The sequence below is a fragment of the Lucilia sericata genome, unplaced genomic scaffold (assembly GCF_015586225.1).
Source record: "Lucilia sericata isolate MDLA Ls3-8-SP2 unplaced genomic scaffold, ASM1558622v1 Contig000000F_arrow, whole genome shotgun sequence".
Classification (NCBI taxonomy): domain Eukaryota; kingdom Metazoa; phylum Arthropoda; class Insecta; order Diptera; family Calliphoridae; genus Lucilia; species Lucilia sericata.
The window spans coordinates 2,864,611-2,936,699 of NW_023994042.1; the positions used below are offsets into that span (position 1 = coordinate 2,864,611).

The following is a 72,089-nucleotide window of genomic DNA, read 5'->3' on the forward strand; positions in this document are numbered from 1 at the left end:
TCTGTTGGTCTATTGGAATTTTGCCTGTCGGATTACCGGCATCGTAAACTGCATAGCAGAGATCGTCCCGGTGCCTACTTCTAGCAACTTTGGCGTAATATGGCGGCTCTTTTCCTTTTCCTCCGTCTAGCTTCTCCTTCCTCGTTTTTCGGGGCTTCTTTTGAGATTCCTTACCTTCGAGGTTGATTTCGCCGACGTGATCGTCTTCGGAATATCTGGCTTGGCGTTGTCACACTTACTCGCAGGATTCTCACTTGAGATTCCTTTGAATGAAGTATGGCTTGGCTTCGACTGTGTATTAGAAGACGGTGAGCTCTTTTTCTTCTTAGGTTTATTCTCAGTTGTCAACTCCTCGGGAGACCTGATCCTTTTTGCCTCAGATCTTGTGACAGAGTCCGATTTTTCCTTTGGAGTGTCGTGGGATTGACTAACTATGATTTCCTGAAGCATCTTTTTCAACTTCCTCCTCTGTGCTCCAGAAAGTCTTTTCTTAGTAATAGGTAGTTTAGCTATGCTATCACTCACCTCTTTCACCATTTGCTCTACTTCATCCTTTTTGGGATTTGCTATAATGGTATTATTATTATTATTATTATTATCATCTGAGGATTCAGAGTCGGAACCCTCACCTATATTTAAAGGCTGAGGTAGCTTAGAGCTCTATCCGAGTACATCCTTCTCTTTCACCTCTATATTTTTGCCAGCGGCATGCTGTACACTTGACGCATTGTCCGCCACGGAGGCCTAGGTACCCACCTCCGTAGTAGTATTTTGCTCACGATTGCAGGATGACGACGACACGTGACTCGCGAGTAGATCAACACTTGCCGCCGGTACTGGGTTATTTAGGCCCTGCACCGTAACTTTTATCTTTTTATTTTTATTTTCCATATTTGTTTTTTCCAGTTTTTTGGTCCGCGGGGAATATAATATTTCCAGGTGGTGGACAATCTGCCCTCCCTCATCTTAAGTGAAATTAAAGCTGGGAGAGGACAGATGGTCCATCACCACCCCCTATCCACCACCCGGGGACGCGCTCGGTAGGAAAAAAACTGGGAAACTCCCCCGAGGTGTCTCATATATGTATTCGAATTTATGTAAAAAATATTATATTAATAATATTCTTTGTGTGCAAAATAAATAATTTAATTTGTTATATTATCTAGACAGTCCTTAGGTTTCTTATTACACTTTTTAAAACTTAAAAAAATACATTTACTTAAATTAATTTAGGTTTTAATGCATAAAATTGTTTTAAGGGGTTACTATAAATCGAAAGGATATTTTTCCCCCATTTGGTTTACAATTTTGTAAGATTTGTACCATTTGTACCAAATTTGATATTGGGACTTAATATACTCCCTGGGGTATCTAAAAATAATATTTTTTGCTAAAAGAATCTGTAATCCTCGAAGAAACGCCATTTAATAAAGTAGACTCATTTTTTTATAACCGATGGCTTACAGGCTTAATGTCACCATATCATTATGGTCTAACTCAAAAATTTTGAAATCTGATTAAATATTTGTTACGACGATCAAAATAAACCCAAAATTTTGGACTTACAGTGTTACTGTAATGGGCAACATAAGCGTGAAAGTTATTAAATAGTAGTAAACACTGAACGCTTTGTTAAGGTATGTTTTAGTGTTGTATACCGCTACAATATCTGGAAAATTTAAAATATATTAGTGTTAATATCTACATGAATATATACCAGCCAACTTTGTCGGAAAATATCATTCCTAGTGGTACGAAAGGGACTCAAGATCCAGATAATTCAATAAGAGACAGAAGTTCGATCCCCGAAATACATCATGGAACGTTTAATTACAGATCCTTATAACAAATATTATTATTTTTAGATACCTCTATTAAATCCCATTATTAAATTTTGGTTTTATCTCTGGAAAAAATATGCAAATATGGTAAAAACGCCCCAAAATTTTGGGCCAAAGGCATACATATATGCCTTCGGTTGATAGTAAACCCTAAATATGATGAAATGTGAATGAAATACAGGAAAAATTCGAATACTTTTGTGAGGTAATTTGAGGACTTTTTTTAAAAGAGGTAAATTAATTTAAGAAAATGTAAGTTTTAAAGAGTTTGATATTAAACGTTAGAATTCTCTAGAGTCTAGACAATATAACAAATTTAATTATTCATTTTACATACCAAAAATATTATTAAATTATGTTTCTTTTCAAAGTACACCTAAATTCGAATACTTATGTGAGACACTGTATGTTCTCCCATCTTCTTTGATGGGAGTTTTTATAATAAGTTTTTCCCGTAGTAAAATTTCAAAGTATTTTGTTGTTTTTCTGATTAATACCGAATATTTCCGACAAAAAACTACAAAACTGACTAGTATGGAAACAGACACAGTGTTTCATAAATAAACATGCGGCAAATAAATAAAATTCTTCCGAAAAAGTGCAAGAAAAACAATTTTATTTTTTTTACTAATTTTTTTATATTTGATATTTCAAATACACATTTTTTCATTTTTTATTAAAATATAATTATTTTTGTATATGTATGTGGTTTCTTAAAATTATAATAAACTATAAATGTAAAATATTAATGATAATCTTTTCCTATGTTGTACTATACATAATTTAAACAGAAAATAAATCATAGGAAAAATGAAGAAATTACTAAAAATAATATTTATTTATAATTAAGTGGAACAATATTCCTTTTTATATTTTTTTATGTAGTTGCACATTTAAAATTGTTTAAGAAAATAGATACGGAAACATAAAACATTTTATGCATTGGAGATGAAGTAGAATGTGGTTTTTTGTTTTATTGCATGATTTCTAATGAGAGCGAAATAAATTTTTATAATTGTTTAGATAAATTACATAGAAATGACACTTAAATATAATTATTCATAATTATTAGGTATTTATCTTTTGCATTAAGAAGACATACATTTTGTTTGAGGATGGCAGAATAATTGTTTTATACAATGTACAAAAAGTCGCTAATCATTTAAATACAAAAAATGTAAATAGTTTTATGATAATTTTGTACACCAAATCTCCTAACTTTCCCAGACTTCATCACGTTGCTTGGCAGCTAAAAGTTTACGTTCTATACACAAATAAATTTCAAAATAATTATATTAATTATAATTTTAAAGATTTATTGTGTGTGCAATGATTGATTACCTTTGGCTTCGCGCAAAACACGCTTTTCATTTTCTCTTTCGGCAGCTGCGGTTTTCAGACGCACTCCCAGTGCTCCGGTTACCAAACGACGCGCTAATGCAGCACATGTTTCTGGGCGGGGACGATATGGTTGTAAAGAAGCTGCGCATTTTTTGGCTTTTAAGCGAGATTCAACGGTTGCCTCAGCCAACGGTTTTAAGACAACAAATGGATGTCCCATCGTAAGCACTTCAGCAGCTGTAAACATTTGTAAGTTCATTTGTAAGTTTCCGAATGTATACCAGAAAGTTCTTTAAGTTTATATTACCTATACGAGAACTACTAAACACAGCCAAAGCATGAGTATCATCCACCCATTTAATATCGAAGCCAGATTCTTTATACTGAGAAAAGACCATTAACAAATCTTGATTTTTAAACTCAACTGGAAAATTTGAAACTTCCAAAACATGCGGGAATTCTTCTTCATTTAAAATCGATTGTTTCGTCAAATATGCCTGATAACAAAAAAAAAAAAAAATTATAACAGTTTGCAATATGTTGATGGAAATATTTCATGTTATTTGTTATTCATAAAAATATGATATATTTACGCTGTAATCCATTTTGGGCAATTCTATTTTACATTTGCCAACCGATGCTGTCAACTCTTGCATAATTTTCGGATCCAAACAATCTCCACTATCGTTGTACATATTCTCCCAGTCATCTTCCTCTTCTTCTTCGGTATTACTATCAATTGATTGTGCTGTTGTGCGTGGTACATTGGTGGCTAATTTGTTGTTGACTTTTGATATTTTTGATTTATCTTCGTTTTCTTCTTCATTAATGTGATCAGGAATTTGTAAGACATCAGATACAAAGGTTTGTTTAATGATACGACGATTACTGCGATTAATTTCCTGAAACGTAAAAAATTATTCGATTATTCGAACGAATGACAAATAAAAATTTTTGTTGGAATAATTTAATAAAATATAAATAAAATCTGATAATTAAACTAAACTAAACGGATACAAATTTTTGTTGGAATAATTTAATAAACTATAAATAAAATCTGAATAATTAAACTAAAATCTTTATTATTTAAATGAAAAACAAAAAGATAGTAATAATTCATTAAATTTACGTATGTTAATAAATTATAATCATATGAAAATAAACCTTTTTAATAAACAAATTTAAAAATTTCTTTCATAAAAAGTAAATACAGTTTTTCTATACACTAATGTAACGTGTGAGTACTTTGAGTCGAATATTACTTATAATTTTTTTGTAACAAATTTTTACTCAAAGTACTCGCACGTTTTCTGGAAACAACAAATAAATTGTCATCAATATTATTTCTTGTTTTTATTTAATATTTCATATTATTAAAGGAGTTGTTTAATTCTTTTAACAAACCTTAAGACATGTTTTAAAGAAGTAAATTTATTAATATACTTGTTGAACGCGAACCATGTTGTTGTCACAAAATTTGGTCTAAATTTCTATCTTCTATATAACCCTATGGTTTAAAAGTTTTGACTTTAGTGGTTTAGGTATAATTGACTTAAATTTAAATCAAGTTAAACATAAAACTTCACAGGAACAATTCTCAAGGCTCCCAAAGCTTATACATTAGGATGCCCCGTGAACTACCTTATTGTAGGAATACCTCTCAAACGATGCGTATTAATGTACGAAATACGAGAAAATACGCATCGATTGAGGTATTCCTACATGAGATTCTTAAAAAGGTTTTTCCTTGGGATACTTTATTATATGTACATATTTGAAAATTCCTTCTCTTAGATGTTGTAGTTCTTGAGTTTATCGATTATGAACAAGCATTACAATTTTATATATATAGATTTATATTTCACTTATTGCAAACATTTAAATAACAAACGCTTTTCACTTTTAAATCTTTATTGAAAAGGAATCGTAATGTGCACAGAATAAGCATTTCAGAATGATATAAAACACAAATATTAGTTATTGTCCTTATTAGATAACGCAAACTTGTTTTCAGCTATGGTCAAAAAAGTAAACTTTTTCAACGGCTGTTTCAAATCTCCAATTTCAGTTTTTTTGTTAAAAAAATAGTTTTTATTAGATCTCATGGAGATTTATGGAAAATAGTGAGGAAATAAAACGGTGAAATAATTATATCAATACTTCTTAGAGTTTTGCTGTACCTGCGATTTGAACTCAAGGATTTCGCAATTTTTTAATATTTATTAATTCTTTACTGACATTTTAAATAAAGTATTTCAGAGTCTTAATCCAGATAATATGAAGTATATATCCGAAGTTTTATTCAAATCGGATAATATTAACCCTTAAACTGTGGAGTTCAAAGATCAAATCATATTATGGTTTCAAGTAATCAAATCAATTCAAATAAACATATTATGGTTTCAAGTAACCACATTATGATCCATAGTAATCATATTACTATAGAACTCTACTTTAAAATGTGTAAATAGAAATAATGTAAATGCAAGAACGGGAAAAAATATTTAAAAAGCCATTGGGGGCTAAATATTATTTTAATATATATTTGTTGTTCGTCAAAAATATAAATAAATTTTTTATATTTTTGACGAGTTTTTTTCAGGGTTGTCAGATATCGCCGATTCAGTTTACTTTGAAGAAGGCCTACATTTTCTGACTTATAAAGTCAATTTCTATTATTTATTTTACATTAGAATATACAATTGAACCTGTAAAATTAAAAACAAAGATATCGTACAGATATTTTAAGACATAATTTTTGAAGTTTTACAATTTTCTACGTATTTCTGATATTGTTGAAACGATAATAGCACTGTAATAATACAAAAATATTAATTTAGAGTTAAAGTATTTGCAAAAAAACTTAGTTTTTAATTTAAATAATTCAGAGCCATTATGCAAAAGCATTTAGGGGTCAGTCAATATCCGATTTACACAGGGAATATATAAAACCATAAATGAAATGGATCGAAAATTTAAAATCGAAGAAATAGTATCTCGTGCACTTTTCGAAATGTCTGTACGAGTGTAATTCATGTCTGACTTGGGGAAAACTGTTTTAACACTTTGTTCTCCACATATATAGCTTACTACATTAATATTGAGTTGCCTATTTTGTATTCGAAAGTGCTTACAAACTTACACACACTCTGGAGTACTTTACACAGGGTATGGCCGCTTTAAAATGACACACTAACTGATATACTTGGTTTGCGATATTGTGTGTAGATTATACTTTTTTATAATATACTTGTGTGTGGAAAAGTAGCTATTCCTACATTCTTACCGATATACCTAGTAAGTAAAATTGTTTCTACAGCACCTTTCTAGCTGGAACACAAGTGTATCAAAAAGTATCTACAACAACTTTTTAGTTTAAAAATTAAACTAGAAAGTTGTTGTAGATACTTTTAATACTTTAAATACATGTGTATTAAGAAGTATCTAAATATGTATATTTTTTAAAAAATGCTACCCAAATACATGTATCTACAAATTCATTCATAAGTATAAGGCCATTCCAATTATCGCTAGATCATGATCCTAATTTTAAGCAATAAATTTTGTTTAAAATTTATCTAAACATTGAAAAAATGTTGATCCAAAAAATATTTTTCAATAAATGAAGCATTTTTTGTTGATTAAATTACAGCACACTTGAATTTTTTATATTTTTTAATTTTCTGTTCTCATATACAATGTTAATCACAAGTATATTAAGATGTAATGCAAAAAAATTTTATTCAAAATTTAAACTTCATATCCAGCTTTTATATACAAGTAAATCAAATTATAAGTAACACAAAGTTAAGCACACAACATTGGTTACAATTCCGAGTACTCTAAAAATTTTCTGTGGGGTTTATTCAACGCTTTATTTAACATTGTATGGGTAAACATGTTAAAACTTACCATATAATGGTTATTTTAAAGTTTGAATGGTTCTAAGTAATATAATATGTTTACATAGTTATCATTATTTATTTGTTGTAAAAAAAATAAATTTTCAGTGAATCATTCCCAAATTTATAATTGCCATAAAATTGCTATTTTCAATTTGCTATTATAAACGCATTAATTAGTCATGTAAAACGAAATATCAAACATTTTGTACATCAACGTTTAGGAAATACAGTGAACGTCCACTAGTACGAATTATATAGTGTCAGGCCCTTTCGTAATACCGAAAAATTCGTATTATTGAACAACACATTTTGTATGTTTAAATTCAAATAATACACATAAAATATTGGATTTTATTTATTTTTGTCCACTAAGTAGTAGTAGTTTGTAAAATCGATTCGATTGAGTAAGAAATCATGAAATACTTTTTAAAATATAATAAAATGAACAAAAATGGCACTTTTAGCGAATCCTTGTAATTTAGAGTTTATTTTAAGAGTTTTAAAATTTTATCAAAGAAAAAATTCCAATTTCCGAAAATCTTTATGAAAACAAAGAAGCCTTATGCCTTCCATGTTTCTGCCTATTTGACCAACAAAAACCGATTTGAATTTAGTTGAAAATGTTAAAACTTACTATCTTTTAATGTAACTTACGCCCTTTTGGGTTTCAGAAAAAACAAATTCTCAAGAGCGTAAGTTTCATATCTCCGTAAGTAAAACAAAAACCGCACATTTTTCTTCAAATAATAATTTTTCAATAAGAAATAAGCTTAACTTGAGAAGATGTTGACCATTTTTGGTTTATTTATCATTTTAGACGGTTTTTTGCTTCTCCTGAAAAATTTGTTAATGTAACTTAGGGCTTTTTGGATTTGCTATGACGTTGTGAATATAGTGGTTACAATATAATTAATGATATTGCAAATAAAATAATATCATTCGAAAAATATCATGTCATGTCAAAAATTAGAAAAGCAATAATTTATATTCATAACATTTGAAATAAATCGTTTTGTTATATTATAAAAATTAAGCACTTTTTTCTTCTCTTTAACATTTTAGCACTTAGTTTTTTTTAATATATTTAGAAAATCATTTTCTGACAACACCGCATTTCGCTCTTCTTACAGACAAGTTCTGTGTAAATTCAACACATTTGTAAAAAATTAATAACACTTTAAAGTATTTTTTATCACTTAACATTATGTATTATAATGTTTTTGCACACTTTAAATACATTTCATAACGATAAAAGGAGAAGGACAAAATCAGAGTATTTTCAAAACCTCGATTAGAGCATGCCAAAACACTACAGCAATTGTACAAAGAAGCAAAAATCCCATCAAATTCCAAAAGAAACAATAAACATTTCAAATACAAAAATGAACAAGTAAGAATATATAGTCGGCATGGTCAAAAGCGCTCTTAACTATCCTAAACTGGGCACCACCCGACATCTACACAAAACAAGTCGATGCGAACACCGCAATGAAACATAAGGCTACCATGGCATGGAGACATGCCAAAATCATAGAACAAACAGACATGAAGGTACCACTTGACTACGTCATACCTGACCCGGTATTCGATCCGGGCTTTGCAATAAGCATTCCGGCCAATACATAACGGATGATGCCATTCAAATATTAACAGGTGGATCAAAAACACACACAGGAGAAGGATGTAGAATATACTCGTAACAGTTAAACTTAAGACTGTCAGAAGGGCTCCAGGCTGAAATTATGGCCATAAAAATTGCTGTAGAATATATACAGTATCTAATAGGAAAATCCATATATTTACTGATAGCAAAGCAGCAATTAAATCCCTAAAGGATGTATATACCACGTCGGAAGTGGTCCAAGAATGCCGGTCGTCTCACGAGGAGATAGCGAGACATTCATCGGTTACCCTTGTATGGGTTCCTGGACATGGGAATATAGAAGGAAACAACCGTGCTGACGCTCTAGCGAAAGTGCTCTATAAGTGAATGAGTTTGTCTGCAACGTTAGAATACCCTACGTGAAACGTAAACAGCTGATTACATACAAACTGTATACAATCGCTAACCAGCCTGGAAACCAGGAAAATCTGGCCTAGACTGGATACGACACGGACTGATTATGCTCTAAACCTGTCAAGATCCAATCTCAGGAACCTTATTGCGGTTATAACAGGACAATGGCCACTGGGCATTCATGCGCAGAGGCTAAAACTTCCTTCATACAATGATTTATGTACCAGCTGCAATGACGAGGAGGAAAATGACAGAACAGAGCTTTTTCTATGTCATTGCTCCGTCTTTGCAGATTTAAGACAGGAAATGTTTAGTCGACGAACAATCGTAGACAAAAGCTGGATCTGGCAAGGATCAATCTTCATATGCTGGAACAAAAAGCCGAAATAATTTAGCCCTCTTCAATAAGGACAATTGGTAAAGTGTTAATATCATGGTAACACAACGGGACCTATCTGTACCCAAGTGAGTTTTGTCTCAGGCGGCTGCAAAATTAACCTAACCTAGTCGGGCATGGCCGACCATATGATACCCTACACCAGTGAGTATGTTAAAAATGTGTTTTATTTTTCTAATAATAAAGCATTTTTTCTTAATTGCGATATATTTTTTTACAATTTGTTACCAAATAAAGTGATTTTCTGCAAGAGGGGTTATATGGGGGCAGAGGTAAATATGGTCCTATACTTATAAATTTTGGTATAGCGATTAACGATGACATTAAAGTTATTTATGCAGAATTTCAATGTGATAGTATTGTTGAAAGATGAATTTCCACCATCAAGTCATCTTCTAAAGTGCATTTTGTATGGGGTCTATCAATATGAAAATCGGCAGTATTATTTAAACTTATATAAGATTTTAACTTAACTTTAAACTTATACTAAGATTTCCCGATTTTTGTAGAGATTGTACAATATTTAGCATTATTATAAGCTCTAAAGCCCAATTCGGGGGTACGGTTGTATGGGGCTAGGCGACAAAATTGGACCATTTTCAATAATTTTCAATAGGCTTCTATATAAGCCATTATCATCATTGACGTGCCTTCCTAAATGGATTATTGCGAAACGTATTTCATGGTATCTAGAAACAAAGAAACTTGTAGCCATGAATCAAGTGGTTTTTAAGTCTATTCGTAGGCGTGTTGATGCTTTGCAACACACCACAACCTTAGGTAAGTATTGATTTCGAGAAAGCGTTCAACCGTATAGGAATTCACGTCATTTCAGATACATTCGATATACAAATCTATAACTATATCAAATCATTTTTAACTGGAAGAACTATTAAAGTTCAGATAAACCAAAAATATTATACTGATTTCCCACTTACTAATGGAATTTCTGAAGGATCCCATTTATCTGTTGTACTGTTTCAAATCAAATAGAAATATATCATTACAAAAATCATCCTTATTATCTGTAGTAGAGATGTAAAGAATACTCACATTTTGCATTCGCTAAATCATAGCAAATATTGTTACAACTCGATTTTTCATCAAAATAAATTATGTATTTGTATCATTCTTATTTTTCGTTTTAAATTTCTTTTCCATTCGCTAAACTGGCATTCGCAAACATCCCCAATCTGTAGAAAACATAACTGCACTTCCCCAAATGTAATTGTTAATAATACAGTCATTTTTATTGCCAGCAAGCAAAAAATTTTAGGTGTAATAATGAAAAAGAACTATCGATGGAATGAAAATATTTCGTTTTTAAAAAAATCCCTTGTGTCCAGAGCTTACCGCATAAGTTGTGGTAACCATAATAAGGTTTCAAGTAATCACATGGCTTCAAGTAGCCATATTATGGTTTCAAGTAATCACATGGCTCCAAGTAACCATACTATGGTTACATATTAAACATAATATGGTTAATCTAATGTGTTTGGCATAAATTGTAATTATTTTTTAGTTTTCTTTTAAACAAACACAAAAGTTCCAAGCACTGGTATTCCCATAATTTACATTTTTTAATTATTAATTTTTTATGTACCATATTTTATGTATTTTATATTTCTTTTAAATTTTATAATGCTGTCGATTATATTTTTAGATATTATTTATTTTTCACAATTATTTTAACACTTCGTTTGTTCAACACTTTATTTAATCCGAGTACAGATAAACCATAAACTGATATAAAAATGGCGATACCAAAATATTTTTGATAGTAAACGTATTTTGCTTATATCTTATACATTATATGGGTAAACATGTAAATACCTACCAATTAATGGTTCTTTGAAAGTTTTCTCTATTTATTTGTTGTAAAAATAATTATTTTTCAGAGAATCATTCTCAAATTTATAATAAACATATAAATGTTTAAAGTAACTAAAATATTGATGAAATTTAATAAAAATAACAATTGTTTGGTTATGGCAACAATATATTGTTACAGAAAACATAGAGTTATCCTAACCATGCCGAACCATGCTTTTTCTCTGGGTATGAGTGCACTCACATAAATGCACTTACCTATTTAATAGAAACCCTAATTCTAAGTAAAATAGATTATGGGCTTTTTATGGAAAAACTGCCGAACAAAAAACATTTGATTCAAAAAACCGACTTATACCAATGTTATTAGCGTTTCGACATTTTCCTAAAACCGGGTTTCGAATAGATGACATTTGAAAAAAACGTGTTGATATTTTTCAAAATACAAAAATTTACATTTATGTTTACATTTGCTTAATGAAACATGGCCCGTACTAGATTCTTTAGATATAATCGTCTTATTTACATTATTTCTTAAATGTAAAAAAAATAGGAAAAAACTTTGGAAACTTTGGTAAACTTAAGGAAACTAGGTAATCATAGCTTATTCTAAATCCCTTCGTTTTTGACAAAAGTTTATGTAGTGCAATCCAAGTGTTATCAAACAATATTTTATGGTTTTTACAATTAAATTTAATTTGGTTGTTCAAAATACAAATACAATTTGTTAAATAATTATGAAAATTAAAAGAATTAACAAAAACTCTCTTTTAGAAAAAACCCTGGACTCAAAAATTTCTTAAATTTTGTCGGACTTTGCTTTTTCTTTCATATTAAATTTAGGTATCTGTTAAATACAAAGCATATAAAAGTATTCGAAACCGGGGGTTTCCAAGTAAAAAACCAGATTTAGAAAATACCGACTACAGTAAAACAAAAAAAGGGTTTTGAAACCGGTTGAAACCCCCAGCCGATCGCCATAATAAATACACTATAATTGTTGGCGATGTGACCAAATTTAATTCTACATATCGATTTCAGCTCATAAAAAAAAACACTTAAAATGACGTTTATATTAATATGTATAACTTTTTTACCAATTGATATTGTCATACATCCAAAATGAATGGCAATACCTTTTTACCAGCACTTTGAAAGATAAAAACTGTACAGCATATGTTGTAGTGGATAACCATGGTAACATAATGTCTAGTATCGCATAAATTTTTACTGCAGAAGCAGTACATATACATATCTTATATTTTGGGCGGGTTTTTCTGATAAAGGTAATCCACAGTTTTTGTTTAAACCTAGTTTAATCTATATCTTGCGTTTTTAAGTAATCAGCTATGTATGTTACTTATTATCTTAGTTTAACTGAGTGTTATTGGCAAGTTAAGCTTAGTTTAACTGAGTAGTAAGAAACCGCCCTTAAGGAATTATTATATTTTAAAGAAACTCGGCGGAATCTCTTAATTTACATCGATGAATTTTATAATGTCACAAAAATTAAACAGTAGTACTTTAAATTTCAAATTAAAGGATGAAAATGTACTCCTATGAAATCTTGAAGTCCTTTTAAAAGGAAATAGGATTACAAAGTAAAAAATGTGAACGCGGCTCCATTTAATCTCTATTTTCAGACACCATATCATTTGGTTCGTTTCTAATATTGAGTTTAGGACGATGTTATACTTTGATATGTTAAAGATAATAACATTTTTTATAATATTTACATAAATACATACATACATTTTATCTCTAAATTAAATTTACGATAATGGCCTTTATTTTATTTTGTGGGTTTATGAATAAAGGGTAGTCACACAATTTTGAGTGAGTCATGGGTCCAGCTGATTGTGACCCGGTTGTTGTTGTTGTAGCAGCGACACCTGAAATTACACGTATATATATTTAAACATTATTCCCTACTCTTCTTCTTCTTCGCTCTGGTTATCCAACTCCGTTAGATCTAAACCCAGTAGACGAGCCGCATCCAACGGCTGAGTCCAAAGGGATTCAGGTTCCAACTGAGTTGGATTTGCCCTGCAGTTAAAAAGGTGTTGAACATTGTGTGGGCCTGTTCCACACGCAGGACAAAGATCTTGAATGGTGTCGTTTATTCTCGACCAGTACGAGTTTAAACGGGTACACCATCCGGATCTTAGTTGTGCCAATACCACTCTAGTACGACCCGGTGTGATGCCCTAGTGGCCTTTGAATTCGTTTAGGATGTACCTAAGATTTATCCCAGATTGCTCCTCCAAACATGAGAGAAGCACGATAAAGTTCTCTGTTTTCGTTGAATGTTGGGCAGTAGCAAAGGAGACAAGAAGTCTCCATCCTCTTCCTCCTCATAATGAACAATAGAACAGTGATAAATTTCTGATGGCGACTTTGCTATCTGTATATATATAATATACATAAATATATCTCCCGATATGTGGTAATACCTCAGTTTATATGCCGCTCGTTTGATAGTAGCTATTTCTGCCTGTAAAACGCTACAATAATTAGGAAGTCTAAAAGAGGACTTGATTCCAAATCTCTCAATGTAAAATCCACCACTCAGCCTACCACTCCTCTTGGAGACATCAGTGTAAACATTCGTTACGCCATTGGGTAAGTGGGATTCAGATACTAAATTCTTCTTAGTAGTTCGGATGAATAATCGAAGTGATGTTTCTTAACGTAGTAGCCAACGTTTAGATGCAATGATTCAAAGTGTATTATTATTTGAGTGTGCCCTGTGTTATTTTAGCCGGACGACGAACTACATGCATTTATTCTGATTGCCGAATTGAGGGCTAGTTGAAACGTCATCAGGTCATCTGGTAACCAGTAAATTAAAAGAGAGTTTTTCGTTACAACACTCTTAAAAGTGTACTAAATGCAGTCTAAAATTCAAGTATATAGCGAAACCCTATCTTATATACAGTTATTTTAACAAGATTTAAATCTGTAGTCAAAATATGATGTAAAGAACGCAAAAACGCGTAGAGAATGGCAAAGAAAATTGAAGTCATGTTTCATATTCGTGCAAGTCCTGGGCGAAAATTTGTAAAGGAAGCGGAGTGCAATCGTAATTCAGATCTGAGTTGGGGAAGAACTGTCACGTCATCGCCATTATTATTTTTTAACTACGGTCAGGCTTGTGTTTGCGAAGCTTTCGACAGAGTTGCGTCTCGCTTGCTTCAATTATTTATTTTAAAAATATACAAATTCCTTATACATATGATACTTAAAAACTTATTTTATTATAGCTAAAAAGAAAAAACTAAATTTCTTTAGAAGATAATCTGCTCAATTTTTTCATCTAATTAACAGTAAGAATGTAGTCTTTAAAAGTCTATAATTTTGTAATCCTTCAAGATATTATCGTTTACAAGATATTTGCGTTCAAAGTTGATAAAATTAAATTCCTTTTTTAGGTTGTTCGCAGTGTATGGAAATAAATATGCTACAAAAAACGTATAGGATAACCCAACCGAAAGGATAATAAGAAGTATTATAATGATGTTATGAGACTTTGGACACGATGTTATACCATATTAACATCCCTAAGGAATATTAATTGGAGAATTTTAAGAAATTATTTCTATTAAAATTATAAATGAATTAAGTTATTCTATTACTTTTGACTTCTCTTTTGGAAAAAATCAATACTGATAAAATAATTAACAAAATAAACTTATATATAATATATTTATTTACAATATAGTCCATTTAATTTATTTATAACAAAAACGTGTGTAATTTTGGATTATTACCTAATTTTCAAACATTTTGCATAAAAAAGACGATATTTTCAAACATGTCCTTTCAATTTACATCCGGTTACATGCAGATCCCTGTGTAAGTACGTCTATTAAATTGTGAAAATTAGAACTAGTAATAAACTTGTTCTAAAGAACTAAGTTGTGTCCAAGTGTACTAGTATAAGTCTAGAACTTATGGTACTAGTAATTTTTCAATCACACTCAATGTTAATTTGAGCATTAAGATGGTATAGGAAAGTTTACGGTTGGGAACTAGTACTAGTTTGGTACTAGTTCCATTTCCTGCAAGGTAGGTACTTATTATGTAGGTTATCTTTATCGGAAAAACCCACCCTAAGTCTTCGAAATTAGTCAACGAATATTCAAAAAGATCTCGGCTGAACCCCTCTCTATCCCATATTTTTATTCTTTCCCAGCCGCGACTGACCAATAAGAATTTTTACTTTGGATCAATTGACTAATAAGGAGTCCTTGAAGTGGCAACTATTTGATATTTGATATATTTTGAATCCGCACAATTAACCAATAAATAACAGGAAGCCAGATTTGGTTCCTAAAAAAAACAAATTTCAAACGACATAGTTCGACACATTTCTCCAACTGAAATTTTTATCGGTGTTGCCATATAACCAAATAATTATTGTTACTAGTTTTTTAAACGACAAAAATGCATTGATATCATGAAATAGGTTTTATGTCCGATTTAAAATTTAATACTTTCTCGAATAAAAACTATAACTTGATACTAAAGTACTTATTTTTTTTTTTTGCTGTTTTCAAGCTGTACAAACGATTTTTTTAAGAAGAAGCCCTAAAATTCCACAGTAGCTAATTTTTGACTAATTTTCCTGGGCTAAAATCACGGAAATGTGTAAAAAATTTAAAAAATTAAAATTAAAAAAATAAAGCACAAAACATCAAAATTTGCACTAAAAGAGTAAAATATGCTCTAAAAACTCGAAAATATGTCTTAAATATGCTACAAAAGCCAAATCATACATAATTATGCTTTTATGGATAAAATATGCGCTAAAAAATCGATGCCAAAAGACATATTTTGGAGTTTAAAGCATATTTTACCTCTTTTAGTGCAAATTTTGATATTTTATGGTTTATTTTTTCATTTTTATTTTTTAAATTTTTTACCCTTTCCGTGATTTTAGAAAATTAGTAAAAAAATGAGCTACTGTGGAATTTTAGATAGCTTAATTAAAGTTGCCACAGGGCTTAATTAAGGTGCTAAAGGTCTACATTAACCCGATGTATGCTAAGCATGATATTGGGTCAAAGGTTCCAAAAACCTGGTTTTTACAAATATTTCGCTTATTGCGATTTCTACTACATTTCTGTTGACAATTAAATTTCCTACATTTTCGAGTTGAAGTACATTATTTATACATTTCTATGTGAAAGCTCTTGCAATTTTAACCCATTATATCCCAACCATCTTAAAATCAATAAATTTATTTATTGCAATATGTATCTTGTTATGGGTTAATTTAAAATAAAATTTAAAAAAATAAAAAATTTAAATTTTGGAAATGCGACTATTGGGCCAATCCAATCAACTTGCAATGAAAGGTGCGAAAAATCTGAAAACTCTGTTGACAAAAAAATCAAATTTTACAAAAAAACTCAGTTGTTTTTTTTTGTATCCATGAGAGTACAGTGGAAACGAATGGGTTAAAGCATAATTCGCCCAGCTGATGTAAAACAGTTGTAATAAATTTATTACAGAACAATGACGAGAACACCTTAAAATGATAACCTTGATAAACAACCTAATGATAGTTGTTTAGAGTATGTAATAGGTTAAGATTTCATCAAGAGATCAGTCTTTATTAATTTGTACAAAATGATAGAAAAACAAGGTCAGAAATGTTACGCTTATCGCACAAGTGAATAAATTGTTTCTTTTCTTTGGTTTAGTTTACTGCTTAATTCGTAAATTATTGTTCAAAATATATAGCGGACATGGACAATACGTTGGGAACATATTTGCCAACAAAAACTCAATTCGATAAAAATTTGAGTTGTCACTTTGTAGGATAAACTGTTTTTAATAAAATCAAAAAAAGTTTGACATTATGTATGTTCAATAACAAAAAATCTTTACAAATTGTCACAAATTGTTTTTGTATTTAAATACAAATTTCAAATAATTTTATGAAAAATAGTAACAATTAGTTAGTTATTGAACAGACCTATTATTGTTTAATTTAATTCTTATGGAAAGGTTATTCTTTTAAATACTATTACGTTATATAAATGTGCTAACTTTGATGACAAATATCTAGGTTATTCGTTGATTTAGAGTTCAGTTTTTGATAAAAATGTGTGCCTTAATTTAGCACGCGGAGTGTGTACAGCCATACAATATTGAGATCTTATGAAAACTATATATTTTCATGTGAAAAATAAATTGCAATTAATACTATTAAACATTATATACTTAGATAATTTCCTAAAATAATGATTTCAATGAAGCAAGTTTGTAAGTAAAACCCGATTAAACAACTAATTTTTTGTTTTTGTATTATTTAATATGATTTGAAGGTTTTTTTATTTACTTTTTACTACACTCTACGAGTATACATTTTGTATATAGGCTAAATTTTGCACCACAGATGAATGTATATAACAAATTGGTTTATCCAACCAGTTTTAGATATTCCAAACTTATTTAATAAATTAAAAGACATTTCTAAAAATGTGTGTCCTTGTAATAGTCATTAGAGCCAAATACTTTATATCTTTGTTTAATCATGTGATTCCACCAATTGAGGTTTTAATTAATTTAAAACAAAATTAATCTAGTATATATATTGATATTTTGAATGTCTCTGGATTGATAAATTTTAAATATAAACAATAATGCAGTAACCACTCTAATCCACTCGATATAAAGTGTTTTTATGAGCCAATAATATTTGGCCAAATTGACGAAAAATATATTTAGCAAATATTAAGAGATTTATTGTACTATTTATTGTAAAATGTAAGGCCTACTTTTAAATATTCTTAAAATTTTAAAACTTTTTAAAACCTTAAACTAATTTATTAAGCATTTATTTTTCAATAAAGGTTCTATGTTTTATTTTTTAGAAATAGGGCCATTTTGTAATGTAATTAAAATATGTTTGACAGAAAAATAGTTAAAAAATTATCCTAAACGGTGTCAATTATTAATTTAGCAAATATTTTAACATAAGCCTTTTTTGTTTTTGCGAAATGAGTTTTTAAAATACATTTTTTATTTGGAATCATGTAGTAGCAGCAATAAAGTTTTTACTATTGAAAATTTTCATCCAGTAACAGTTTGCTAAATTCAGCTGGTTACCTCTAGCAGGAAGTTGTTTCTACCCTCCTCATTATTTTATTTCGAAGAATAGGCACTTGCTAGTAACACACTTACATACATACATACATATATACTAATTTTCTTTTCGTTTTCACACTAAAACGTTATTTATAAACAAACAAATAAACATTTATTCACAATATTTTTGTAAATACATTGCGAAAAATAGGTATTTAATAAAAATAATGAATCATTTTTAATTACTTGACTCGATTACAAAGTAATCAACTTATTTAAGGCATGATATTAATCTTTCTTTTAATTAAACATATTTTTTTACTAGTTACTCTTTAAAAACTTCTATATTATAAAAAGTATTCTAGTAACGTTTTGATTAAAACTTAAAAAATATTTGTGCATAAATGAGTATTAATAATTAACTTTTATTTTATTTATTCAAAAAAAAAAAAAAAAATCTAACCTTAATATTTCGAAGCAAACATATTCTACATAAAGAATAAATTCATATCATTAAATCTTAGCAATTTCCTTTGTTTTTTTTTTTTTTTTCTTATTTTATGTACATAAATTATTACGAAATATTGTCATAACCATTCGTGTGTAACGGGTTTTAAAACAAACACTCTATGGACTTACCTTTGAGGCTCGCTGCAATTCCTGTTCTTCTATATCACATTTTTTTGCTGGTGACTGCTGTGATGCAATATCTTCAATACGTAAATTAGGCAAATTAGTGGTATTATTAAACACTTCACTGTTTAATTTATTAGATTTATTTTTATTTGATGGCTTGGGCATTGTGTTGCTGTTGCTATTTTCTATAATAATATTTGTAGTTGTAATGTCGTTTGCTGGAGAATTGATATTTGTCGTAGTTTCGCAATTGATATCAACACTTTTATTTAGAACAGGTTTATTTGCAAATTGGCTTTCAGACTCGTTTAAAATCGAATTATTAACAATTGCAATATTATTTATTTCATGTTCTTGAAAAGATTTCAATTCATTATTTGTTATAGAATTCACAGACGATATTTTGTATTCTTGTTGCACTTGTGAATTATTTAAAGCTTGATGGTTTAATTGTAATTCTTCACTTTTATCACAGTTGAAGCCTTTGGGTAAATTAATAATATTTTTATTATTAAATTCACTAAAATTGTTTACATCATTTATTTCTGACGACGAGTATAATATTTGCTGAGCATTGACTATAACCGCTTGATTTGTTGATTCGTCGCCAGCGTCTTTGTTTGAAATTGTATTTATAGAATTTTCGTTTAATTTTTCATTATTTTTAGAAATATGATTTTGTGTGTTTTGATTCGTCGTCGATGTTGATAATAATTTTCTTAATAGACGCTGTTCTCGTCGTTGTTCTCTCGACTCTTTATTTTCTTTGTTTAATTTTTCTTTTTTCTTTGTTATTGTTGTTGAAATATTATTATTACTACAAGTACTAACGACACCGCCACTAATATTAATTTTGCCAACTTCGTCTGCTTTAGACGATGGTTTCTGGTTAACTGAAGCAGTTGTTGTGTCGTCCAAAGTAATTGCCAATTGTTGGCTTAGACTTTTGCTCGTATCGCTAGTTGTTATTGGTGCTAGTACTGGTAGTTGTGTTGATAATGCTAGCTGTGTTTGTTGTTGTTGCTGTGGTGATGGTGGTGGTTGTTGTATTTGCGTTGTTGCTGTATTTGGTGGAGTTGTTTGACTGCGTCGTGCCCTTGGAATATAAACAGCTCTATCTGGACGTCGTTCACGTCTCGTTTGTTGCTGTAGTTGTTGCCTGTAAAAATTGACATGTGTTTAGCATAGTAGTCGTGGTGTTAATGTATGCATAACGAAACGAAAGAATTTTAGAATGAGAAACAGCAAAAGAAAAAATAAGAGCAAAACAAATACTAAACAAAAGCAAAATTAACCCCTTTTGTTAAGCGGTGTTAGCTAATATACATACATACATATGCATATACATATGCATATCTTAAAAACAATGTATGCTAATTATTATTTAAAATATTTACAAATGATCTTTTGTATGAAAATTCAAATGTTTTCTTCAAATAACTCCCCATTTATACTACCCTTAATTAACGCTACTACTCGTTCATTGCAAGTATGTAAGTCGGCTTCAATAAGTTTACATCGTCTAAGAGAAGTTTTATTTCTCCCATTTTTATATAAATTTTGTTGTCTTTTGTTGTTAATTTATTTATATATGAAGTTTAACAGTGTATGTTTAAAATTTTATTTATAAAGGGAATTTTTGAAACTACGAGGTCATATTAATTAAACTCTAAAATATGGGTCAAATATATGCCTCACTAACTATGAATTTAGGTTAAACATCTGTATTTATTTTATATATGAAGTTTAACAGTGTATGCTTAAAATTTTATTTATAAAGGAAATTTTTTAATCTTCGAGGTCATATTATTTAAACTCTAAAATATGGGTCTATGAATCTATGTCTCACTAACTATGAATTTAGGTTAAACATCTGTATTTATTTTATTTTTACAAACTTTTATTTAAATTGCCCTACTACTTGAAGTACTTTTCGTAGCCTGAATAGGTTAAAATTTCGCAATAATGTATACACTTGATGTTCGAGAATTCGAAATTAAATACGAGACATCGAAGTTATGTTCGAACACTGCTAAAGTAATCTCCAGATCATGAGATTTAATAAAGATTTTCGAAAATTTATGTTCGAAAAAAAATTTTATTTTTGTTCTTCTGTATTAAATTATTCTTATTACCCTTATAAATGTTAATATTATTAAAGTCAAATTTGTTGTAGTCTATAATACTACAATTTAACTTCCGAATTACTTCCAAAAAAAGAGCATTAAAATTACTTCTTGAGAATAACTTCAGAAGTAGTGCATTTGGAATAAAATAAAAAGGACATCCCTCCTATGACAAGCCTGTATATATAAATAAATGATTTAATCGAGATCGAGGTCTTTATCTTGATTCAATGTGATCTTTATTAAAATTCAATATTTCGACATCCTTTGGAAGTCCTCTTCAAAAATAACGAGTCACAAAAATACACTACAAGTTCTTGTAAGTTTATATTTACAAAGTCTTGATCACACTGAATCTAGATAAAGACCTCGAGCTCGATTAAATAATTTATTTATTTTACACGGTTTTTTAAATTTTGTGAATCAAATTATAAAAAAAAACCCGTTTTCGAGTTTTAGTTAATTCAACTTTAATCCCCATGGGTAATTTTTTAAACTTTGCCTAATTTTATATTTTTAACTTTTAGATAATTTTAAATCGATTACAAATTTTTACGTTTTTTACGAAACATTGCACTTAACGAGACTTCTTGAAAATCTAGAAATGCAAAAGGTATAAGCAGAACTTCCGACTGTAAAGAATGTTAAAAATAACTCACATTTGAAATATACAACATATGTATGTATATTACTTATTTCATATGTAAGTCTTGTTAGAGTAACTCTGGTTTTTAATGGGTTAAATTTACAAATATTTCGTAAGCATTTAATACAAATTCAAAATAAAATCATTTTTAGTCTTCGGGGTCGTTGACAGTGAGGAAATGTTGATAACAAAACAAAATAAAAAAAAAAACAATAAAGATATTCTCAAAATACACATGTGCCCAATCATTCAAATGTTAAAGGTACCCACTTACCTTTGTGGTTGTTTTTGTTGTTCCTCTACATGCTGCTGTTGTTGTTGAATTTTATGTATTGAAGTTTGTTGTGACGAGGTCGTTATATTATTTATATTAACATTCTCATTTCTATGTATTGGAGAATTGTTACAAGATATTGAGGTAGTCGTCGTTGTTGTTATTGTTGTAGCTGCAGTCGAAGATGTTGAAGAAGTTATTTCTTTTGTTGAAATGTTAGAAGTATCATTTGTATTTAATTCACATGACTCTGCAACATTCCTTCTAATCGTTTCATTACCATGACTTCGAAGAGCTGGTGGTCTATATAAATCTCCTGGATTCGTTTTATTATCTGCAAGAGAATGTATAATTGTTTATTGATAAATATTTTATTTATTTTTATTAGTATCACTTAATTAATGTTAAAATCAATATTTTTGCATATTTTAATTATTTTACATTGGTTTGTTTTTGTGCAGACATATACGCATTATAAATTTGCTGTAGAAATATATACTTAACGATTATTAAAATTCAAAAAAAGTATGGCTATTATTGCTACTTGACCTCAATTTTTTATTTATACACAAGTATGTACAAACATACATACAACAAATATATTTTACACTTTTCTCTCATTTTATTTTATTTACTCTTTACCAAAACAAATGTCTAACAAGTAGACTTTTTAACTCTTTAAATATAGATAGTAAAATATAAATTGTTTATAGGTAGAAGACATACGTATTTGTAAAGTAAGAAAACAAAAGCTTAAGAAATCAGTTTATTATCAAAATCACATTTTAAGAAAAATGTTGTAAAAATTCCAAAAAAAATCCATATTATTTTTACAGAAATTGTACTGAGAAATTGATCTTTATTTATTTATTTTTCTCAATTCTGAAAATTAAAACGAATATTTGTTGAAAATAAATTTAATTACATTTAAGCAAAACAATGATTGATATATAGAAAAAAACAATTCTTAAACTCAAAATGTTCGACTGACTTATTGTAGGGTATTGATATTTAAAAACAGTTCTCTTCATGAGCAATATCATGTTTACACTCGGATATTCTCTTTAATACACGAAATGAGTAAATTAAATGTGTATTTCCCACAAATAATATACATACTACATACATACATACATAAATACATACAGATATACAGACGAATAAACAAAAATCAAAATCAGGTAAGTTTACTATGGCATCATATAAAATGAGGGCGACCTTGAATTTTGACGGTAAGTAAGGTGAGTGTACGTACAAATTATACTACATTTAAATTTACAAACTAACATATTCCTATAAGTAAATTTTGTAAAATATTTTTTATTGTTGTGTTTTGTGACCCGGTGTTTTGTTTTTCTTTTTTTGTCTTTCTTACCCATTGTTTTGGGAGACATTTTATTTATGGACGTATAAATTGATAATTTTAGTGGTTAATTGATATGCGAAATAATGAATTGCAAAAACAAAAATTATTTTGTTGCGCAGAAATGAAATAAAATAATAATAATATGTTTAATGTTTTTTTTAATTAGTGTTCAAAAAATAGTTTTATATACTGTTAATTAATAAATACTAAGACAAAAATATTTCAAATTATATGAAATGCACTTAAATAATATTTTGGTCTAATTACTACAAAAAATTTCCAAAATGATAGAAGATTTTATTTCGGGGTCTTTCTTATAGTTTTATAAATTTTTAGTAATATCTATCCGAACCGATAATGATTTGTATATATACAAAAGAGATTCGAGAAGAATTTTATACTGATATCAATATTCATGAGTTATATTTATACGATTAATTGATATTTGGAAGTGGACTTGGAAAAATTTGTATCTGCCTTATTCATTATGAAAAACTAGCTGCTAACTATATTTTTGCTGTTATATTTTTTATGTATAAATTCCCATAAAGGAAAGATAGCAGCTCTTTAGTTAGTTAATAGTTTTTTATCATGAACAAGGCCCTTTATGTACAAAACATATGCGTGTTAAAGTTTGTCCCGGTGTGGTTATGAAATATGTTCATTAGTACTGATATTACATGTATATAATATGGTTATACCGATATTCTAGAGGGAGTTATTGACAATAAATCCATATTCCGGTAATATGTACATTTGTATGGGGACTATATGAAATTTTGAACCAATTCCAATTAACTGTTGTAGTCGTTCTTACGACAATTGGATCTTCGCTCCGAAACAATCCGAGTCATACTCGGCCAAAGATTGTCAACCCAGCGACAGCTGTATCAACCAATAATGTTTACAGTAGAGTAGTTTCGGGATTACCTAAATAGATCATGTACTCCAACAATAGGGAATGACTAACATATACATATATACCCTTTGTATTTTTGTAATTGCAAGCTGGCTACTGGAAATAATGTATAAAATATACAGGCCTGTCACAGAATTCCATTCCGATCGAAAGTGGAATTATTTCCGTATTTTTACTTCTTCAAAAAAAGAAAACAAAAATGCTTTAGGAATGAAACCACTTTCACTTTTTAAAGTGGAATTGAAATTGTATATGTAATTTGTTTTTTCTTGAAGTTTCAATAACAAGAACCTTAACTAAAAGACGATTCTGGTTTTAATAAACTAAACAGAATCAATTTTAAATAAAATCAATATAATTTTATTTTTTTATGAACTAACTACATATTTCAAAATTTGAAGAAGATAAAACAAAATTGATCGGAATAGTAATACGGAATTGAAAAGATTCCGATCAAAACATATGACAGACCTTTTTAATTCTTACATGTATATCTATAACAAAATAAAAAACTGCTTTTAAATTAGATCTTTTAAAATAATATATCTAATAATCTTAATGTAATAAGAAGAGTTAATATTTTCAGGACAATTACTCAAATTGAAAATTTATAAAATATATTTTCGTTACACTGACCTAATTTGGTTTGCAAACATACATACGTATGAATATTATATACATAAGTATAACAATACGTGCAATAACAAGTGGGTGTAGTTTAATAGGTTTGTAACTTCACATTCACATCTTGCGTTATTTATCATTATTATCTTCTTCAAAACCACATGATGGTGTAGTTGATTTTTATACAAACTCTAGGCTCTAATTACCACAACTGCTCTCATGCAATCTGATATTCAGTTACATATTGTTTTAAAATAAAATATAATAAAGATGTGGGAATATTGGAGTGTGTATGTATATCTAATGCACTTACCATATGACCCAATGACTACAAGACTGGCATAACTCAAAAATGACCGTTTCGGGAAAAAAGGTCTCAAACGTTTTATGACATTTTACTATGTATGTACTTGATAAATAACTTCTAAATACATTATGAAAAATTAAAACTGTTTTAGATAGTAGAGGTTAGTTAATATATTTTAGATTTAAAACTTAAAAGATAAATTTGTACTTATTTAATATTCGTGAAAACAAAAAATGTTCAACGACTCAGTACAAAAAAAAAGAGTTATACCAGTGTTGTGGTAAATTATATTAACAAAAAATCTTTGCATAATTTCAAAACGATAAACACGAATACGAAGATAAAAATGCAAACCTCAAACATATTTATTACACTCGTATCATCCCAGTAAGCACTAATACTTGATACTAAATAGGGAATGATTTAATACATTCAACTTTTGTAATATGTATTAAGAATAACTTGTAATATTAAATACAAATTATGTCATAGCAATAGTGCAAAAGTAGTTAAGTATTATTGCCAACAATCTACATTAAGTTTAAAAGCAAAGAAATTTAAGAAAATAGAGCAGTGAATGTGCGCTGATCCAGTCATGTTATAGCAGTGTAAAAAATTATTCTAAATGACTGGGAATATGTTTTTTAATATAATTTAGAATGAATATTTGGTACGGACTGTGATTGTCATAAACATATTACTAATTGCAGCTAATAAAGTCATGTAAGACAACATTTTATTCTTGAATAACATAATTGGAAAAATCTTAGGACTCCAGTGTTAGCTGGAAAAGTAAATGAAAATATTAAGGACTTTTTTGATGACTGGATTTATTTTTAGATTTTTTTTCAAGAAAAAACTATCTTTGAAGTTTGAGATTCTGTTTTGGTCATCATTATCTAAAAAAAACATTGTGTAAGCTAATATAAGACCAAAATAATAATAGTGCAAAAATGGCAGTTCCGCAGTTGAAATAAGCTAAATTCTTTTTCCCTAGAACTAAAATCTGGACTTAATAAATCTAATTGTTTAATGTAATTTTATTTTGAATGATAGTAAAGACAAAATAAATAAAAAATAAATACTATTTCCGTAAACATATTCTGTACTAGATAATGACATGCAGTTACTTAAACCTGTTAATCTTTAATTTATGCAAGTAAAATATAATCTTGAAGTATATAAATTTATAAAAATTTTACTTACATTTATCAATGATATTCCTTTCAACGCCCATCTTTCTATCTCGTTTATTTATCGTTGTTCCAATAATGTTATTCGAAAAATGTGATGGTTCAATTCGTCTATTGTCGCTACGCCAACTTTTTACCGGGTTTGGGGTTGTGGTATGTTTATGACGTCTGAAAAGATTTGTAAAAAATATAATAAGTAAATATTATATTTTAATTATTGATAAGCTGAAAACAGATTTTACAAACATACGTTTCAAAATTGGCGGCTGCTGCAGTATCGCTGTATTTGTGTGGATCCAAAAGTTGATTTTTGAAACAAATTACTGTGCGTCTAAATGGTCCCTGTCCCACTGAGAACGTAAAGAGATCGTATTTATTTCGAAAATTCTCACATGTTTGATGAATTAGAAATCGGCGAAAATTATTAACAGGAGGGAAAAGTAAAACACTGCAATTAATAAAAAAAAACACATTATATATACATACATACATATAGAAATATAAACATATTTTTTATTTATTCATACACATAAATTTGCATTTGTTCGTAGGAGAACAAACAAAACTTATCATTTAAATTTGAGAAAAATTAAACAAATAACATGTGAAATCTGGAATTGAGGTAATAATGAAATATTGCACAATATTTCGAAGACAAAAAATTACGAATTAAACATAAGAAACAACGAAAAATATAATACTTAAACAACAAGCAAAAACAAAAATAAATATTAGCAAAGTATGACACGAGATTGTTGGTATTTACACCTAAGCCTCGATTTAAAATTGACTAAAAGCAAATCTCTCTTTGAATTCACACATTATAGAGCGTTCTATTCAATTAGTTCTTATTTTTGAAGATTTGTGCTAAAATAATTAATTTTTATTCAGTCGCTAACTTTTAAAAGCCGTTAAAATGGGGACTAGTATATTTTGATAATTTGAATTGCTTTTAATTGTGTGCTTAAAACATAAATGAAGTATATAACATACAAAAAAAGAAAATTCATTCAGTCAGCTTAAAATTTTATATTGCGAATTGTGGCAAATGAAAAGATCAACAAATTCAACCGACCAAAAACAACCGAATCAAAAAGTAAATGAGGTTTTGTCGTTGTAACCGTGTTAGCAAGGCAAGTGTGCAGTCTTTTGGAGAACTAGCAAGCAAACAAACAGGTTTCATTGCATTATTTGGGACTTGGTACAAGGTAGTTTACGTGCAACATGCCTTGCAACAAAAACAACAACCACAACAAACAGATACGAATGTAAACACAAAAAATACCACTTTAAATAACGCGGAAAACCAAATCTAATGTTGAACGTAACGTAATATTTTTCTTTTTATTTTTATTCAATACAGACACGTAAGTTAAAAAAATACACATATTTACATTAGGGAGTTTTTTTTCAAATTCTTGTAGTGATAGTCTGAATAGTGGGACACATTGAATAAAATTGCAATGGTACAAATTTAAATCGAACTGTTTGGAAATTGTTAAGAATTTTAATATAATGAATTTCAATAATGCAATATACGCATCTATTTTACAACATTACTTCCCGGAACAAATTTATGAATATTTGTTATATAAAAATTTAACGAATATTTTATGTTGTTCCACATAAAACCATTCAATATGTTTGAAATTTCTATTCTAAAAATTCAATATTAAGCAAAAAACTCCCTAATGCGATGCATGCAGTTATTAAGTTGAATAGTAACTTGAACAGCTACCAAACAAGTATGTTATAAGGAGAAACAAAAAAAAATCGCCTAAAAATGCAATTGGGCTACATTACTATCCAGTTAAATCATTCACGATTTAAAAAATAAACACTAAAACGAATTTAACCACTATTAGTACATATTAAAATCAAGTTATTTTTTATTTCTAATTTTGTTAAAAGATGTTTACATTTTCATTTTAATACATTCATGTAATATTTTCCGATAATTAGTTTTTAAAAAATGTGTATTTACTTCAGTAATGTATCCAATTACTTTGGCCCAGATAATTTCTTAAGAGTTTCTTATATTATTTATTACCCATTGGATAAGTTGTATAATTAAATGTAAATTATAATTATATAATAAACACATATTTTTAAGGAATCCAGAGATTTCATAAAAATAAATTTATTTTACAGCTAATGAAGCACATAATTAATCATCTAAAGTATTTGATTTTGTTAAAAAATATACAGTTAATCTCAAAAATAAGTATACAGAAATACTGCCAATTGGTTTTATTTAAAAAAGGATATTATTTTTTCAAAAATCAAAGAAATAACACATTTATTTATTAAAAACAATTATGATAATTATTATCATTTAAGGTGTAGTTAAATAGGTGCAAAATTTATGTCACAAAAGTAAGTATACAGTTAATTTCAATATGTATTTGGCTTAATGATATTAACAAAATGCATGAAAAATGCTTGTAATTATTTTATAATAAAATATTCTGTACACTATAACATGGAAAAAATTCGCTTTTTGTTCCGAAAAATTGAAATTTTTGGTAATTGATCTGAATATTATTTATAGAACATCTGACTATTTAAAATCCCGGAGTTTTGGATCGGGTATTCAATAATATCCCTCTTTTGTTCATTATGATGCATTGGAAGACGATATTTTAACTTTTAAATTAATTGTATCGTTACAATAATTGCAATCCATTACGGAACATTGCCGTTTTTAACATAGTATAGCGTTCATGTTCGATATTTAACGGCGATTTCCTAAAAATTATATTTTAAAATGCGATATTAATAATATTTGTACTAGTATCCATTAATTAAAACAAGTTTTTTGGTTCCAATCATCCATTACACACTCCTAAATACTACCAATAATCGTCAAATGGTGACCATGTCAATAACTTACACTACATATCGGTTCTGAAATTGACAATTGTCCAAAATAGTAAGATTTTTATATTAAATCAGGGTCAATTGGTGGTATGAATACGAATTGAACAATTTTGAACACGGATACATCTTAATTTGTTGCTAGAACAAATAAAATGTCCGATCCATAAAACATGGTTATTGTATCGAGTATATCAAGATATGATTGGTAGCATTATTATATGCTTTGAAAATTGGAGTATTTGGAAAACCTGTTTAAATTAAAGGAAATATATAGAATTATCCAAATTTTAAATTTTATGTTGTAAGTCTTAAGAAATAGGAGTTAAATTTCGGTTTTTTAAGAACGTACTGTGTTCAAAATGGCCAAATCCATGCATATAACATTAATTTCGAAATAACAACTCTTTTCAAAAGTTAAAAATTCTATTTCCAATGCATCATTTGGAGGGTTCAATGACCACCAGATCCAAAATCCGGCGTCTAAAGTGGAAAAAATCGTAGAAATGAGAAAAAAACTGTTCTACTAATTAATTCCGGAGCCAATCGGCCCAAATTTCAAGATTTCGGAACTAAAAGTAGATTTTTTCCAAGTTATTGTGTAAAAAATATTTTATTATATTATATTAATACAAGTAAAATTTTCATAAATTTTGTTAATATCATTAAACCAAATATATACTGAAATGATCTGTATACTTACTTTTGTGACGTAAATTTTGCACCTTTTTAACTTCAGCTTAAATGAGAACTCAAAGAAAAAAAGTAGTGAATAATAATTATCATAATTGTTTTTAATAAATAAATGTGTTACTTTTTTTAAAAAAATAATATCTTTTTTTAAATAAAACCAATCGTCAGTATTTCTGTATACTTATTTTTGTGATTAACTGTATATGGAATATCAGAATTGGAATGCATATGGGCAGTTTTGTGTCAAGTGACCCAACTTAAAAATGAAATGAAATTTGCACCAAAGTTAGTAAAAGGTCAGTAGGCCAGACACAAATTGTCAGCTCTATCGGACGTTGGACATTTTTTATACAAGGTTTTTTCAAATGAACATTTGAACTCCCATTTCTCTAGTGGCTCTGATGTTAATTTCGTCGACCAAAAGACAATTGTTTTGTGAACATTAGTCTTTTGCTAAAAAACGATTCTAGTAGAATTCCATCTAAAGGATCCGTCTAGTGGAACCCGTTGCAGGATTGAAAGGTGGGAACCTGAGTTTAATTTATGTGGGAGATGCAACGACTGATATGGATAGTTTACATACCTATTTTTCCAAATGTTCATATGGATTTCAATGTTGCCTGCGAAAAATTTGAAATTTTTTGTATTTAATTCATATAGAAGGCTCCATAAACCCTACATTGTTTAAACGAATTGTTCGTGCAAAATTTGAGCATACTAGTTCCAAAAGCTTTCCCAATACACGACTTTTTTATTTAATTCTTATGGGAGGGATCACGCCCCCGTTGTCCGCCATTTATTTATTAGGCAATTTTTTTTTGCAAAATTAATAGTTTCCACGATATACGAATTTTTGTATTTAATTCTTATGGGAGGGATCACGCCCCCTTGATTTGCCAAATTATTAGGCAAATACTAACAATAGGAAGTCTCTTTATCCTAGTCCGCACATATTTGTCTAAAATATTCATATTGATATCAACGTGGATCGGACGAAATTTGAGTACTCCAAATTTTATAGTTTTGTTATGTTTTTACTTTCTTTAAATAATTTTGTATAAAAACATACATTCATTGTATTTTATAATTTTGTTTTGTCAATTATTTTTCAATAATTTTCTTCATTCAAGAATTAACTTTTAATAAACTTATAACTATTTGATTTTGTAAAATATTATATTGGCTTAAATTGAAAAACATTTTATTGGCGACGAGGTCATTTATTGCTAAAACATGGAAGCATTTTTGTCAGAAGTTATTACAATGCAACAGCAGTGGGCTCAGCGAATGGTAGCTGAACAACACCAATTTTTCGAGAGATTCTTGAATAGAGGAGCAAGTCCAGTTTCCAGTTTAGCATCGGTTTCTGTGGCAGTACCAAAGTTTCACAATTTTGATGATGAACAAAATGATTTTGATACGTATAAAAGACAGCTTGAAGAGCATTTTAAAGCATACGGGGTAGAAGACAACGATAAGAAGCGTTCATTTTTCCTTTCGTGGGTCGGAGACAAAACTTTTCATTTACTTCAAAAGCTTATTGAAAAAAACATACTTCAAAATGCATCATATACTGAATTAATTTCAAACTTAGACGATCATTACAAAACCAAGATTCATGTCATTAAAAGTAGGTATGAGTTTTATAAAAGAGAAAAGCATGAGGGCGAAACGTACAACCAGTGGGTTATGGAGTTACGAGGTAAGGCAAGAGAGTGTAACTTTATTTGTAAAAACAACAATTGTAATAGTGAATATGTAGATCAATTAATAAGGGATATTGTTATTTTATATACACCGGATGAACCTGTACGTACTGCCGCATTACACAAGGATGATCCTTCACTTCAAGAGGTGCTACAAATAGCTGAAACGTTTGAAGCAACACAGAAAACACTGGAGACATTAAAAAACAAAAATCAATTGGATAATGAAATTTATACAGTTAAGCCATCTTATAGTCAACATTATAAAAATCGTCAAAACAATCAAGATAAAAATGAGAAATATCAAAAGAAACCCTTACCGGCATGCAACAATTGTTTCAAAACGCATGAGAAGAAAGACTGCAAATTCCTCAAAGCACAATGTTTCAAATGCAAACGTAAAGGTCACATTGCATCAGTATGTAAGTCTATTCCAATTAGTAATGTTGAAGTTGAGTCTATTGATTCTGATGTAACAAATTGTAATGTAATAGATGAGATTATAAAGAGATGTGGTAATAAGATGTTAATAGATATTCAGTTAAATGATCAGTTAGTACAATTTCAATTTGATACTGGGGCTGGCCGATCTATTATTGGTTTAAATACTTATAAGACATTGAGAAATGTTCATTTGACTCCATCCACTATTAAGTTACATGCTTACGGCAACTCAGAGATCCCAGTTTTAGGATCGTGTAGAGTATATGTAAAAATTCGTGAAGAAGCGAAAGTTTTAGATGTTATTGTTGCCAATTCAGAACATTGCAACAATATATTTGGTTTAAATTGGTATGATGAATTTAAATCAGTACAGATTTTTCGAATAGAGGAAAATTTAAAAATAAAATCAATTTGTAACGATTTTAAGGAATTATTCTCCAAAGAATTGGGTCGTTGTAATGTAATGCAAGCTCATATTTATATGAAATCGGATGTTAGACCTAAGTTTTTCAAACCTAGACCTATTCCATATGCTATAGTTGATACATTCAAAGAAGAGGCTGAGAGATTAACCAAATTAGGTATTTGGAAACCGGTAAAGTTTAGTCAGTGGGCTTCACCTCTCGTGATAGTACCAAAGTCAAATAATAAGATTCGTATTTGTGCTGATTTCAAAGTTACAATTAATCCCCAAATGGATGTTGCGTACGTACATTTAAAACTTCAATTAAAAAACAATTAACAGATGGTTCAAGTTTACAAGCATCAGTTCTTGCCTATATAACAACATATAGAACTAGTCCAAACTCATGTGGAAAATCGCCCGCAGAACTTTTACATGGTCGACAACCTCGAACATTGCTTTCTCTCTTAAGTCCTACCAGCACCTCATGCTCTGATACTTTAAAACCTCCTATTAAAATTAATGATAATGTCTTGTGTCGAAACTTTTGGGAAGGGGATAAATGGATACCCGGAAAAATAATAAAAACTATTGGAAATATGATGTTTCTAATTGATGTTGGAAATAAAGTTTGGAAACGTCATATTAATCAAATTCGTTTGAATAAATCGCTAAATAACTCTAATTTTAAAAATGTTTCCCAATTAGCTCTTTCATTATTAGAATCAGTTCAACCGTCACAACAAAGTCCTCAAACTTTTGAAAATATTGGAAATAGTCAGAATCAAAGTGATGAAGTGAATAATCCTAGAGCCTTAATGGATGAAAATCCATCGGAATCAATTCCTGAAACTCCATTAGCAATAGCAGAACCACAACCACGCAAATCAAGCCGCATTAAGAAGAAGCCTGATCGTTACTCTCCTTAGTTACCACGTTTTGAAATAGACGAGGAGGAAATGTTATGTTTTTACTTTCTTTAAATAATTTTGTATAAAAACATACATTCATTGTATTTTATAATTTTGTTTTGTCAATTATTTTTCAATAATTTTCTTCATTCAAGAATTAACTTTTAATAAACTTATAACTATTTGATTTTGTAAAATATTATATTGGCTTAAATTGAAAAACATTTTAAGTTTATATGGGGGATGACACGCCCACTAATTCTTGTCCGCACATTATTGCACAAAATTTTCACATTGACACTAAAGTTTATCGTACAAAATTTGGAAACTGTAGCTGTTATAGTTTTCCAAATTTAGGTCATTTGAGAAAAACTACTTTTAATAGTTATTTAGTAAGTGGGCGTGACAATTCGCCCACTACAGGAACACACTATGAAAATTTCTAGTAATTCGATTTAGCCGTTTAAGCGGCTATACACTTCAAACAAACATACAAACAAACACACATTTATTTTTATATATAGATAGATAGATGTATGACCGAGTTTCATCAAAATCAGAGAGGGCAAGGTTGCTTGTTTAGTTTTTAAGTTTGCTTTGCTGCCCTATGTTGACCTAAATCTTTGATCCACAACACTAATGCAAATGACTTCTGTTTGGCCCTCCAACATAATCAAAAAATCCTAGTTTAAGTTAAAACGATTACATATAATAAATGTGCAAACTTCGAAAAATTGAAGATTCTGGTCTTCTAAAATCGAATTTCAATAACATACAGAATAAGATAAGTCTCCGTTATCTATAAGAAACTCATAATTAAGAAGTTCTTAAGGCCAATTTTGAAAATATTGAAGAAACTTTTATTGACAATTTGTATTGAGAATAGGATTTTCAACCGCTGGTGAGGAACTAAGGACCCTATCAAAAATCGGGAAAACCTAATATGGCGTTGTAAGTAAAACAGCGAACTAACGAACAAAAAGCCCAGTTTGGTATTCTGTGTAAGCGATTTTATTATTTTATTTTTTAACTCCCTATTTGTAAGTACATACTTATTTAAGTATTGATTTGTAAGCGAACGTGGTAAGTACTTGCCTCCAACGTCTTCACCGTGTTAAAATAATGAGGCAAAGTGCTAATGATAAAGTAGTAAAAAGCGGCTTTTTTAGCTTTTTAACTTAAATCCTAACACACATATTTTACTATCGACAGATTTTTGTAAATTATCTCTCAAAAAAGATTTATCTGATATTCATTGTTTCTTCGTTTGGTTGCTTACCATATACAATAGAACTGAGAGTGTAAACTTTTATTATAAAAGAGAAATAAAATTGAGTCATAAAACATATGCCATCCTAATGTATATGTATAAATTTTCTACTGTCATTCAACATATGATATTATAACGTAACTCTAAAGGTCAATGAACGTATTAAAAATAATAAACAATAACTTTTTAATTTATTGCAATCTTTTGTAATAGATTTGTATTTAATACCCGACTAAAAGCAATATTTCATTTCCCAACTTCAGTTCTAATTAGTAAAATTCCAATTATTTGCATGAAGCAATACTATCTGTTTAGAATACAATTAGACAAAACAACTCAAGATCCATTAGAAATGCAAAAGCAAAATACACAGAGAAACGATAAGATTCCAAACATATACATACATTATATACATACATATTTATATATGCGTGTATATACATATGTATTAATATATGTACATATTGTACATACATGTAGACTACACACGTTAATTAATATACATATCGTTCTTTTGGTATGTATGGCATTTAATTTATGTGTAGATATTTTATGTGTATATGAATGTTTGGATGAATGTGCCTGTATATGTACAATAATTATTATTCTCTTACCCGTTATTGTGGCGCTGCTTTAGGAAATGTTCAATATCACAGTTAACATTGTTAATAAATTCCTCATCAGCAATGGAAAGATTAGTGATATTTGTTAATTTTCGAAAAGACGGATGATTTTGCTGATCCACCTCCAGTTTTGCAATGTCTTTGCGGCTCCTTCACAGCCGCTATAACCGTATTACCAACGTCAACGTAGACGCTGTCACAAGATAAAAAAAATGAATAAAAACACTTAGAATTCTTAAGCAGAATTGGATGGAAAATCCAACTAGACTAGAGTAATTTCTTATTGAATCAATTATTAATTAAAACAATTAAAATCACAATTCGATTTTTTATGGAAAATTGTATAAAATTATTCCTTTTTATTTTTAAAATTTTTGCACCACACAAATTAGAATAGAACAACGAGAAATAATTATTATATTATGTTATTACAAGAACAAATTATGACTTTTAACAAAATGTCATTTTCACAGTTGAAAAATATAGTACTCGTATGTAAAATACAAAAATTGCAATATTTAAGTCTGGTAGCTTTTCTTTGGAGAGTTTGTGCTTTTTAATAAATGGACGCCGTTGAAAATTAAGTTGTGACTTGGGCCTCTGTCATCACTGTATTTCACCAGTGTTGCCAACATTGGTCAAGCAAAACGCGCGCGAAAAAATAAAAAGGGGGGAAAAGCACTAACGTTTTTTTAGTAAAATAAAGTTAATTTTAATAAAAATTGCACATCATATTTATATATTAAGCTACACTACATAAGCTCATAATAATCAATTAGAAGAAATGAGGAAAGTTGTTTGGATTTGAATGAATATCATTTCGAATGGCCTGTTGGAACAGGTCTGCAATATGCGAACACAATTGGTTCATCACAATCGCAATTAATAGCAAAAATCATCTTAGTATGCATTATATAAATCTAAAATTTTTGGACTATCATTAAAGCCGCCCTTGTTGATGGGATGTATCCTAATATATGTATGCATGTATTAGAAGAAATGAGGAAATTTGTTTGGATTTGAATGAATATCATTTCGAATGGCCTGTTGGAACAGGTCTGCAATATGCGAACACAATTGGTTCATCACAATCGCAATTAATAGCAAAAATCATCTTAGTATGCATTATATAAATCTCAAGTTTTTGGACTATCATTAAAGCCGCCCTTGTTGATGGGATGTATCCTAATATATGTATGTATGTATGTACATTAAAGGCCTGCACAAGACAACAATAATGCGACAATTTGTTAAAAAATTTCGTGCGCTTATGATGGCACGATAAATCACCCTGCAGAAAAGAAATGGTTTTACATCCAAATTGAATTTGGACTATGATGAGTTCGTTGAATTTTGGTTCAACCTAGAAAAGAAACAAATAAGTAGTTCCAATTGTAATGGTGTACAATGTAATACTGCTGTAACGCCCATTACAGTTGCTTTGTTTGCAGGTTTGTTGTAAGGTCGCCTACAGAAAATGACTAACGTGCATAACTAACATAAAAATGCCAGTGTAGCAATGAAATATAATATGATCGAGTTTTATATTAATCGAAATCTCTATATGCCATAATAGACCCTGCCCCCCATATAAGGTCACCTTCAATAATTGATTTTAATGTTTTTTACGGACTTAATAATACGATAATAAAATAAGTTTTGTTGAAACGAAAATATGTCTACCAAAATTTATGACAATCGAAGCATAATTCACCCTAAACCCATATGAGATGTTCTTCAGAAAATTACTAAACCGCACAAAAATGGCTTTCAAATGTAGATGTAATAATGGAATTCGAAAAAAAAAACTTTTTTAGGAACCGAACGAACCTCTTCCAGAAAATCAATTTATAGTTAATACATCATTCCAAAAGTTATCACTATGATAGAATTATGGTAGAATTATAAAAATACTTTAAATTATGGAGAACTTGGTCCAAAATTAACCCAATCCCACATTTAAGTCCCTATTCCGAAAATCACGCTGACGTTCTTATTAATCTAATTATCAAAGTCCATATACATATGTATATAACCACTTCCGAAATTTGCTTTTTTACGACATATGATTTGCCAAATAGGTAGGGTAAATGCACCTAATGTCAGAATCACCCAGTAGTCGGCATCTTTTAAATAAAAATGTAAATAAATAGGAAAAGCTATTATAGAAGTAATTTTCTATAGAAAAAAAGGGTATACACACAATTTTTCATAGAGAAAACTGATATACTCATAATTTTTTGTATCAAAGATTGTTATACATACAATTTTCTATAGAAAAAAATTGTATACATATAATTCTCTATAGAAACAAATGTTGTACAATCAATTTTCTATAGAGGAAATTGTAATATACATAAATTTTTATAGAGAAAAGAGTTATACATAAATAATAAATAAATTTTACAAAAATAACTGTTATACGTATAATTTTTGAAGAGAAAATTTTATATAGAAATTTTTCATAGTAATATACCCAATTTTTCTATAGAGAAATAATAAATTTTAGAGTGCCGACTATAGAATACGTATGATCGAACTTAATACCCAGTAGTCGGCACCCCTATGCCGACAATAAGAATTCATAAAAAATTGTGTTCCTAATGGCGGCAGCGATTAAAATTACAAAAAAATATATTTTTAACTAACTTTTTCACTTTAAATTGAATATTTCAACTGTTTTCTTTCATTTAAATCAATTTTTGTCAAATAAATCATTTAATTTCATATAAATATTCACTTGTTTAAGGTGGCACTAAAACTAATTTTTTTTTAAGAAAACTGACAGTACTACAAATGCTGCTAAGCTGTCACTAAATAACGTCAAATATAGAGGAAATTAGTAATCCTACTTAAATTTACTCATTTCATAAAGCAAAAAGACCATATTTTCTATGAAATATAGATCAAACCTTAATAAATTTGTACAGCTTTTCTTATTTATTTACATTTTTATGTAAAAGATGCCGACTACTGGGTGATGCCGACATTAGGTGCATTTACCCTACATTCTTAGAGTTAGGTACCGGATGACAGTAGACTTAGGTACTTTTGACAACAGTTTCATTTCTTATTTATTCTTTGTTATAAACAATATATTTGCTTCCAAAATCCCACTTTCTGATCTCTCGAATTCCGTTTATATTTAAAATTGCAGAAAATTAAAAAACTAAACGTAGTTGAAAACTTAGCCGGCTTACAGTCGATTTTAAGCCGCCGCCGACATATTTGGTGTCAGTCGCCGAAACGAAAACTTTAGCATTAAAAAATACTATAACATGTAATTATTGAAAACATATTGGAAAAAATGGACGTCTAAAAAGTCTTCGTGTAAATTGCGACTTTATTTTAATTTGGCGCCTGATCACAACAGAACAAATCTCTATTTAAAAATGCCACAGGAAGTTCGTGTTTTGCAGTGTTTTAGTTGCAAGATATTCCAGGTAAAATGTATAAATATCAATTATCGATAATTAAATTATAAACAATTTTTTTTAGGTTGACATTGTTAAAAAAACCTCAAAGTGGCAATGTCGAGTTTGCAACATAAAGCAAACAGTTAGAAAGGAATGTTTTCGAGGTACTGCAAAGGAATGTCGTACTAAGGTGCAGCAATTAAATATGACAAAAGGTCAAAAATACAATGAATCAGTTAACAGTATTTTGGAGGTATTGGAAGCAGCAACTGATGGCAGTTTGTTAAAAAATGAAGATGTTCTCGATGGCACATACAATAACGCTGCTATTGATCAAGATCAAAAATTATCAACAAATGACATTTCACATAAAACTAGCGGTGAAACCAAAAAATATTGTCGCGGTATTATTAAGGCCGAGAAACAGAAACGTGATCAAGCAGTCAACAGCAATATGGAGGTGCTGGAAGCAGAAAATGATAATGATGTTAACTTGTGTCATACAAGCAATTGTTTTGCCAATAATGAAAAACACAGCTTATCAAAAGAGGACTTTTCATCTACATCTAGTAATGAAAATAATGTAATGTTCGACTTCTCGCAATCCAAAAAATGGACATCTCGTTCTGAAACAGTCCAAAATGCAAAGAAATCGAAGTGGGATAATTATGTATAAAATTAATAAAATAGAAAAACTAATATTAAAAGATAATAGATAATCTTTCACAATATTGCATCAACGTTGTAGACTTTAAGGTAAACTGGCTACACCTGATAAAAAATACAAAAACAAGTAATTTATAGAATTTCGATTCATTTAATTATTCCCATTACTTAAGCAATAGCGAACAAACAAAAAAAAAAAAAAAACGCTAAATGAAACAACCCTGTAGGAAATGTCAATATTAAAAATGTGCTTAATCGCTATTGACTTTGTCAGTAGTACTAGTGTCGAATTATACCCTATACAAGGCTTAGTGCTATTGACATTTAACATGTGCGTGTCATTGAAAATCCTCTAGTAACATTATGACTATTGACTCGGTATTGACTAGGTACTTCTCATGGATCCATATGGTGACATTAGAACCAGGAATTTACTAGTACATTTCTATATCGCGAGTCCATTCAGTTTTAATACAGACATTTTCTTAAGGAATATTGACATGTTTGTTGACAATGCCACTAGATATACACCACATCTTTGGTCTCTGTATTTTTTATATTGACACAGAAATGAAAGATTGGAGACATTTGAACTAGTACTGTTGACAAAAAGATATATGGACCCAGTCTGACTGCAGGGATGTCAATATTCCTTAAGAAAATGTCTGTATTAAAACTGAATGGACTCGCGATATAGAAATGTACTAGTAAATTCCTGGTTCTAATGTCACCATATGGATCCATGAGAAGTACCTAGTCAATACCGAGTCAATAGTCATAATGTTACTAGAGGATTTTCAATGACACGCACATGTTAAATGTCAATAGCACTAAGCCTTGTATGGGGTATAATTCGACACTAGTAGTACTGACAAAGTCAATAGCGATTAAGCACATTTTTAATATTGACATTTCCTACAGGGGAAATATCGCTTTATGTACTGTAATACCAATTTAACAGAATCACGATCTCGAGAATGACAGTAATTATAAAGACTAAGGAACACTTTTAAATAATATGGGCAATTTCGTGTCAAGTGACCCAACTCAAAAAATCGATTTGGGTGAAATTTGCACCAAGGTTAGTACTATTGGATAGTAGGCCATACGCAGAGGGAAAAAGAAATATACACGACTGGTACCAATTATGAAGTAAAAATTTTGATACAACTCAATTTTTCATCAAAATATATTATGTAATTTCATAATTTATAATTTTCTTTGCAAATTAACTTGAATTATACTATTTGCATCCGCTTTTGCATTCGCAAAAAATAAAATTTATTATTCGCTTTCGTTTTACTGGCATTCGCAACACCCTATTTAATTCTTTTAAATTTATTTTTTTTTTATTTGTAAAAATATGTACGTAAAAAAACACAATCTGTGTTCGAAAAAATTAAAAAATATGCAAAATATGCTATAAAATGTTATAAATATGCAAAATATATGCAATTTAAAGCAAAATATGCAATTTATGCATTTATAACAAAATATGCAACAACAACAAATCGATGCCATTTTGTTGAAAATTCTTTGATTCGAAAAGAAAACTAGTTAAAAGATATTTTGAGTAACTTAATACAAACATGCATTTGCATACTAATCCTTGCCCTGGTTATTACTTTTTGCAATTTTTGCGTACATATATCAAAAATACCATAGCAAAGTCTTATAGGACGTAAACGCGAAAAGTTCCCGCACCAAAGGCGACGATGAAGTTTTGTGTAAATATTAATTATTTAAATGAGAAAAATAAATATTTTTGCTAACATTTTTGCATTTATATTACATTCTCTTAAAGAGGATATTGTTATTTAAATTCCTGGAATGTAATTTCTAAGAAATCTAAAATATGAAAATTATTAAAATAATTTTAGTAAAAATCACGTACTAAAGCATTTTAGAAATTTCTTTCGGTGCGGTGCAAATTGATTTAAAAATAGCCTTTTGTTATCAGGACAGTATTAGCTACAAGGTAGTGCTGTGGTATTTTGCCACCCAAAAATAATTATAATCCTAATGTATACCATTCTGACGAAGGTGAGAACCCAATTAAAAATTAATATATTCCATTCACCGCATCAGCTTTTTGTGATGTGTGTTTGACGTTTATTTATTTTTGTAGTTGGGCATTATACGTTTACGCATTTATAATGCCCATCTGAACGCACTGCGCATCAGATGCAACAATTACATCAGCCATTTTTAGTATGAGAGTTTTGCTCATCAAAATTTCTGTGATGTATTTCAGACGGTACTGTGCAGCGCAGTGATGCATTCTCGAACAAGCCCTTGTATTATTGTACCCCTTGTCGTGCTCTCATCGAAAGGTAAAAAATCCCATTTTTATTTATTTATTTATTGTAGGATGTCAGTGGATAAGTTTTTTGTCTTTAGGACGATTTCTCAAGCCCGATTTCCTGTCATTGCTTACATTTTTAAACAGGAATGGTTAATGATTTTATACAGTTTAAAATTTTTAAGTAAATAAAATAGAATTCTTCCGTTGATTTTAATTCTGATTGAGTTTATTTTATTTAAAATTCAAGAGATTATATTTTAATGTTGGTTTTGTTGTCTTCAGTATCAACATACTACATACAAACATACATATAAATTAGTATGTTTTGTTCATACATACATAAGTTAATAATATTTTATTATAATGATCATGTTGATCAATAGATGTATCAATACATGGTAATACGGAATAAACATTATTGTTTAAATATAATGATGTATGCATACATATTTTATGTGTGTATCTAAAAAAAGATCTATTATTACTGATGGTTCAAAACTGAAAATTAAAACAAATCGTTCCGCACAATTATTGTAGTCCGGATACCAAAATGTTAACATATCTGCTCTGCTTCCTTTCATATTTTCTTTCCTTTCGGGAAACTCTAATTATAACGCATTATTATAAATTATTATGTGTAGATAAATATTTGTTTTAATATTATTATTGGTAACGTATTATATATTTATTTAAACGCTTAGGCAGCTGCATCGTTTCCATCTTTCTTAGGAATCTTTTCATCTGATGCACATTCTTCAGCATCTGCATTATTGCCTCCATCGCCGCCATCTGTATTGTCTTTGCCCTGAGAACGACGACGTTTGCGATTTATACGCCATGGACGTGATGGAAATTTTGGAGCTGGTAATTGATCCATACCAAGAACTTTATAGATTTGTCTGAAAGCCATGTAACGCAAGAATAGTTGTGCTGAAACGGTCAAGTCTTCTCGTTGCTGTTTAGACAAATCGTGAAGAGCGTCTTGTGGCTCCTTTTCGCATGGATCCAAGAGACCAGGACCGTTGATAAGGAAACCTGAAGCTAAGGCTTCCATTATGCGACGCAAACAATCACCAGGTGAAATGGGAAAACCTGCTGATGAAATGACTTTCTCAACCAATAATTCCATTGACCACTGCGGCAATGCCTGCCATGATTGTATACGTTGACAGAGATCACGTAAAATGCGTATAACCATTACGCATGATTGTAAACCGGTTGCTCTAGCTTGGAACCATTTGGCATGACGAAGTTCAGCAAGTGCCTGTTAAAAATTAAAAGATGTTTTGTTTAAAAAACCGGTCAATGTTTAATATTAAGAATTAAGTGGTGGTTGTAAAGAGCAATGTTTAAAGTTTAAGGAATACACTATAGATAGCTACGTTTTGGGATATAGAAGGAGCCTTTAAAAACATTAAGACAGAGGCTATTAGAGATTCGTTGCCCTAACGATATCCTGTTGTCGTTTCAGTATTTTATAGTAGGATTATCAACTCAACCTTAGGGGACAAATAGGTCAGAAGACGAGTTAACAGATGTTCACCTAAAATATTGTATGAAGTAGGTCTTATTGGTAACATAACATTTCCCCGACAGTGACATTATATTTTGATAATTATGGCCAAAGAATAATAAGAAGTTGGACTATGACATTGTTTTACAACAATAACATTTCCTTCTCTTCACAGACGAGTTCCGTGTAAATTCAACACACTTGTGAGAACTCAATTCTCTCACAATACTTCAAAACTTTTTCGCGAAAATACCGGGATATTAGTACTTGAACGACGTTTTTTCACAAACACATAACTATTTATTAATTTTTTACACAATTTTATCGCATTTAACAATCCCAAATATTTTTATTTTTCACAAACTAAAAAAATATTTTTTTAATTTTTTTGACAATTAATTTTTGTGTGTTGAAATTAAAATTGACAAAACAAAGTTGTATATTTTGGTATTGAAAATGAAAGAATTATTTAAAATAAACTTATTTTTTTTGCAAAAAAAGAGATTTTAAGTCCGAAAATATATTTATTAAATGTTTACTTATTAGATGTGGGCAAAATAAATTAAAAAATCTGCGAATGTAGAAATTTAAATGTTATTTATTTTTCCAAAAATTTTTATGTACGATTTTATGCAAGTATGTATGTTTGGAAAGTGTGGTGAAAGTGGTTGGAGCTCCAATACTAATACAAAAATTCTACCAATACATACTTAGAGTTAGGTACCGAATGACAACTCCTTTACGTACCAACTGACAAGCCCCAATTTCTTTATATTCTTTGATTATGGCTCTAATATGTTATGTAATACATTCTAACATTGCGTTAGACCGCTAAAGTGAGCACACAGGAATTCTGTAGAATGTGTGGGGATGTAGATGAGCTGGAAGCAGTATAGTACATTATTGCCCCTATTATGGTTTGCAACTCAACTCAGTTGACTTTTTTTTTTAGTATTATGAGTGTGTGCCAATCGGTAACAATTTACTTGAAAATGTAAATTTTTGATAGATATGAGGTGAATAAAATTTTACTAGCTCATGGGGCAATATAAATTTTTGACAAATGAAAAGAAAAATTTGAAAATACAAAAAATAAGATATTTTATAATTTTAGTTTATAATACATTTGTGATTGTACAAATTTATTTTAATAATAAATAAATCAATAAAAGTGTTTCATTTATTAAAATAAATGCAGATTTTCTTGTGAAATTAGTGGCAATTGTAAAAATTTAATGTAATCAAAAAAGATATCGTTTGGCACAGCAAAATGTAAAAATGTTCCCACCATAGGAAATTTAAAGAAAAACTTTACTTTGTTTTATTTAAAAAATTTATTCTAAACAATTGAGTTGTAACTTTTAATAAGTTGTAATTTTTTCAAAAAAGTTGTAATAAATTTCAACTTGAAATTCTAAGTTGTTATCGATAATACAAAACAGCAAAATTTCAACTAAAGAAGAGTTGAATTGTAAACCATAATAGGGGCATATATACAGAAGTCCGAGACTACAGTCTCAGGTTAGGTACATACTAGATTCGTAGATGAACTTTTCGAATGTTGCTAATTATGAATTGAGATGTACAGGGGAATAAGTTGGTTATTAAGGAACCTTCTACGGTAAACACAAATCTGTAACTACTTCTACAGATTTGGATTCTGTTTCGCTATTTCTGTATCTTTACCTTGCTTATCAGAGTAAAATTTTGATCGAAAAAAGGTATTCCAACATGACATGGAATCGTAACAAAAAGAAGAAGCAATTTAACGTTCATATTCAACCGCTATTGAAGGATTTTACTCAGGATAGTGTCCTTGTTGGTTTGGTAATAATGGTAGGTTTATTATAATACTATTTACATCAACACAACAACAGAATGTATTTATTTTAAATATACAGTATTATTCGAAACCTAAGCAACTTTTTTTGGCATTGTATACAAAGTGCTATATTTTCTATTTTAATTGATTTATTCAAAATTATATAATTGATAATAATAACATTATGTGTCTACATTATAATAACAACAAAAAAAGTTTATTTCCATTTCGCCGTGAGTTACAAGAAAATAATAACTGAATTAACTTTTTGATCTTCTTATGAAAATCTTTGGTCCTTTTGAGTTCCAAATACCTTTATGGAATAGATTAGTTACTAGTGTAGTTCGTAATGAATCCCAAGCGGATTTTAAGCTGCAATGTTTTTTAAAACTGTGAGTTTCGACCCAGCGCTTCAGAATGCCGAACAGCATCTCTAAGGGACTTGAGTCCGGAGATGTTGATGGACAATCAAATAATTTGGGTCCCATTACTCGATAACTACTCTTAGATCAACTTTGCCAAAGGTTTTTTCACTATCATGCTGAAAATCGCAATAAAGTAAGTTGTTCTGTCCGTTGTTCTCAATCATACAATTCATATTGTTGGCGAAAAACGTCCCAAGAAGAAAAACAATCCAACTCTGTTTGTGTTTCAACATCAGGACTAACCCTTCTCTTCAAAAAGCATGGCCACACCCTTAAACTTTTGCTCTCCATTCATTATTGGGCCTTCTCTAAAAGGATATGTTATAATATTTCCTTCAGCCTTTGAGCCTCACATACTCTGTCTGAATTTAAGAAGGAAAATGTGGGCCTGTTTATAAATAAAACTGTTTTTTATTAGTCTTGCGTAATCTATTTCAATATTCTACCCAAAACTGTACAAAATTTGTGAAAAAATCGAATTTCTTTAAGAAAATCTGTGCCATGTCACTGCGGGATTCATATGCGGTTATATGATCGTACATTAAAGGCTTAAAAAAACATGGAGGTCAAACAATTAAGGTTGTGGGCAAGATTTTTGGTGAGTAGAGTAAGTCCTGATGTTGAAATACAAATGAAATTGGATTGTTTTACTTTCTGGGACATTTTTGGCCAATAAAATGAACCATATGATTAAGTACATTGAACAGAACAACTTACTTTATTGCGATTTTCAGCATGATAATTAACCAAAACCTTTGGCAAAGTTGATCTAAGAGTAGTTATCGAGTAATGAGGCCCAAATTATTTGATTGTCCATCAAAATCTCCGGACTCAAGTCCCTTAGAGATGCTGTTCGGCATTCTCAAGCGCTGGGTCGAAACTCGCAGTTTTAGAAAACATTGCAGCTTGCGAATGGCTTAAAATCCGCTTGGGATTCATTTCGAATTACACTAGTAACTAATATATTCCATAAAGGTGTTTGGAACTCAAAAGGACCAAAGAGTTTCATAAGAAGATCAAAAAGTTGCTTAAGTTTCGAACAGCTATTTATGGAGTTAATTCAGTTATTATTTTCTTGTAATTCACAGCCAAATGGAATTAAACTTTTGTTGTTGTTATTATATATCAATTAAAATAGAAAATATAGCACTTTGTATACAATGCCAAAAAAAGTTGCTTAGGTTTCGAACAATACTGTATGTGCAAGATTTACCATTAAAAAAACGTCTAGTATACAATATCAAGGAAACAAACTGCCACAATAATTAGGTTTGTTTACAAAAATAAATAAAAAAGTTTACATTTTTGGCCGTGTATAATTCGGGTCGTCCCAGAGCAGAGATCCAATAGTCGTGGTATGGTCTCATGAAGTTTGGAAATTACAATTTTGGAGACAGAACGTAAACATCTTTTTAGTTTCCAAACACAAAACAATATGTCTACCAGATTTTAAGAAAAGGCAATAATGTCTCAAACAGGAGGTAACATAAAGAATGTTGTAAAAATCCTATAATGAATGCTAAAATCTAGTTGTGTTAAAATATTTCGAAACTTTCATTGATTTTGTAATAAACTTTAAAACTTCACATTGAATTTAATTTAAAAATCAGAGTTTACAAAAAGGAGCTCACGATTTCCTCAAAAATGTCGGAATAAATATAATAATTTTCAATTATTTTTAGTCGTCTCTTACCTTTAGACATGGTTCTCGTGGCAATAAAGCTGCATCACCAGAGCCACTGTTATTTGTCGAAGTATTCTCAACTTTTCCACCATCCGGAGATTCACGCAATAATGGTGAAGTCAATGAAATTTTAACAGATACTGCCTCATCTTGAACTAAAACTGCTGATTCGTCTATTAATACTTCAACTTTGTAATCAACAGGGTTTTCACCTACAAATCAAATAAAGCAAAAATATAGGTATTATTTTACATTTTCTTAAATAAAGATATTCCTTGTTAAATACATAATTAATTAGCTAACAAAAAAAAAAAAAAAAAAAAAAAACAGTCTTCTTATACCCACATGAATGCAATAATTTCTATTCATCATATCAAATCAAAATAATACACTTAGGTAATATCATAAACTGATTGATAAAAATAAAAAGCTGTCAATTATATATCATTCATTTGAGTATGAAAAACTGTACTGTAGACTAAGCAAATAACTACAAAAAAGTGGAAAAAAGCAACGGCTAGATTTAGAAATTTATATTAAAAATTCACGTTACGCTGTCATATTTTGGATAAGTTTTTAAAAGTATTCCATGCGTAGACATGAATTACATAATATAATTTTTCAAATCTCAATGTCATGTATTGCGTTACCTTTAACCCAATTTTATCTTAAGTAAATATTTGTAAAAAGAGTTGCAAAAAAATAAAACATATATGTATTTATGTCTATAAAACACATAGTTAAAAACACACATGATTTCAGCTAATTCAATTTATCAAACACACAACATTTGCGGAAAATTTGAGCAAAAAACTTTCCCAATTCGGTTATAAATTGATTTAGATTAGAGATATTTTTCTACTGATATTTAACTATCGAATTTGTGCGCAATTTTAATAAACATTTCTAAAGTATTGAAAAATATAAACACACCAATTTATCGGATCCTTTCAAGAATTTGGCAAACTGTGTAACTACTAAGTATAATGGTTTTGAAGAGAATTTATATTTATTTGTTCCAAAATTTCACCTTCAAAACTGGTTCTGGATATAACTTTTCCCCAAATCATATTATAGAACATTCTGAATGTATGGCCCAAATTATCTCAATCGTGAACGAGTAAAATTCATAGTAATTTTCCATTTTGAGATAATCGAACTAGAAATCTAGTGTATTTTAGCTAAATTTAGATACGAAACATTTTTCGAACACTTATGAGGTTATTCAGCCCCAGTTCTTTGTTTTTGTTCGAAATTATCACGAAATTAGGAGCCGAATTAACGCATTCGATAAAGAGTGTCATATTCTGAAATAATAGATTACAATAATTTTACCTGATAAGAAATGATGTAATTTGGTAAGCTTTATAAACAACAACACTTAGTAATAGTTCTAGAACTAGTTCACTATTAATAATACTAAAAAAAATTAAAAAAATATTTTTTGAATTATTTTTGAATTATTTAATTGTTTTATTGAACTAACAAAATTGTTCTATTGCACTAATGTAGAACCACAAAATTTTAATTTTTTAATAGTTTTTTTAGAATAACATACATTGAACGAATTAAAAGAGTTCTAAAAGATTCCTGTCTAAAAATCCAAGGAGATTCTAAAGTGATTTTTAAGCAGAACTTCTTTTAGAATCAGCGACATTTAGGAATAACTTGGCAATTGTTACAATCAATTTAATATTGCTTAAAAATCGCATTAAAATATTAAAAATTGGATATCTGTAAAAAAATAGATTTCGTAAAATTAATGTTATCTATTTTGAGGCCGCCATTCAAAATTTTGTTGATAAATTTATTTCCATTGTGTGAGTATCCGGCATTTAAAGCGAAAATAGCGCAGTAGTGAGCCGTTAAAATTGTGTGAATGCATCGTGCTAACAAGAGATATTAAGATTAAAATGTTGTCCTTTATTCATAACAAGAGATTTTAAGATTAAAATGTTGTCCTTTATTGATAATTGATCATTTGGATAGCACAAACATATGGTTTCAATAGAACAGTGCCATATGTCACAGGAAACAATGAATTTTATTGCAAACTAAATTTCCCAAACACATAAATTTATGTGCTAATTGACCGCTCTGATTATGACATTTAACTCCAATGGATTTTGTGCGGAAGATATATCCCAGTATTCATAAAGATATTAATCGTCTATTTTATACTTATTACGCATATTTTCAATACAAAATTTCTATATAAAACCAGAGCAAATTGAATCGATTACAAGCTTAAAACTCAAAATCCGTGACAAAGCTAACGAAATATTTTAATATGCATCATTTACAACTGCCATAACTCAAAATTTTCTTTTTTTAACTGAGTAATAAAAATATGTCCCTTACTAAAAGTTTTTCGAACAGTTTAATCTTTTAAAAAAAATCTATTTTTTCGATGGCGGATTAAAATGCCAACTCTTAGAAACTAACTCTGCTGCAAAAAAGTGATTTTACAATCAAAATACCAAATTTTGCTGCTAAAAAAATATTTGGACATCTAATTTAAAATACTCTTTACGCTAAACTATAAATATGATTTTGTACCCTTGAGAAAATTTCTTACGTTTTTTGTCAACTTCTTTAGATGTTTTTAACTAGTTTACTAGAAACAAATATCTAATTATTCTTCAAATAGTTTCAAATTGGTCATTTTGGATAAATTTTACGAGACAATTAAAAGTTTGCTTCCCCACCAAAATGCAAATATTTTTTTGCATTAATACTTTAGTCGATCAAAATTTTTTGAACGATATTTAATATTTTTCTTTCTAATAAATTTATAGTATTTACACCATTAATATCGATTGCAAGTATTTTACCTTCGGGAGTGTCTTCATTTCATTTATGTTTAAAAATTATTCGAATTAGTTTACTTTAACCATAATTTTGAACTAGATAAAGATATCTTAGAACTAGATCGAAATAATACCAAGTGATAATAATTTACATTTCCCTTTTTGCAACTCTGTTTACATGATTCTTTCTACATATGTATTGTATGTACATCTAAGAGCATCGTGAAAAACATTGACCGAAATTGTTTATGTCATTTGGGCAACACTTTTAAAAAAAATGAAAAAATTTATACACGACAACCATTTCAGAGAGAAATAAATATAATAATTGAATGAATATATATTAAAAATATATATTGTGTGCCGTATCGGAATGCCATTGTAAAATTTCGGTCTCAATTTTCATTTGATTTTTCGATCATATTCTTCTTTTGCAATAAAACAATATAATGAATGGACATTATATTGTTGCTTCTTTAGTTATGAATCAATCACACAAATTTTAAGCAAATCGGAATTGGCTCGAAAGCTGAGCTAAAGTATGAGAAGAGTAGAAAGCAATATAGAATTAATTTTGAAAACCATTGCTTGATTTGTGTGATCAGTTTTAGAATTGACGATTAATTTATTAATCAATCGATCAATATTCAAAGGACTTTATTTACACAAAGTTTTTTGATAATTACATGTATTTACTTTTTTTCGGTTTTATTGCATTTATTACGAGTGTTTTATTGAAATCATTACGAACACGAATAAAATAAAGACGTAGCAGTGAACGCGTTTGTCGAACGAATTGGTCAAATTTATTTATAAAACGGAGGAGTTACGATAGTTCCTTGAGTTATAGTGAAAGAGATAGCGAGAGATTTAGACCCCCTAAACTTTGTATAAATATATTCCTTTGTGATAGTTTTATTTATCTTAACACGGTCCACGGACTTGTGAGACACGAAGAGTACTTGTGTTACCGTTAAAAGTCCTTTATCCAGTTAAAAGTCCTTTATAGAGAATGTACATGGGAGACAGTGTTATTTTAAACCGATAATAGTAGTTGGTTGGTATGTGGGTTGTTTAGAAGCAATCTCAACATGGCCAGTATGAAATCATCCTGTGAAAAAGAGCTGAAAACACCAAATACAAAATTTTTGTTTGTTTATTTTGTCGTTGCATTTTAATATTTTTTTGTTTTGTTTTTGTTAATGCCACCACATTTTCACTTTTTTACACTACTTTTTCCATACAAATTGCCATCGTATATTCTAAGATCACTCACTCACTATTCTATGAAAATGTTATAAGAAATTCTTATAATAGCGATTTCATTTTGATTTGAGTTTCGAACAAAAACAAATAAACAAACAAGTTCATAAGAATCATTTCGAAAAGTACATTATTGAAATGATTGCATGTATGTATATGTAAGTAAATGGAATAGTTATTATATTTTTTTAATTTCATGCATTTCAAGCTATTTCTTTGGAAAAAGTTGCCCAGAAAAAAGGCTCGTGTTTGGTTCATTCTATGAAAGAATTATCAAGAATGGCGCCACTTTAGCCTTTTTGTTTGTAATTTTTATTAAGCACATGTAAAATTATGATATATTTTTTTAAAAAGGGTTACTTTTGAAATCGAATTAGTATGTATAATTTTTAATTTACCTGCAACCTCTTTCAGTTTTTCTGGCAATTCAGCAGCGACTCCCTTTAAAAGTCCAACCGTAGGTTTCTCCGAACAGAGTACGACCAATTCGACGGCATTATCTCCTTGCAAGAGTAATCCCTTGGCTAAGAATCCAACACGCATAACTCCCTTTAATATGCGAACATTTCCAGAGTCGGCCTCCTTTTGAAAGGACAGCATTTGGTTGTCACGTCCGTCCTTAACTGCACTGCTATCATTTTTCTCCTTTTTAGCTGATGATGGTCCACTATCGTTGGGATTTTCAGCAAGGCTGTCAGAAACATATTTTAATGCACGTTCAGTATGGGAAACAATACGTTGAATAAGCTGCAATTCTTCTTCCTTTGGATAGATTTGTGCATGACGAGCGATGGCATGGCGATCATCATTACTTTCCGGACGGCGAATGCTGGCACCACCAGGAATCATGCCAAAGAATGGTGGCGGTCCATTACCCATACGGCCGCCAAAACCACGTTGATTACCTGTTAATAAAGTACATAAAGAAATTAATTACAAATAAATTGTTTTATTATTATGTTTAAACATCTTTTATATTATGTTCGTAGATTATGTTCTATTTTAATGATTAGAATATATTTGCATTTCTTTTAAAAATATAGATTTATAGATTTTTTAATGCTTATAAATTCGGAATTTCGAACATTTATTAAAAATCTTAATCTAGAGATTATTTCATTCCTAAATATATACTTAGATGTACATATCGCTCATTTACTACAAGACCGCCAAAAATTAGGACATTATACTATTTTTTTAAATAACTTTAAAGCAGATCTACTGATTTAAAAAATAAAATCTGATATTTAATAATGTCAGAAATTATTTATATAAAAGTTATAGTTGATCATTATATTGACATATTTTTCTAAAATTTTTCAACTCACCTCCAAAACTGCGTGCTAGCCAGTTATTATAATCATACTCGTCATCGAACTGTGCACGTCGACGTTGTTCATCACCCCAATATGCCTGCTTATCGCCAAAGTTTGAATTCTGACCTCGATGAGAATTCATCAGAGCTCGTTGAGCCCTAGCTTCAGCTAAACGACGTTGCCGTGGTGTTGGCTTGAAGTCCACCACTAGATCTGGCTGAACTTTACGTTTGTATTGCAAACGATGACGTCGTCCCTTCATGTGCATTTCCTTAGCATTTGGATCGTTGAATTTGCAATCGCACAACTTGCAGTTGAAGCTAAGAATTTTACCCTCTTCATCTTTAACTTCTTCGATGAATTCTCCGCCCACGGGTTTAATGTTGTCGGTATTTTCATGATTACTGGCATCATCCGCATTATCTAAAAAAGTAAAAATCTTAAATAAAATAAACATTCTATTAAACAAAATATTTACCATCCATTTTATCATTTTCAGTTGGATTTTCTTCTTCATCACCACCTGTCTTAGGTGTTGTGCCGGCAGCAGAACCGCCAGCGGGAACAAAGTTTATTTTAGACAACTTCTTTGGTTCCTCCGATGGAATGGGCTTTCCCAATTTTTGGTGCAATTTCACTACCTTTTGATGCTTGGCTCCACGGACGTGAGCGGCGTAGGCATCTGTGCCGGTACAAGTAACATCGCAAAGTTCGCAATGATAATTATTACCTCGATTCTGCGAGGTAGTTTGTGCACTAGCCTGCATTTTAAGTGATGCCTCACGTTTCTTATGTTTCTGACCTTCCAAATGTTCACGATAGGTTTGCGGTCCAGCGCAAGATATTTTACAAACCTCGCAATAGTGCAGTTGTTGCGGCCTGGGAGCTTGTTTTGGCCGTGATACTTTGTTTCCAGGACCACCGGGACCACCTTTGCGATATGGCGGCCAGTTTCCAGAAGCACCTGCGGAACCATTAGACTTGGCTGGATTACCAGTACCAGGTTGTTGTTGCTGAGCCACATACATAGAAGCAGCACTGTAGAGTGCAGCATCATAATTGGAATAGGATCCAGGTGCTGTAGTCACAGCGGTTCCAGGCAATTTCCCAGGACCCCCAGCGCCACTTTTATCTTTGCCAACCGTAGGTTTTGTACCAATTGGGGTCACATTTTTAACCGGCGGAGCCGAGTAGTGAGTCTTGGAGACCGTAGGCGCAACAGCGGTGTTGTAGTTGGAGGCCGCCTGCTGATAAAATGTTTTAGACGAGTCATATGCCTGCAATGGCGTACGACTATAGTCACTGCCACTATATCCTGCATAACTTGCAGCAGCAGCTCCGGCTGCACCTCCAGCTGCGTAACTACCGCTGCCAGCAGCTACAGCCGACTGATAGGCGGCGGCGTTGGCATAAGTGGCGTTGGTTACAGCCGGATACGAAACTGAATTGGAACTATATGCGCCCGGTGTACCCGTCGAATTGTACTGGGTACCGCCGTAACTAAACCCGGTGTAATTATTGGCCATGATTATCTACAGACACACAGACACAAAAATATACAATATATAGATGATGATGATGTAGGAACTTAACAACAAGAACAATCACAAAACAATTCAATAAATATTTTACAAGAATAAAATTTTACTTTTCTCTTTTATATTTGTATTCGAATTACAAAGTCCTCGACGCAACGAAGGCAACGGTATCGACGTAACGACCACCACTACTGCAGCGACTGCTTTAAACTCTGTTATACACACACGAAATATTTCTGTTCAAGAACGTACTTTTTCTATATTCTTGCCGGAAACGCCGGTCAAATTAGCAATTTGCGTCAAGTAGTCTCCGATTTTATTTATTGACTCGATCAATAAATCATATAAATTATTTTCTCTTTTCTTACCTGAAAATAAAAAGAAAAATTTCGTACATATATTTATCACATCATTAACAATTGCAATGCACTTTTTTATGTATATTTTTCACTGTGTGTGCGATTTGATTCCACCACCGCACCGCCATCATTTTTATTGGTTTTTCAATCTGTTTTTTTTTTTTCTAGATGTCATTTAGATATTTCTTCACTAAATTTTTATAGCAAATCTCCCCAAAATTAATTTATAAATATTTTGTAGAGAATATAATTTTCTGTTTTTCTAGTATGTTATGAATTGTTGCAAAATAATTATATATTTACCAATTATTTTTAATTCGAATCTTTTGGAAAAAAAAATTGCGTGAACTCCTGAAAATGCTTCTGAACCGATGACAGAGACCTACGCTGATAAATATTAACGGCGGCGGCGGCTGACACTAAAAATATTGGCGGCGGCTTAAAATCGACTGTAAGCCGGCTAAGTTCTCAAATAGTTAAATTTTAAAATTTTCAAAGATTTTAAATAAAAACGGAATCCGAGAGATAAAAAATTAAGATTTTGTATATAATTTATATTAAAATGGAGCAAGCACATAAGTTGTGCAAGAAATTAGGCTGAGATGAAAAAGAATTTAAAAATTAAAAAAAAATATATATATATTTTAAAAAATTTGATTAGATCTTAATTATTAAAAACAAATCCTTTCACCAAGTTTTATGATGATCGTCCCAGTAGCTCGTTTCTGTAATTTTCTCAAATCGAGAAAAAACTTAAAATATAATAGTCTTCCAGTTTTTAACAGTGTGACTCAGATTATTTTTGAACTGTACTCATTAAAATTTAATAAGAACTATTTAAATTTCTTGTATTTATCCTGTTTTACACAAGATGATCATGCATTTTTCGGCAGATTTTCACGATGCGAGAATTACAGAAACGGGGCACTGGTGGACTGCTTTGGATAAAAGTGTAATATCAAACTACTACAGGGAGTTCAGTGTACATGCTGCTTGGGTATAAGTGGTGCTATGTGTACTACTTCAACCAAAGCTCTGGAAACGTTGCTAGATATTCCACCTATTGAAACATATTTAAGATATGAGGCGGCGCTTACAGCCGAACGTCTCTTTACTTTAGGCGAACTGGCCAAAAGCTGTTATAGCACACGTCATCAATGTATATTGGACACATTGGAAGGTTATACACAATCATCGGACGTGCCTGATCGCATGCCAGACACAGAATATGTCGGAAACTTTGAAACGATAGAATGAATAAGTAGAATGTCTTGGTCAAGCGGAACATTAGAGCAAATACCAGTATAAAATGGGTGAGAGAATCCCATAAGAAATCTCCTCAAAATGAGCAAGTCTGAAGTTAGTATGATGGTACGTATTCTGAGTGGACACACAGGATTACGAGCACATCTATGCAGAATTGGACGTGCGGATTCAGACGAATGTATAGCATGTGGAGAGGACAGTGAAATTCTGGAGCACTTTATTTGCCACTGTCAAGCTTTCGTAGATCCAAGTATCTTGGAAGTGATGTTATTCCGGAAATAACATTCCTGACTAACACTGATTAGAAAATTCTTAGGAATTACGTCCATTTAACTGTGTTTCTGAACACTGAAAAATAATATACTCAGTGGCCTAGGTGTATTTCTTCGACGTACTGTACATCCTCTTATCAACCTAACCTAATGATGGGCTCCCACTACGATATTGCAACTTTTTGTAATAAAATGTTTATTACTTAAATAGGGAGAAAAATGTACCAAAAGGGGGAAAACGGGAAATTTGATTTTATTCAAACTCACAATTTTAAATATATTTGGTGAAATTGTTAGATTTAGTAACACTAAATATACCAGTGGAGTGTTACTTGGAACTCCGGTACAAAGGATTATTTTTTGGTACTTTTTCTTTTTTAACTGCTACTTTTTGTGTTTTTTATAATATGATCCTAAAAACATGATATTAAGCATGTGGAGTCCGGAGTTAATTAGAACCAATAAAAGGGGACTTTTTGGTACTTTTTCGTTCTTTAAAGGGTAATTTTTGAATTTTCCATAATATTAAACCTAGAAACGTGAAATTAAACATGTAGTGCCTCGAGTAAGTGAGTATTATAAATAATGTTGGTTTTGATATGTTGGTTAAATAAAAATAATTTATTTATAATAATTTAAAAAGAAAATTTAAGACAAGTTTGTCTATGAAAAGTTTACAAGAGAGTTAAGAAATATTCAATTAATATTTCAAATACTAAAAACATAAGTCTATGATTGCTTTTCTACAATACCCCTTCTCAATCATGCAATCCTAAACAATTACAAAGTTTAACAAATCTACAATTATCTAAAGTTTTTGTAAACATGTCAGCCAGTTGATTTGCAGTTCCAATAGGTTCCACTTTAATTACTCCTTTTTTAATATAGTCTCTGATAAAGTGATGCTTGATATCTATGTGTTTAGATCTCTTGCTCTCAACATTGGACGCCATACATATACATCCATTGTTATCTTCATAAATTGGTACAGCATCATTTTTAATTATTTTTAAATCCTGAAGTATACCGCGTAACCAAATGGCCTCTGATACAGCAGCACTTAATGCTACGTATTCTGCTTCATTTGAAGATGTTGAAACCGTTTGTTGTTTTCTACTTGCCCAGGTTACTGTGCAGCCATACACCTTAAACACATATCCACTAACAGATTTTCTGTCTACTTCATCACTGGCCCAGTCAGCATCTGCGTAGCCCACTAGAGGGTTTGAATCATTTGGACTATATATAAGTTTCTTCTTTACGGTACCTTTCAGATATCTTAAAATTCTTTTAAGTGCTTGCCAATGATCATCAGACGGATGTTGTTGAAAACGACCTAGGTAACTGACATGAAAGCAAATATCTGGTCTGACACACAGCATAATGTACATCAAACTTCCAAGCAATTCTTTATAGGGTTTATCGATTTTATTTTGATTTTTGTTTAAATATAATTTTAACCCTTTATCCATCGGCGTCTTCACTGGATTACAATCCATCATTGAGAATTTTTCCAAAACTTTATTGATACTTGCTTCTTGAGATATTATCATGTTTTCTCCATCGTTTTCAAATTTCATCCCCAAGAAATGCTTAAGTTTTCCGCAATCAGACAATTGAAATCTTCTGCACAATTGATTTTTGAAACATTCTATTAGATTTGAACTACTTCCGGCAATTAGCAAATCATCTACGTACATGATTATATACAAAACGTTGGAATTTTCGAACTTTGTATATAAGCAGTAATCATGTTTTGATCTAGTGAATCCCATTGTAATAAGATGTTGATTTAATGTATCGTTCCAACATTTGGGAGCTTGCTTCAGTCCATATAAAGATTTTTGAAGACGACAAACCATGCCATTTTCTGTTACAACCCCTTCTGGCACTTCCATGTAGATTTCCTCTTTAAGCTTCCCATTTAAAAAGGCAGTTTTCACATCAGCTTGATATAGAGTTAGATTTTTCTTTACAGCTATAGCCAAGAGAACACGAACCGTAGTCAGCTTAGCAACAGGAGCATATGTTTCATTATAATTAACTCCTTTCTTCTGAAGATACCCTTTGACAACAAGCCGGGCTTTATAGCGTGTCGGATTCCCATCTTGATCTGTTTTAATTTTAAAGACCCACTTTGATTTTAGTAATTTCGTGCTGCTAGGGCGTTTGACAATTTTCCACACTTCATTTGCTTCCATTGATTTCAATTCTTCATTTACAGCTTTATACCATTCATTGGCATCACTACGACAAGAGATCTCAGAAAATTGTTCAGGGACAGACATGAAATAAACACCTTCTGTATAAATGGAATAACCGAAACTAAATCCAAGAAATTTGCTTGGTACTTTTCGCACTCTTTCACTTCTTCTAGGGGTTTCGTTTTCATTAGCATCTTCTTCTATTGAAATGACATCATTGTTATCATTATCGCCATAGTCCTCATCATTGTTAATATCTTCATCGGAAGTTATTAGTTCTTCAGGCCTACTTTCACTCATTGGATCAACTATACATTCCTCGTCATCAACAGGCACAATAGCATCTTGATTTGATGTAACAGGCATAACATCATCCTCATCCCCTTCTTGCATGTTACTTCTAATTACTAATTTAGGTTGTTCATCTTGTTCTTCTGCATATGGAAAGTTGTTTTCATCAAATTTTACATCTCTTGAAGTTATTATCTTCCTTGAATACATGTCCCATAACTTGTAACCATTTGGGACATATCCGATCATGACAAGTTTTTGACTCTTAGCATCAAGTTTGCGACGTTTTTGTTTCGGCACCCAAGCATAAGCCTTACATCCAAAGATTTTAAGTGAACTGATGTTCGGCTTATACCCATACCACAACTGAGCAGGTGTGACATCTTCCGAAAGAGCTTTTGTTGGACTTCGGTTTATAAGATACATCCCAGTCAAAGCGGCTTCATTCCACATATACTTAGGCATTTTTGATTGGAGTAACATTGTCCTCACCTTTTCCACTAGGGTTCTGTTGTATCGTTCGGCCACTCCATTTTGTTGAGGGGAATAGGCTATGGTTTCTTCTACTTGTATTCCTTTAGTTTTGTACCAATTCTTTTGTTCTTTTGATCCGTATTCCCGGCCTTGATCAATAGTGAGTTTAGAAATTGACGTTCCAAATTTAGCAGTCACCATAGCTTCGTACTCTTTGAAACAGTTGAACACATCAGACTTCTTCTTTATTGTGTATATTACTGAAAAGTGAGTAAAGTCATCAATGAATGACACAAAGTACCTTGAACCATCCCATGCTGCAGGTTCTATAGGTCCACAAACATCAGAGTGAATTCTCTCAAGAGGGCGGGTAGCTTTTGTATGGGCTTTGATGAAAGGATCACGACAATGTTTCCCTTCCACACAAATGTCACAGAAATCGAACTTTTCTGGTTTGACATCAATTCCAGAAACCATATTCTTACTCACCAGATCTTGAAACGATGATTGACCAATGTGACCATAACGTTTGTGCCACAGTTGATTCTTCTCACTGGTTGTTAAGTTAGCTACACACTGCTGAATACTAAGGCTTACCTCATATAAGTTTCCTCGAAGGTAACCTGTTGCTATTATTTCATTTCCATTTGAAATTAATGCTTTGTCTTTGCAGAATCTTACTTCAATTCCAGCAGCAGTCATTTTCTTCACTGAGAGCAGATTATCTCTTAGCTCAGGAACGTATAAAACATTTTTCAATGTTATATCAACACCTTTGTTGCTTTTTCCGTTGATTATACCAAATTTATTTGCATAAAGGGACTGATCATCTTTTGCAACTCTAATTTCGATTGGGTTTGGAAGCTTTTTGATCGAATCGAAGTACCATTTCTCGTTTACTAAATGGTCACTTGCCCCAGAATCAAGTTTAAATTTCAAAAAAGAATTACTGTTTTTTGACTCACTTGATTTATCGGCCATAAAACAAACCGACTTCGAATTTTTAACACCTTTGGCGCTGCAAGCTTCACCCTGGCGGCATACATTGGCTTTATGTCCAATTTTATTACATTTGAAGCAACGACCTTGAAATTTTTTCTTGAAATTCTTCTTTCCTGCAAATGCTGTTTTTGTTGAACAATCTTCTTCTTCAACACGATTTGTCATCTTGGTTTCTTCAAGAAGTAACCGTTCTTTAACCAGATTGTAATTTAATTTGGATTCTTCTATATTTTGCAATGCTGTTATTAGAGGATCGTATTTCTCTGGCAATGTCATAAATAGTTGCGTAAGGACATCACTTTCTTCGATGTTAGCACCAGCCATCTTCAGATTCCTTACCAAATTTTCAAATTTCACTAGATGTTCCATCATCATTTGCCCCTCTTTCATTTGCAGATTTATAATCTGTTTCCTTACCAAGACTTGATTTACGATAGATTTCTTTGCGAATACATTCTGGAGACTTTCCCACATTTCTTTGGCAGTTTGCTTTTCACGAATGTATCCCAAACAATCATTACTTACGAATGATACCAGCTTGTCTCTTGCTTTTCTATCATTCTTCTTAAATTCCAACAAGGCAGTTGCGTCTGTTGGTGGTAGGCCCGTTAAAACCTCCAACAAATTCAAATTTTCGAAATGAATTTTTACGCGAAATTGCCACTCATCGTAACCGCGACCGTTAAATTGCGGTATACCAACACTTTCTTTTTGATCGCCCATAACTATTATAAATAATGTTGGTTTTGATATGTTGGTTAAATAAAAATAATTTATTTATAATAATTTAAAAAGAAAATTTAAGACAAGTTTGTCTATGAAAAGTTTACAAGAGAGTTAAGAAATATTCAATTAATATTTCAAATACTAAAAACATAAGTCTATGATTGCTTTTCTACAATAGTGAGAACCAATAAAAGAGGACTTTTTGGTACTTTTTCATTCTTCAAAAGGTACTTTCTGAATTATCTACAATATTGAACCTAGAAACATGAAATTAAGAATGTAGCGGCCAGAGTAAATGAGAATCTAAAAAAGTGGACTTTTTGGTACTTATTCGTTCTTCAAAAGGTACTTTTTGAATTTTCTATAATATTGTACCTAGAAACATGAAATTAAGCATGTATAGACCGGAGTATATGAGAATCCCTAAAAGGGGACTTTTTGGTACTCTTTCGTTCTTTAACTGGTACTTTTTGAGTTTTCTATAATATTGAATCTAGAAACCAAAGAATAATAAGAAGTTGGACTATGACATTGTTTTACAACAATAACATTTCCTTCTCTTCACAGACGAGTTCTGTGTAAATTCAACACACTTGTGAGAACTCAATTCTCTCACAATACTTCAAAACTTTTTCGCGAAAATACCGGGATAATAGGACTTGAACGACGTTTTTTCACAAACACATAACTATTTTTTAATTTTTTACACAATTTTATCGCATTTAACAATCTGAAATATTTTTATTTTTCACAAACTAAAAAAATATTTTTTTAATTTTTTTGACAATTAATTTTTGTGTGTTGAAATTAAAATTGACAAAACAAAGTTGTATATTTTGGTATTGAAAATGAAAAAAATATTTAAAATAAACTTATTTTTTTTGCAAAAAAAGAGATTTTAAGCCCGAAAAATATATTTATTAAATGTTTAATGATTAGATGTGGGCAAAATAAATTTAAAAATCTGCTAATGTAGAAATTTAAATGTTATTTATTTTTCCTAAAATTTTTATGTACGATTTTATGCAAGTATGTATGTTTGAAAAGTGTGGTGAAAGTGGTTGGAGCTCCAATACTAATACAAAAATTCTACCAATACATACTTAGAGTTAGGTACCGAATGACAACTCCTTTACGTACCAACTGACAAGCCCCAATTTCTTTATATTCTTTGCTAGAAACATTGAAACTATCGAACAAAGAATAATAAGAAGTTGGACTATGACATTGTTTTACAACAATAACATTTCCTTCTCTTCACAGACGAGTTCTGTGTAAATTCAACACACTTGTGAGAACTCAATTCTCTCACAATACTTCAAAACTTTTTCGCGAAAATACCGGGATAATAGGACTTGAACGACGTTTTTTCACAAACACATAACTATTTTTTAATTTTTTACACAATTTTATCGCATTTAACAATCCGAAATATTTTTATTTTTCACAAACTAAAAAAATATTTTTTTTAATTTTTTTGACAATTAATTTTTGTGTGTTGAAATTAAAATTGACAAAACAAAGTTGTATATTTTGGTATTGAAAATGAAAAAATTATTTAAAATAAACTTATTTTTTTGCAAAAAAAGAGATTTTAAGTCCGAAAAATATATTTATTAAATGTTTACTGATTAGATGTTGGCAAAATAAATTAAAAAATCTGCGAATGTAGAAATTTAAATGTTATTTATTTTTCCTAAAATTTTTATGTACGATTTTATGCAAGTATGTATGTTTGGAAAGTGTGGTGAAAGTGATTGGAGCTCCAATACTAATACAAAAATTCTACCAATACATACTTAGAGTTAGGTACCGAATGACAACTCCTTTACGTACCAACTGACAAGCCCCAATTTCTTTATATTCTTTGCTATCGAACTTAGAAACCAAAGAATAATAAGAAATTGGACTATGACATTGTTTTACAACAATAACATTTCCTTCTCTTCACAGACGAGTTCTGTGTAAATTCAACACACTTGTGAGAACTCAATTCTCTCACAATACTTCAAAACTTTTTCGCGAAAATACCGGGATATTAGTACTTGAACGACGTTTTTTCACAAACACATAACTATTTATTAATTTTTTACACAATTTTATCGCATTTAACAATCCCAAATATTTTTATTTTTCACAAACTAAAAAAATATTTTTTTAATTTTTTTGACAATTAATTTTTATGTGTTGAAATTAAAATTGACAAAACAAAGTTGTATATTTTGGTATTGAAAATGAAAAAATTATTTAAAATAAACTTATTTTTTTGCAAAAAAAAAGAGATTTTAAGTCCGAAAAATATATTTATTAAATGTTTACTGATTAGATGTGGGCAAAATAAATTAAAAAATCTGCGAATGTAGAAATTTAAATGTTATTTATTTTTCCTAAAATATTTATGTACGATTATATGCAAGTATGTATGTTTGGAAAGTGTGGTGAAAGTGGTTGGAGCTCCAATACTAACACAAAAATTCTACCAACACATACTTAGAGTTAGGTACCGAATGACAACTCCTTTACGTACCAACTGACAAGCCCCAATTTCTTTATATTCTTTGTTAGAAACACAAAAATAAATAAAAGATGTATTTTGGTATGTTTTCGTACTTCAACTGATACTTTTTGATATTTGTAAAATATTGAATATATAAACATTTAAAAAAAGAGCCTTTCTGGTACTTTTTGTTTTTTAGTATTACTTTTTGAATTTTCTATGTTATTGAACCTAAAAACATAAAACTGGACACACAGCTTCCTGAACATGCTCCATTATTATTAAACTAAAATCTATAAAAAGGGACTTTCTCTTACATTTTCGTTCTTCAACTGATACTTTTTTAATTTCCTGTAATATCGAGAGTAGAATCAATCATAATTGATTGAAAATTTATGAAATACAACCGTTTAGGCTGTGCGATAATGAATCAGTCAGTCAGTGAGTCAGTAATGTTAGAATTTTATATATATAGAACCTGTGTGAAAATCTATGAAAGGGGACTTTTTGATATTGCAAATATACCTAAATGTATATTGGACTGACTGAAAATTTACAATAATTTTTATTTTATTTCATTACGATGAGGGTAGCGAAGCACACTTACACTTTACTTGTCTTTATATTAAGTTTTATTGAATGCCGAATATGTATGTATAACAATTTACAAAATCCCGTTTTTTTAATATTTCATTCGGATCCCGCTTTTATTCACAAACAGTCTGGCCACGTTAGTTGTTAAACAGCTCTGTGCAAGGCGAATTCATATAAGGTGGTCTTCAGGGTGCATCAAGGCGAATAGACCATGGCGAAACTAATAAGGTGAAGTCATTGCAACAGCTGATTGTTTTTTGTCCATGCCCGAAGCTGTCAAACTTCATATAAAAAATTCTCTCTGTCAAACTACATTTATAAGAAAATTCATGAATTCGCCGCAAAAAGAAATGACTTCACCTTATAGTCAAAATACTAACGGAAAGAAATCTTCGTTAGTATTTAGAATTATTTATGTAAAAAATCTGAAAACACCAAGCATTTTGTAAACAAATATTTTTCTTAGAAATTAAACAATATTGTTTTATAGTTTATATTTACACTTTATAGATAACGTGATTAACTAATAAAATTCTGTTCCGGAACACTTTATATAACAAAACCCACATGAGGTATTTACCCGGACGGAGTCAGCAGTCTTCTACGTTATGGTCAAATTTTGAGATCTATTAAATTTTTAAAAAAATGATTTTATTAATACTGTGTAGATAGCGTGATTAACTAAAAAATTCTGTTCCGGAACGCTTTTTATAAGAAACCCAAATGAGGTACCCGTTCGGTGGCAGCTGACTTCAACGTGGAAATCTTAAAAATTACTCCGTCAGAGTAAAATTTTCCATTTCAACTAAGATTCTTTCATTTGCAATATAATTTTTTCATAAATGCAAAAACAAATTACATACATGAAAAATTTTGCTGTTGCCGAACTGCCACCACATTATGTGAATTCACCTTGGTTACCACCTTATGTGAATTCGCCTCTGTGTTTTTGAACAAATTCTGCCGCGTTTTCTGTGTTATTATTTTGATCATTATTTCGCAAAACACAACAATTCGAATTTATTTGCTCGAGATTTGTTTTTTTATATGTACGTAGATTTTGTTAATTAATAATAATATTGCAATGGAAGAAAGGAGTAAGTATTTTTTTAGTAAAATTAAAACATTTTAATAATTTATTTATTTTAGAGTATTTAAAACGAAAAGAAAAGGCATTTAATGAAGGAAACCGAGAACAGTTGGCCATAGCTTGTAATAATTTGGGCGATTTTTATAATCAGCAAGGGCGTTATCAAAATGCTGTCAAGGAATACCAAGAAGAGGCGAACATTTATGCAAGAATGGGCAAGAAACTGGAAACGGCCAAAGCCCACCGAATGGTGGGTGAAATGTACATGTTGCTATGCGAATTCGATAACGGCAAAGAACATATTAATGATTATTTAAGTAAGTTTTAAGTTAAATGCATTTATAATTTTATTTGATGTAGTAGTCCTTTTTTCAAGAAATTGCTAAGAAACTACAAAATAAAGTGGAAGAACAGCGGGCATATACAACATTGGGCAGGGCCCATCTATTACATGGACAAGCTCTTGCTGATACTTCTGCCTCTAGTGCCATGACACAATTGAAACATGCTGAAAAGGCATTTCTCAAAAGTCTTTTGCTTACAAAAGAGTATGTTGTTTTGGTTTTCTTAAATATGAAAACTTATTAAAAAGTGTTTACGACACATAATTAAATTTTTAGATTAACAGGTCAAATTTCAAAATTGGAACAGCTCGACATGCAAGCGCGTTGTTATCTTAATATTGGCGTAGTTAAAGAGCACATGGAAGAGTTTGATGAAGCAATTTCTTATATGGAAAAAGCTATAAAAATAAGCAAATCCCACGATATATTTGAGCTGACCCATATGTGTTATGTTTCTATGAGTTTAATGTACCACAGCAAAAGGAACGATGCTACCTTGGCTTTACGTTATTGCAACATGGCATTGGATGTTGCCAAACGCTTCAGTCAGAAAGTAAAAAAAATCTGCGAAACCCTTATTATAAAATCGGAAATTCTCGTTAAAGCTGGAGACTTTGCTAGCGCCAAACAGATTTTGACAAAGGCTTACAAGAAAAATACACCTGATGAAAATGATCGGACAACGATTGAAAAGACTTTAAGAATTGGTATTTATTAATAAGTTGAATATTATCTTAAAATATGTACTAACTAATATCTACATTTTCCTATTTAATTGTTTAGTCGTAAAAATTTGCCAAATTCTAGATGAACTTATTACAACAAGTTCAATAGATTATTCTAAACGTAAAGCGCTTTATGAAAAATTAGGTGATGGTTGTTGCCATTTGGGCAACTACACGAAAGCTCTAGAATATTACCGGAAAATGTTGGAATGTGCCCAATTGAATAAGGAACCACCAAAATCCCTGATACCGATTTATGTGAGTCTCTATCAAACTTATAAGGACAACAAAGAATACGATCACGCACTTGAGTTTCTCTGGAAAGAATACGAACTAAATAAAGATGTCCACAGCGAGGCATTTTCAACATTATGCAGTATTGCTGAAATTTGTGAACTGCAAATGCAATCTTTTTGGACAATTCAAGATATCTATCAAAAAGCTAAAGATCATGCTTCTAAAGCTGGAGATGTTAGGACAAAACTAGAGAAAATTGCGTACGCAAGATTGAGAAAATTGCAAATTAAGCATAATATGAATGTTTTGGCGGAGGAAATGGCACAGGAAGCAACAAGTAAAGGTAAGACCAACAAGGATATCGTACGCAGTCTCATAATTAAATGCAATGAACGTTTTGTCGAAGGACTACATCCCTAAATTATGTAGTATATGTACTTATTTAATGTTTGTTTCTTTTAAGGGATCGATTTAAATTCCCTAGACGATGATAGTGATACTGAATCAGATGGAACGGCAATGAATGAAAATAATACACCAGATTTAGGTGAAGATATATGTTTAGATGATCTTACTGATTCGGATACAAGTGATTTGGATGAAACTGAAAAACCAAGACCACATCGTGCTACCCGAGGCACACGTTCATTGACCATTAAACGTAACAACAAGGGTGAAACACAATTGCATCAGGCATGCATTGCTGGAAACATCGAATTAGTTAGAAGGCTAATTGACCAGGGTCACGTTGTTAATGTTCGAGATCATGCGGGATGGTTGCCGCTACACGAAGCCAGCAATCATGGATTTCGCGATATTGTTCAATTATTGTTAGATCGAGGAGCTGCTGTTGCCATTAACGATAAAGGAGGTACGAGTTGCGATGGCATAACGCCGCTTTACGATGCATGTTCAAATGGTTACCTTGATGTAGTTGAACTTTTGTTGGAACGTGGTGCAGATGCCACTGTGAAGACAGATTATGGCGAGACCTGTTTAAGTGGTTTGGATAAATGGCGTAGTACTGCGACATTGACTGAAGGTGAACAAGTCGAATATGAACAAATAAGAGCTCGTCTAATAAAAACGCTTTCAAAAGTGGGAATATGCCAGTCTCAAACTAGTAAACCCTTGACAAATGCAAATATGGAAACCAAAAGAAAACCACAGGCACATTCTAAAGAAACCAGCTCTCTAATTGATGAACTGGAAAGTGAGATAGAAGAAATGGATGAAGCTGAAAATATACGACCATCTACTTCTCGATTAAATCGTTCAAAAGATAAAACTAAAACTCGTTCTCCGGCGAGTGCCAGTGTTGAGTATAAAAATGCCATTGAGCAATTGAAACATCCCCATCATCGTAATGCAATAATGGATAGCGATAGTGATTCTTATACCACTAGCGAAAGTGGAAAAAATAAACGTTCGGCCTATCTTGATGCAGAAGAAATTGACGAAGACTCTTGGCTGATCGATGATTTAGGACCAGAAAGAAAAAAACGACGATACCAAACAACTCCAACAAAAAATCCTCGTCCCATGTCTTCCGTTTCCAAGACACATTACAAGTCGCCGGCTAAAGATCTTACACAACATTCCATAGACTCGGGCAATACCACATGGCTCAGAGATTCTTTGACACCTGAAACTGATGCTTTTCAAGTGCTATTAGATGCAGCAACTGGAACAACATCACAACAACGACAGAAACAAGCCAAAAAGCTTAGTCTATCGCGATCGTCAAGTATTAGCAGCAATGCAAGTATTGCAACAAGTTCACAACGACAAAAGTCAAAACACCAGTCATCCCTTCTGGAAAGTGGTTTTTGTCGTTTTCGAAGTGAAAGTCCATTGATTACTAGTGATGATTCAAATGATGCACTGACGGCTGTCAATGTGCGTACAACAGAACCTGACTCCACAACAACTTCAATACAACTTTTAATTTCACCTTCTAAATCCTCACCGATTAAAGTACAAACCACACCGCTTGCACTTCCGACTACAGTTTCATTTAAGGTGAAAGTAGAAGAGGAGCTTCTGTTGGTACCCGTAGATAGAAAAAAGCTTTCTGACATAAATATACGCTGGCTAGCGGAAGAAGCATCCAGAAGATATTACAAGTAAGTTGCGAAAGTATATACCTAGACGTTTGTTACCTAGACGTTTGTTACGTTTAAGTAACATCATCTAATTTTTAAATCACTTACAATCACCAAATTCTATTTAATATCCCTACAAAAGTTGAGACTACTCCGCATACGCGTGTAAAGAGTACTTCTCAAAGGACTGATCCAAAACTAACCCAAATATATGGAAAAAATATATAACATTGTTATGTCCCAGGTGAGGACCACGTAATCCATCATTGTATTACCTCGGAGTAATCCCAAAACTTGTCCCTTGCTGAAATTATGGAAGTACAAGATCCGCAACATAGTCCTATGTAATGCACGCTATGGACCATGTTGTTTTCAAAAATAATAAACATATTCCAAGCCTGCATTACATAGGACTACTAAACGGATCATGTATTCTAATAATGTTACAAGAGAGATTACATAAATAGATTATGTACCCCAATAAATTTTGCAGGGGTGCTTTAATTTTTCTTTCAAGACTGAAATAGTATACATATTCGTTTCTATTTTAATTTTCAGTTTGGTTGGCTTAAAGCCTTTATTACGTCTGAAAACTGCAGATGGCTTTGCTTATGAGGAAAATGATCCTGTTAACGTGGCTTTAGAACAAAACATGATTTTAGCAACAGTATTGGAATGGCAAATCTCACCATTGGGACAACGCTATGAAGAGATGTGTATACAATTACATAAAGGTAATAAATATAGGAAACTCAAGAAGTAATTATTACATTCTACTTTTCTTGACAATTTCTTTTTAGCTGTTAACAGTGACGTGCAAGATGTTTTGCAGCGGGCCCAAATTTCCAATTCTATATATTTAACTGACTATTGGTTAACACCTTTGCAAATCGAACCTATTTTCAAAGCGATATTACATCAAACAAATCTAAGGATTTTAGATCTAAGCAATAATTTTATACAAAACGAAGGTTGTCGTCTTTTGGCCAAGTCCCTGCCTACGTTAAAGCAACTGAAAGCTTTAAATTTAAAAGGAAATTTCATAACTGCAGATGGCTTGGAATCATTGCTTTTTTGTCCGGGCATTGAGAAACTTTGTGAAATAGAGGAATTGGTATTAAGTCAAAATCCCTTGGGTAACACATCTCTACGTATGCTCGATCGTTTTTGCAATAGTGCATCCGGAAAATCTTTACAAAAACTACACATATCACAGTGTAATTTAACACAATTATATGATTACGATTTAGCTTTCTATCAGTTGATAGATTTCGATATAAGTTTCAATCAATTAAATGATGACTCTATTCGTAAGCTATTGTCAAAACTTAATTCTTGTCGTTTACAAACGTTGAATTTAAGTTACATTAAAGTGGAACAATCAGATGACGATCGATTAAATTCACTGTTGGCCGACAAATTGGCAGAATTCTTTGAAAGCGGTACATGTGAGAAATTCAAAAATATTGATTTAGTCGGTTGTCAATTAAGTGATGTGAATATTTATAAAATTGTCCAATGCCTTAGTAGAGCCAATGATTTAGAACTTTTTAATATATCGAACAATGTCCGTTTATCTAGTTCATCATTACATTTTATTCTCGATAAGCTGCCTCAATTGCGTAAACTAGTTGCAATAAACTGCACAAATTTAATCGAAGCTGATAAAGTTGAACGTCTAGAGAATTCAAAACAGATTCCAAATTTTATATCTATAACATTATCAAGCTGTGATCTGTCAATGTCATGTCTTAATGATAAACTATGTCAATTATGGCAAGTACACTGGGGTGATAGAGGTAAGATTAAGTCGTTTGATAATAATTTAATTTTGTATACAAATGATAAAGATTTAAGTGATATTTAATAAAATGTTTACGATTTATTATTAAAATCAAAAATTGAATGACGTTAAAATACTTTTTAATTAAATATTTTGATTGCATTATATATTAATGTAATCAACAATTATGTTGTTATTTTAAAGTAATATAATTTATAAGGGCATCTAAACTAACATTAGATAAGGTAGAATGAAGGATTTCACATTATACCCATAGAATAGGATAGAAGTTTTAAAATTACCGAAATTTGTGGCAACCAGTATATATTTCACTAGTCCTTACCAAATCCTATATATACACCATCAATCCAGGTGTGGTCTTTAATGTTATAATTTTTATTTGATAAAATTCATCTGACAATGTACATTAGGACAAGAGAGATTAGTTGTGGAAAACAGGATCCCCCAAAAAATAAAAAATATACCTACATCGTTATTGTAATGGAAATATTCTATAAATATTGATTTTATAAAAATACATATTTTTTATTCAGAATATTTGTAACAGGATTTAATAATACCAATAACAACATGGTTAACTTAATAAAGAAATTTTACAAAATACGTACATATTTATGTGAATGAATGCAAATAATTGACTTAAAATCTAATGACTGTTACTAACTAAATGGAGTGAATTGGATTTATTGGGAGGATTGTTTGGCAGCTTCAAACATATTTCTCGAAATGATCAGACGTTGAATTTGAGAAGTGCCTTCGTAAATTTGATAGATTTTGGCGTCGCGCATTAACTTCTCAACAGGGTATTCAGTGTTAAAGCCATTGCCACCGAAAATTTGTACAGCATCAGAGGCAATTTTATTGGCCATATCGGCAGCATGACATTTGGCAATTGAAGCGTAATAACTGTTACGGCGACCTTGATCTACTTCCCAAGCGGCAAGACGATAAGCTAGACGACCAGTTTCAACACCGATAGCCATATCGGCAAGCATAAATTGCACAGCTTGGTGGTAGGCAATGGGTGTACCGAAAGTTTTACGATCCAAAGAATACTTCAATGCTTCGTCAAGACAACGTTGGGCTAAGCCAACGGCACCAGCAGCTACAGGGGCGCGAGTCTTGTCGAAGGTACCCATAGCAATTTTGAAGCCAGCTCCTTCACCAATTAGTACATTTTCTTTTGGTACGCGAACATCTTCGAATGTGATGCCACGTGTATCGGAAGCGCGTTGACCCATGTTAATTTCCTTGCGGCCGGGAGTTAAACCGGGAGTATCACGTTCTACAATGAAGCCGGTGAAAGCTTTACTGGCAGGAGCTTTGGGATCGGGGTTTGTGCGAGCCAAAACGAAGTACCAATTGGCCACACCACCATTGGTGATCCACATTTTTTGACCGTTAATAATCCATTCGTCACCTTTCTTCTCGGCACGAGTTTTAACACCGGCAACATCAGAACCAGCACCAGGTTCAGTAACACAGTAGGCAGCAACAAGTGGTTCTTCAATCAAGCGACCTAAATATTTTTTCTTTTGCTCGTGATTAGCAGCAAGAATAATTGGAGTTTGCTAAAAAAAATATAACACGACAATTTAATAATGAATATAACTCGAGCGCTTTATTTAAACTTACACCCAATGAACTAGCCTCCATAGCAGTCATAATACCAGTACAGCCGTAAGCCAATTCTTCGGCAATTAAACAAGTTGTAAAATTGTCTAGACCTAAGCCTCCATACTCCTGAGGAATGTGATTGTTCATGAGACCCAAAGACCAAGCTTTCTTTACAATATCCCAAGGATACTCGCCAGTCTTATCGTATTGTCCAGCTACAGGAATAATTTCCTCACGAGCAAATTTACGGGCCATATCCTGCATTTGTTTTTGTTCT

The 72,089-nt window shown here is 30.6% G+C and overlaps 5 protein-coding genes across 9 annotated transcripts in view; 2 read left to right on the forward strand and 3 right to left on the reverse strand.

Annotated features, from left to right (window-relative positions):
- Positions 1-2,783: 2,783 nt before the first annotated feature.
- Positions 2,784-35,890, reverse strand: LOC119604034 (formin-E). The gene is made up of 9 exons (XM_037956412.1): positions 35,439-35,890; positions 26,771-26,968; positions 26,534-26,688; positions 22,112-22,445; positions 19,069-20,224; positions 3,776-4,084; positions 3,490-3,679; positions 3,183-3,419; positions 2,784-3,105 (listed from the first exon to the last, which is right to left on the reverse strand). The coding sequence occupies exons 3-9, from the start codon at positions 26,562-26,564 to the stop codon at positions 3,056-3,058; spliced, it is 2,307 nt and encodes a 768-aa protein (XP_037812340.1). The 5' UTR covers positions 26,565-26,688; positions 26,771-26,968; positions 35,439-35,890; the 3' UTR covers positions 2,784-3,055.
- Positions 35,891-38,695: 2,805 nt separating this feature from the next.
- LOC119599640 lies at positions 38,696-39,689 on the forward strand. Its single transcript, XM_037949538.1, has 2 exons — positions 38,696-38,890; positions 38,946-39,689. Exons 1-2 carry the CDS (start codon positions 38,840-38,842, stop codon positions 39,537-39,539), a joined length of 645 nt encoding a protein of 214 aa, XP_037805466.1. The 5' UTR covers positions 38,696-38,839; the 3' UTR covers positions 39,540-39,689.
- A 2,344-nt stretch (positions 39,690-42,033) lies between these two features.
- On the reverse strand, positions 42,034-54,956 carry LOC119616471 (zinc finger RNA-binding protein). Of its 5 annotated transcripts, XR_005231081.1 has the most exons (8): positions 54,868-54,956; positions 54,316-54,573; positions 53,146-54,199; positions 52,680-53,090; positions 51,750-52,256; positions 51,060-51,212; positions 47,288-47,490; positions 42,034-43,098 (listed from the first exon to the last, which is right to left on the reverse strand). XR_005231081.1 is itself a non-coding variant. In XM_037972862.1 (7 exons), exons 3-7 carry the CDS (start codon positions 54,191-54,193, stop codon positions 42,532-42,534), a joined length of 2,736 nt encoding a protein of 911 aa, XP_037828790.1. In that variant the 5' UTR covers positions 54,194-54,199; positions 54,316-54,573; positions 54,868-54,956; the 3' UTR covers positions 42,034-42,531. The 5 variants fall into 5 exon arrangements, 3 of the variants coding, with proteins under 3 accessions (XP_037828790.1, XP_037828870.1, XP_037805269.1); XR_005231082.1 differs by having other exon boundaries at positions 53,146-54,573; XM_037972862.1 differs by lacking the exon at positions 51,060-51,212.
- A 9,891-nt stretch (positions 54,957-64,847) lies between these two features.
- LOC119607267 (tonsoku-like protein) lies at positions 64,848-70,292 on the forward strand. Its single transcript, XM_037961168.1, has 8 exons — positions 64,848-64,987; positions 65,040-65,297; positions 65,357-65,528; positions 65,601-66,031; positions 66,108-66,629; positions 66,750-68,412; positions 68,950-69,125; positions 69,192-70,292. The coding sequence occupies exons 1-8, from the start codon at positions 64,975-64,977 to the stop codon at positions 70,256-70,258; spliced, it is 4,302 nt and encodes a 1,433-aa protein (XP_037817096.1). The 5' UTR covers positions 64,848-64,974; the 3' UTR covers positions 70,259-70,292.
- Positions 70,293-70,695: 403 nt separating this feature from the next.
- LOC119607364 (probable medium-chain specific acyl-CoA dehydrogenase, mitochondrial) overlaps positions 70,696-72,089 on the reverse strand; it is a 3,557-nt gene continuing 2,163 nt past the window's right edge. Inside the window, exons 2-3 of the mRNA XM_037961272.1 lie at positions 71,831-72,089; positions 70,696-71,766 (exon numbers count right to left, since the gene is read on the reverse strand). The exon at positions 71,831-72,089 is cut by the window's right edge and continues 92 nt beyond it. Coding sequence (XP_037817200.1) covers positions 70,879-71,766; positions 71,831-72,089 — 1,147 coding nt within the window. The 3' untranslated portion in view covers positions 70,696-70,878. The remainder of the gene's footprint in view (positions 71,767-71,830) is intronic.

Excerpts from the sequence above, each read along its gene's own strand:
- LOC119607267 (XM_037961168.1), top strand. Across the intron at positions 65,529-65,600 it reads AGTCTTTTGCTTACAAAAGA|ATTAACAGGTCAAATTTCAA; the intron begins GTATGTTGTTTT and ends TTAAATTTTTAG. Across the intron at positions 68,413-68,949 it reads GCATCCAGAAGATATTACAA|TTTGGTTGGCTTAAAGCCTT; the intron begins GTAAGTTGCGAA and ends TTTAATTTTCAG.
- LOC119616471 (XM_037972862.1), bottom strand. The coding sequence starts at position 54,193 with ATGGCCAATAATTACACCGGGTTTAGTTACGGCGGTACCCAGTACAAT. Across the intron at positions 53,091-53,145 it reads TGAAAATGATAAAATGGATG|ATAATGCGGATGATGCCAGT; the intron begins GTAAATATTTTG and ends TTACTTTTTTAG. Across the intron at positions 43,099-47,287 it reads CACGAGAACCATGTCTAAAG|GCACTTGCTGAACTTCGTCA; the intron begins GTAAGAGACGAC and ends AATTTTTAACAG.
- LOC119599640 (XM_037949538.1), top strand. The coding sequence starts at position 38,840 with ATGCCACAGGAAGTTCGTGTTTTGCAGTGTTTTAGTTGCAAGATATTC. Across the intron at positions 38,891-38,945 it reads TTAGTTGCAAGATATTCCAG|GTTGACATTGTTAAAAAAAC; the intron begins GTAAAATGTATA and ends AATTTTTTTTAG.
- LOC119604034 (XM_037956412.1), bottom strand. The coding sequence starts at position 26,564 with ATGGGCGTTGAAAGGAATATCATTGATAAAT. Across the intron at positions 4,085-19,068 it reads AATTGCAGCGAGCCTCAAAG|GAAATTAATCGCAGTAATCG; the intron begins GTAAGTCCATAG and ends TTTACGTTTCAG. Across the intron at positions 3,420-3,489 it reads GTTTAGTAGTTCTCGTATAG|CTGCTGAAGTGCTTACGATG; the intron begins GTAATATAAACT and ends AAATGTTTACAG.